General features: G+C 35.9%; 4 protein-coding genes across 4 annotated transcripts; 3 read left to right on the top strand and 1 right to left on the bottom strand.

Moving 5' to 3' along the window:
• The first annotated feature begins 16,766 nt into the window (after window positions 1-16,766).
• On the top strand, window positions 16,767-22,559 carry LOC116123884 (ankyrin repeat-containing protein BDA1-like). Its single transcript, XM_031409625.1, has 2 exons — window positions 16,767-17,405; window positions 22,458-22,559. The coding sequence occupies exons 1-2, from the start codon at window positions 16,767-16,769 to the stop codon at window positions 22,557-22,559; spliced, it is 741 nt and encodes a 246-aa protein (XP_031265485.1).
• A 6,259-nt stretch (window positions 22,560-28,818) lies between these two features.
• On the top strand, window positions 28,819-35,535 carry LOC116123883 (pentatricopeptide repeat-containing protein At1g64583, mitochondrial-like). The gene is made up of 3 exons (XM_031409624.1): window positions 28,819-29,356; window positions 34,630-34,756; window positions 35,385-35,535. Exons 1-3 carry the CDS (start codon window positions 28,819-28,821, stop codon window positions 35,533-35,535), a joined length of 816 nt encoding a protein of 271 aa, XP_031265484.1.
• Window positions 35,536-39,250: 3,715 nt separating this feature from the next.
• On the top strand, window positions 39,251-54,800 carry LOC116123882 (putative pentatricopeptide repeat-containing protein At1g12700, mitochondrial). The gene is made up of 3 exons (XM_031409623.1): window positions 39,251-39,884; window positions 40,105-40,217; window positions 54,483-54,800. The coding sequence occupies exons 1-3, from the start codon at window positions 39,251-39,253 to the stop codon at window positions 54,798-54,800; spliced, it is 1,065 nt and encodes a 354-aa protein (XP_031265483.1).
• Window positions 54,801-61,700: 6,900 nt separating this feature from the next.
• On the bottom strand, window positions 61,701-65,519 carry LOC116123881 (rhodanese-like domain-containing protein 8, chloroplastic). Its single transcript, XM_031409622.1, has 7 exons — window positions 65,235-65,519; window positions 65,115-65,144; window positions 64,773-64,826; window positions 63,579-63,728; window positions 62,951-63,113; window positions 62,454-62,545; window positions 61,701-62,114 (listed from the first exon to the last, which is right to left on the bottom strand). The coding sequence occupies exons 1-7, from the start codon at window positions 65,517-65,519 to the stop codon at window positions 62,064-62,066; spliced, it is 825 nt and encodes a 274-aa protein (XP_031265482.1). The 3' UTR covers window positions 61,701-62,063.
• Window positions 65,520-72,089: the final 6,570 nt, after the last annotated feature.

Raw genomic sequence — 72,089 nt, 5'->3', positions numbered from 1 at the left:
TATTTTTCTACCACCAAAATTGCATAAAGACTGCATTCACAACTCCATAACAGTTGACCTGCTACATTACTTCTACATCATCAAAAATTCTGCATCAATCCAAAACTTCATAAAGATTCTGCATTAACAACACCATAACAAAAACTTCATAAAGATTCTGCATTAACAACACCACAACAAGTAATCTGCTGCACTACTTCTGCATCACCACATCAAAGCTGCATAAAAATATTGCATTAACAATATCACAAGAAGTAATCTGCTGCACTACTTCTGCATCACTACATCAAAGCTCTAAGCTACTGCACTACTTCTGCTCCTGCATTACCACATCAAAACTGCATAAAAAGATCTTCATTTAACAACACCATTACAACTGATCTGCTGCACTACTTTGCTGCAGTGATTTCTAAACCAACAACAGGCATGGCAAGAACATTCAATTTCTGTCTCAGTTCTTGAAATTGAGTTACTGACAAGGCCTTGGTTAGCACATTTGCTATTTGTAGCTGAGATGGTACATACTGAACTGCAGTCTTCTTTGCAAGAACTTGATCCCTGATGTAGTGAACATCAATTTCAATGTGTTTGGTTCGTGCATGAAAAAAAGGATTTGCAGCAAGAGCACCCGCACCCACATTATCACACCAAATAACAGGAGGAGTTTTCAGGTTTAATCCTAACTCTGAAAACATTCTTTGCAGCCATGCAATTTTAGTGGCTGTGTTAGCTAATGCCCTATACTCAGCTTCAATTGATGAAAGAGCAACCACCTTCTATTTTCTTGAGCTCCATTGAATTAGATTAGGACCAAAGAACACACAATACCCACTTGTAGACCTTCGGTCATCCAAACTACTACCCCAATCCGCATCAGTATAACATTCAATGCTAAGAGATGCTGCTGGTCTGAACTATAATCCATAGTACTAAGTGCCTTTTATATACCTTAAAACCCTTTTGCAAGCCTGCCATTGAAGCTCAGTAGGAGCTTGAAGATACTGACTTAATTAGTTTGTTTACTACACAGCTTATATCGGGTCTAGTAAGGGTAAGGTATTGAAGGGCTCCTATGGTGCTCCTATAAAGACTAGGGTCTTTGAATAAAGGGCTAACTGTAGAATAGAGTTTGATATCAACAATCATTGGAGTTGAACATGCATGAGAATCTTGCATTTGTGTCTTGACAAGTAGATCAACAATATACTTAGTTTGTTTTAAGTGAATATCATCAGGTGTTCTTTTAGCTTCTAACCCCAAGAAGTATTTGATGGAACCAAGTGTCTTTAAAGCAAATTGATCATTCAATTCTTGAACAAGCTGATGTATGGATGAAGAGTTGGATCTAGTAATCAAAATGTCATCCACATATATAAGACTATATTTAACATGACCAGAATTTTTACAAATGAACAAACTAGAAACAGAAATAGAATTCTGAAATCCTTCGGCAATAAGTGCAAACTTCAGCTTGTCAAACCAAGCTCTAGGGGCTTGTTTAAGGCCATAGAGAGCCTTATTTAATTTGCAAACATAAGAGGGAACATCAGCATTTTCAAATCCATCAGGTTGCTGCATGTAGACAACTTCATTCAAAGTACCATTATGAAATGCATTGTTCACATCCACTTGTTGGATATCCAACCATTAGTTACAGCAAGGGTGAGAATGATCCTAATGGTGGGGGGTTTAACTGCAAGACTAAATGTTTCAAAGTAATCCAACCCGGGTGTCTGTTGAAACTCTTTAGCAACCAATCTAGCTTTGTATTTTTGCAAAGAACCATCAGCATGAAACTTGGTCCTACACACCCATTCATTCCCAACTACATGCATGTCATTAGTTCTTGGTACCAAAATCCAGGTGTTGTTTTTCATTAGTGCATCAAATTCCATTTGCATAGTTTCTTTCCATTCAGCAGTAGCTAATGCCTCTTTCACAGAACAAGGTTCAGGGAGGACAAAGGTGTTACCAGATAAAATAAGTGCAGTTTTTCCTGAATGGTTGAGGGTCACTGAAGAATTGGTTTTGGACCTTGTTAACATGGGATGTGTGTTTGTATTTGGAGGCTGATTAGTTGATGTAGTGAGAAACTGTCAGGGTGCCAAGTCAACTACAAGTTGGCAGTGAGTAAGATCTTGATTAGAGGATGATTGAGAAGTGACATGAGGATGAAGAGGTGGATAAGAGGTTAGATCTATTGCAAGTGTATGGTTTGGGAGTTTGGAATCGGTTTGCTTATAGGGAGAAGGTATTAGTTCAAGAGAGGGATTTTGAGGATTGGACACTCGTTTAGATGAATCAGGTGCTGTGTTTAAAGAATTTGGAGAGGAATCAGTAGGTAAATTGGAGGTATTTTCAGGAGCAAGGTCAAACTTTTAGGATGATAATGGTGAGGTAGAATTTGATACTCCAACTGTTGAATGAGGACTATCTTGAGAGCGTTCTGCTGGAGAGTTTTTGCTGGACACATCAGGTGGTTGAACTTTGGAATAAGGAAAATGAGTGTGTGACTCTTTGAAATATGATTCTCTAGGGGCTGAAGTATTAGGCTGACCAAAACCAAATTTAAAAGGAAACTCTATTTCATGAAATTTAACATTAGGAGTAATGTAAATTTTTTCTTCGGCACTTAGACACTTATAACCTTTGTGAATTAGGATGTATCCTACAAACACACACTTTGAAGAGTGAAAGCTAAGTTTATGTTGATTATAATCTCTCAAATAAGGGAAACAAGCTGACCCAAAAACCTTTAAAGAATTGTATAGGGGTGGTCTACCAAACAGCACCTGATATGGTGAAATAAAATCCAAAATAGCAGTAGACATTCTATTTATTAGAAAAGCAGCAGTGTCAAATGCAAACCACCAGAGATGCATAGGCATGGATGCATGTGCTAACAAAGTTAAACTTGTCTCTACTAAGTGTCTATGCTTCCTTTCACTACGCCATTTTGTTGATACACATGAGCACACGAATACCTAAATTGGATTCCTAATTTTGTTAAGTAAGGCACTAAACCTCTATACTCACCCCCTTGATCAGATTGTAAACAATGGATTTTATGTTGAAACTGTCTTTTGGCTAAGTGATGGAATTTGATAAAGACAGATTGCACTTCAGCCTTGGTTCTTAAGGGAAATAACCATGTAAATCGACTATAATCATCTAGGAAATGGATATAGTATTTGAACCCTTCTAAAGATGCAATTGGAGCTGGACCCCATATATCACTATGAATCAATTCTAATGGTTTCGTGGCCCTAGAGTCAGAGATTGGAAAATGGTTTCTATGTACTTTGCCAATTTGGCAAGCATCACAAAAAGATAAGGCTGGAATGGTTTGTGATGAATTTGAGTGCACTTGATGCATGATTTTATTAAAAACTATTGAGTGTCGATGACCTAGACGATTATGCCAAAGTGAGGAAGCAGTTTCTTTGTTGCTAACAGCTTGTAATGCTAGAGATGAATAGTCAGTGATGCTGGATTCACAGTTAGGAATATTAGAAACAGATGCACCTATATCAGACTAAAGATTTCTGTGTATTTCAACATGATTTGTATTTGATGAAGTTGAAATGTCAGATGCATGAGAACCATAATCAGAGATAGTATGTAAGAGAATATTGATAGTACATGCTGATGCATCAAACATGTCAGAATTATTACTAGCAGCAGCAGTATGATTAGTAAAACAATTATCATGGGCAGTATTTGATGATACATTAACAGCATACATGTCAGAGATACTAGTACAGTGTGCCAAATCAGAACCATCTTTATTAAAAGCAACAGAATTACAATTATTCAAAACAGATTCACTAGCTATTTCATTACTGCTATTTTTGGTACTGCCGACCTTAAGACAATATGTGGATTTATTCTCAAGACTAGACACAGGATTATTGCAAGAAACAAGACTGGAGGTTTTAACACAGCTTCCTACGGGCTCATTATTAATAACAGTAGACTCAGGTTCAATAAAAGTTACTTTGGTAGGTTCAATTTATGAGACAAAACTTTAACATTTAAGAGGTGCAGTAGACTGATCAAAGGAAGGTAAAGGACTGACAGAAGGAAGTCACAACTGATACAGTCCAGTATTAAGTTCTCCCTGCAGTAACACTGCCTTGGAAAGTTTGTCCTTAACAACGCAACAATTAGAGTTAAATTCTACAACAACATTATTATCCTTAGTGAACTTAGATATACTGAGCAGATTTTTAGTGATTCTAGGTACGCACAAAACATTTTTTAAGTGTAAACATTTAGATTGTAAAAAGCTAGTTAAGGAAGTAAAGCCAATATGTGAGATATCAAGGAACTCACCACTGCCTACTTGTAGCTGATCAGCTCCGCCATAGTTTCTGCTAACAGTCAACTGATTGAGGTTAGAAGTGACATGATCCGTAGCCCCAGAGTCCATATACCAGGCAGGATCTTAAGCAGTTGTGTAGGAATTTGATGCAACATGTATATGTGATGAAGGCTGTGAGTTAAATGGTGAAGGTTGTTGAAAGGCAAAGTAGGCTTGAGTTGGTGTTGTGATCTACTGGCTTGGAACTGTGAGGTTTTGTGGTGGTGAGGTAAAGTGTTGTTGCTGATGGTTAAGACCACTATAGTTGCCATGTGGTTGTGTTGTATTGAAAGAGACAAAGCCAAGTTGTAACGATTGTGGAGATTGCTGTGAAGGGATCTGTATTGTTTGATTGTTTGGATTGGTAAAAGATCCATTAAGTTGCTCACTAGAGTTGAAAGATCTATTCCCAATTGAGTGATTGGTAGAACTGAACTGTGGAGATGCACCATTTACAACACCTATGGAATGATTATTTGAGTTGTACTGAGGAGGGGCACCATTGTAATTAGAATTGTACCAATGATAACATTGCACAACAGTGTGTCCAATTTTACTGCACAGTTGACAAATCGGTCTGCCCCTACCATTTCCTCTACCTCTTCCTCGTCCAGAACTTCTAAATCCAGTAGGTTGATAGGAGACAGTTGAAGCACCATAAGGATTAAAGGTGCTGGTTGATAAAATTGGCCATAATGGACAGAGGGAACTGGAGCAGATAAAGGACAATGTTGAGTAAAAGATGGATTGGATAAAGTGTTTAGCGACGGAGGAAATTGAGATGACAAACTTGAAGTGTTTATAGGATCATTTGAAGAATTATTGGTGTTGATAAAGGTTGGCTTAAGACCAGCATTACTCACAGCAGCAACATGGACAGAACTAGTAGAAAAATGAACAGAATTAAACTTTTCTAACCTCAGTTCATACTTCTGTAACAAGAACTGTGCTTCTTGAAGTGTCACTGTATCAAACTTGGATTCAAGCCGTGAAGTCAAGTTAACCACCGCTGCATCAAATTCAGGTCCCAAACCGTCTAACACATACTAAAGTACTTCTTCATCAGTGATAACTGGACCACTAGCAGATAAACTTTCTGCTATATTTTTCATCTTCTTAACATACTCACTAATGCTTAAATTGCCTTTTTGTGTAGTTTGTTATAGGTTTTTCAAATGTAGAGCTCTGGCTTTAGAATCATTTAGGAATTCTCGCTCAAGAGCAAACCAAATCTCAGATGAAAGCTGATATTTTGATATACAACTAAACATGCATTCAGAGATTGAAGCAAGTAACCAAGTAACTAAAAACTTGTCAGTTCGTTTCCAAGCAATATACGTCGGATTGACTTTGCTTTTGGTTAGGTTAATTTTTGATAGAGCACTTTCAATTTTAGAGGAATTTTCACTTTCTGATGAAATTAAAGGTTGAGGACACGGAATTAAACCTGTGAGGTGTTCTTCCAGCTTGTTAGAGTTATGAAAGTGACTCTACTTTGGTAACAAAAAGACCCTATGTGTAATTGAATTGAAGTTATATTGAGACAATTAAGAGAAATTATGAATTTATGTTTAAAAATCATATTTTGAGTTTTTCTTACTAATTTGGCATGTTTGGATTGAAATTTGAGATTGTGTAAGTTGATATTAGGATGTGATTTATTTTCTAGGGTTGATGTTGTCTCATTTATGTCATTCAGGGGTCAAATTCTCATAATCTTGGGGTTGATTTTGTCACTTTCAAACATGTAGGGACCAAAATGATATTTTACATTTTGTTCTATAAAAAGAAGATGAAAAGTCGCCTACAGGGGAGGCTGTTCACCCAGTTTTCCGGTGAGCTCCAGCGACCCTTCGTCTCCCCATGCACTGATCCGTCATTAGCCACCGCAAGCCGCCACCATGAAACATCACACAGCCGCGATGATTCGTCTCCCACCACCGCGACGTTTTGTCTTCCCGGCCAATTTTGGCCATTTTTCGGTGACGTTCCAGCTCCCCAAGGGTCGATCTCCCTTCCCCATGGCCAGATCTACACTTCCCTAGCTTCAGTCGCTGCGAAAATCGTCGGAATCTGTGACTTTGCCGCCGCGCCTCTTCATCTTCCAGGCCAGATCCTACTCATTTCCGACGACTTCTCACCTCCCCAGGACCTGATCTGAACTCCCCATCACCAGAGCTTTCCATCGGTACCTTCGGATCCCATTTCCGCCACCGTTTTCCAAAAGACCCGCCGGAAAATTAACGTTTTTCGGCGAAGTGCGGCTGTTCGTATTCCAGGCTATCCGTTGGTCATTTTCACCCCTTCTTCTCATCATATCGCTGTCGGTTACCTCCTCTCCACCATGGTCAACTCTGTTTCCACCGTTTCGGCCTCCGTCATCACCACCATGAGCGGATAAGTTCCCGGTTGTCCGTTACGGTGTAGGTGAGATCGAGATTGACTCCACTGATCTCCTCATCAGCTCTCAACTAGTTGGATGAGCCCAAATGTTGGATATTTGGTTAAGTTTCTTGTATTCAGATTATATTTGTTTTCGTTTCAGTTTGTTTGCGATACTTTAATATTATTCTGATGCTCAACGTGTTGAATTGATAATGTCCATTGAGAACATTTATTGATATATAACTTTTCGCATAATTGAATGTCAGTTTGAGATTATTGAATGTTGATTATGACTTTAAATTGCTTCGGTACTGATTGCAATCAAGTTGTAGTAGCGTTTAATATCATTTCTACTAGGAATGCATTTATTTTGTAATTAGTTGATTGGATGATACAAGTTAGTAGGTTGTACTTGTTAACATTGTACCAACTAGTGGTATTTAAGGGTTTAGCACTTTTCGATTAGTCAATGATAGTCTTTAACCAATCGATCTGTAACTAAGACGACGGGGAGACAAGATAGATTATGCCTAGATTGTCGGGAGATATTTCTATTGATTTGTCTAGCCTTGTAGGTTTAGGGGATCGTAGAGGGTGGAGGAGAATTGTGTGAGTCGGTCTCGTGTCGAACCAAAACCGTAACGGCAACATTTTTATTATAAAGTCTTTATTTGTTTTAATTTCACTATTTCATTATTTGCATTTAGCCTATTTAGTTTCATTAATCCATTGCCAATTTCATTTCCGCTACTTAAAATACATTAGGTTGTTAGTCTTGCTCCCTGTGGATTCGATCCTACTTACCACTAACTACGGTATATAGGTTTAATTTTTAGATCGTGATGATCGCTCTAACACAGCTCATGAGCTCCAACAGTAGAAAGAGCTTGCGACCTCCAAAATCGATAGTTATCTCAATAGTTATCTCGCGTCAACTTTGGATTAATCACTTGTAAGCTTGAAGAGAAGATTGAGGAGTGCGAATCAGTGGAATTTTGGAGCTTATTCATGCTATTTGCAGAGAGAATAACACCAGAAAAATCAGCCATTGACGTGAGTTTAGGGCTCTGATATCATGTGAAATTGAAAGAAAAGAAAGATAAAACTTGATTCTAAGCTGAATAATTCTTTGTATTTGATTGATTAACTAGTTACAATACATTGTGGCTGCTTATATACTTGAAGAAAATAAGTGAGAGAGTGAGTGAAAAAGAGTAAAGTTACAGTAGCTCATGCACTGAATAATCGTTTTGAGAAGAAGACTTTTACAACTAAAGTGAAACGACATCGTTTGTGAAACTTCATTCAGGTCCTCACATTTTGAGAACTTGCAGTTAGCACCATGAATCTTTGGTCAACAGTGCAGACCTTCGAAACTATCAAGGGCCTGGCCCTGCCTCATGTTGCCATCAACACGTGCAAGTACTTGAACCAGTGCGGAGTCCGGCGCCCTATCCCAACCCAGTGTCTCTGCACCACGAAGTTATGGTCGGGTAATGTGGGACGGCCGCTAAAGCCGCTCAAGTTATGATGGAGTTGTGTGGACTTCTATTATGCTTTTACACATGTGATGAAGCTAATGTCAAGGAGAGAGAAACTTGAGTGAGGTTTCACCAAATCTAACTTTCCCTATAAATATATGACAAATGGTTTATATCATTATATGTTCCTCTTTATAGCCCTAAAATTGCTATTTGACTTCTATAACCGAAGCAAAATTGTAAATAAGAGCCTTAGGGCATGGATGAGAACATTGTTTTAAAACCCAGACTAGATTGGTCGGTTTGACTGACCCTATCGAGAACTGGATCCTTATTCAGTCTGGGTACATCCCAAACTCGGTTATAGCAGTTGGATCGGATTCACTCGGGGTTAAATCAACAGAACAATATCGAATTGTCGGTCGGACCGGTGACATCAATATGACATAATAAAAATTTAAAATTCTAATAAATTTCTAAAATAATTCCATCCAAATCCAAAATCTAAATAACAATATAACATAAACAAAACAAATTGAAAATCCAAATTTAAAGATGAAATGATAAATAAAATAAATCCAAAATCCAATCCAAATCCAAATAACAATATAACAATATTATACATGAAACTATAAACATTAAAATTGAAATTAACGAACTTTGATATTAATAACATTATACTTGAAATTTTTAACATCAAACTTGATACTCTTAATATGTAAGTTATACCAAATTAAATTTTAAAAATATAATTTTTTATTTTAAAATATTAAAATAATTAAAGTATTAATTTAAAATATTTTTTACTAAAATTTTTGGGACAACCGGTTACAAGCAAAATTTGATTTTGCGTAAAGTAGCAAAATCCCAACATGTCATTAGAAACCTTTAACACGGTATTGGAATGCATTAGTAATACTTGAAACTAAAGACAACATAAATGAAATATATAACATAAAACTCGAGTATTCTAACATCAAATTTGAAACTATAAGAACTTGATACAAAAGACATTTAAATTGAAACAACTAACATGTTACTTGATTCTAAAAACTAGAAATTCTAAACTTAAAACACTGCATTTGCAAAATTATTAATACATAATTTAATTTATTATTAATAAAATTGTTTTTCTTCATCTCAAGAAAATTAAAGTTAAAATTAATTTTAAATTTATTATTTTGAATTAAAATTTAATTAAAAAAGGAACTAACCTATATGAAATCTTGAATATTTTACTTAACATGCGCAACATAAAACATGAAATTATCAAAACTTGATACTAAAGGCCTGATATTTTCCAAAATCAGTATTATATGTTTGATAATCTTAAATTTTTTTACTTTATAGAGGGATTGCCAGTTGCTTAATTGGTTGTTTTATGTGGAATTGGACACATAGTTAGTTCTTGAAATCCAAACAACATTTACTGAATGTTACAAAATACTTGAAAAGTATAACATAACATTTGAATAATGCCTTCATCTATCAGAGCTATGACAGTTACAGGTGAAACTGCTGTCCATGTGACCATCAGNTTCAGAACTGTTTTTTGATTTTGTAAGGTAATAGACATTTTGTAATGTTCAAAACTATCATGGTTAATTCAACATTGGATGTAAATATGAAATGCTATACGCAGGCAGATTGCTGTAAAAAAGGGGAACTTGGCTCGATCAAACCCGGATAAATGGTGGTTTGATCGAGCCTTATCGAGCTCGATAACGAGCTCGTGAACCCTTATCGAGCTCGATAACGAGCTCGTGAACCCTTATCGAGCTCGATAACGAGCTCGACAAGGCTCGCGAACTCGATATCAAGTCGGCTCGCGAGCCGGCTCGAGCTCGAGTCTCAATTTTGAGGCTCGCCAGGCTCGAGCTTGAGCTCGAGCTCGACACTGTTGTAAACGAGCTGAGCTCGATAAGCCAAAAGCTCGACTCGGCTCGGCTTGTTTACACCACTTGTGCCAACAAACCTTACCAAACAATTCTTCCGCAGCCGATGCACGGACAACAGCTCAATGAGGACATGTGTGTATAGTATGCGTGATGATGTGGCACACCCTTATTGGGTGGTTGTATATGCGTGGATGCATAGAAATATTATCAACCTTATCATGTTAGACATCAAGAAAATAGTCACCTATCACATATGTTATGATCCTTCATCATAAAGAAATGAATTGGGGTTTTGGGTTTACAAGATTTGAGTAAGAAGCATCACTAATTTCTTTTATTTTTTTTTTTATTTTTTTTTTTTTGTGGTAATTGTCAATTATCGGAGTTGAAAGGTATTCGGAAGCTCCAACTCCTCAATTATTATATTGATTTCCCATCTCTGAATAAAGGTGAGTTAGATCGATCAAGAGTAAATTAGACATGATGTCATTTGAGGTTAAGGGTAGTGATTGATATGATGAGAGAGTCGCATAAGAAAAGCTGCAATCTTACATTAAAAAAGAAAATAGATTAATAGGATTTTGAACTTATAAAAATGGATAAATAACATCATTTAATAAATTGATCTCAACCAGCTCTAACATATGTACCTGATAAGAGTTTTGATAAATTCATTTCAAAAGATAATCATGAGATCATACTTTATTTTATCAAAGGTTTTCAAAAGTAGTTGGGATGACTTTTAAAAACCGAAAAAATGCTTGGATAAGACTGAATTACCAAAATACCGTATGACAACTAATCATCAATATCCATGGAACACGTGTGGTTTCTTTAAGTATAAATAATATTTTATAAAGTAGAGTTTATTATAAATACAGTATGGTGAATATGCAAAGACATTATCATCTGGTGATCCAAGTTAGCAGGGTGATGTGGCTCCTTCCAGGTTGTTGGATCGTGATACCCGTGTGAGAAGACTACCAGGCATTTTGGTGATTTCATTTAAAATGGGTTTTTTAGGTTTCGGGTATAAAAGGGTGAATAATTATACTTGGGGGACATGGGGAACTGATGGGTATTCCATCATCTCTGTCATTTTTCTCTCTGAAATTGTGTTTGCTCGTTGAATAAAAATTGGTTCCCTCACCTTGAGTTGTTCCCTTGTGTGTTTTCAGTTCTTCTAGTTAGTTATTTGATCTGATAGCCAGGATCGTCTCTAGAACATTTGTGACCTTAGGCAAGAGTTATTTTGGGGCCCTCTAATAATATAAAGCATATATTAAAAAATTATTTCTTTTTTTTTTTCCCCTTTTGAGATGAAAAATCACTAGGAGAGATGAACAGCAATCAGCAGGCTAACAAAGTTAGGTTGGTGGGGGGTTTTGAAGAGTAGATGTTGGAGAAGTGATGGGTGGTGAAATGGGTTTCCAATGCCAAGATTGATAAGAAAAGGCTTGAGAAGTCATGGCCCAAAAGGTATCGATGACCGACGATTGACAGAGTAAACGGATAAGGTATGACAAGGATTTTGGTGAGAGGGCTGAGGGGAGGAAGATGGTGGTGTCGGGGAAAGCCAACAATGTCGGGTATATGCCAAAAAGGCTAGAAATGGCTGTCGTGTGGTGGAGTTGGGTTGCAAGATTCATAAAAAATTACTCAAATCGAGGGCTATCGAGGTTGGGAAATGATAAAATGATGATTTCGGTCGATTTTGGTGAGAAAATCGACCGGAACCAAAATTGACCGAAATCAACTCCAAAACACTGGCGGCAGAAGAGGGCTGGAGATGATTTATGTGAATGCCAAACTTTGGGATTGAATTGGAGGTGAGTAATTTGAGATATGTAAATGACTATTTTAGTCTTCCATTGTTAAAAGAGATTCAATGTGTTAATTTCGGGGTGTAAACTAGAATATATAAAACTAGAGGTATAAACTTGCCATTTTGTTAAACTTTGGGTGGGAATATATGTAAAAAGTTTATAATAAATTTGGGCTTTTATAGCTTTTTTTTAGGGCCCCTTGGCTTAGATAAGAAATTATAAATCATTTTCATTTTTGTAAGATATTAAAAAATAAATAAATAAATAAATTATAAAAAATTTGGGCCCCCATTTTTTTGGGGCCCTAGGCAGTAGGCAGGTGCCTCACCTGCCTACCCCTTAAGCCGGCCCTGCTGATAGCTTTACCTTGAGCTGGTGCCTTGTGTGTTTTCTGTAACGCCCCGCTTGAGGTACGTTGTTATTGTTTCCTCTTTCGCCCTTAATCGAGTTGGTTGTNAATATTATATAATACAGTTTTTTATGTTTTACTACTTATATGCAAATTTAAAATCAACTTTTGATTTTCTGGGATTTCTCCTTCTTGATAACAAAATGCCCCCTATATCACTTCAAAATTAAAAAAGTTATCTTAGATCTTTTGATAGTTATAATCATTATTTTCATTTTGTTATGATATTGACATATAAACAATAAGACAGAAGATAAATAAAATATAAAATATCACATCAAATACAAGGATAAAAGAACTTACAACAAACCCTTAACAACATTTATGGGATGGTCCCATCTTCCTCTTGTGGTGTGAATCGGAGTGAGCAAATTCCAAACGCTAGCTGTTAACTGAAAATGAAAGAATTTAAAGATGGCACTTGTAATTATCTAGTTCTATTGGGCCCCTGAAAATGAAAGAATTTTGAGGATGCCCTTTGTATTTTTTGCTTTGTTTACGAGTAATTTCCTCTATTTTAAAACCGGTCTAGCCCTGTTGGTTTAACAGGTTGAACCAGGAATAGACCACTAAAACGGGCCAGTCAGGATCGAAAATTGGAGATAGGAGTTAACCCGTTTTGACCTGCTGTTTGACTGGTGTTACTATGGTGAACCACTGGTCCAACCGATTTTCTACCAAAATCGATTAAAACAAATTCCCAAATTTCCATGGCCAGAGTTTTAGTCAATGGGGAGGTGCCGTCGACCAAGAAAACAAAAGAACACACAACACTAGGAAGCCAAAACCAATAAAAAATTAGTAGAAAATCCGATCAATCCCACACCACCACAATTCAAATCACCGTGGTTGGAGGCGACTCTTGACCGACATTTGGCGAGCAAACAAGAATCAGGGTTAGAGGGATTTGAAGGTGGATTACAATGAGTTGGGAGGTGGTGTCGGATTGAGTTTGGTCATCGGAATCGCTGGAATTTGGCCAAGAAATGGTGAAACCCTAGCTTGTGATTGCTGGTGATCTGTGGGTGGAATGGCTTGAGAACTTTGGAGGTTTTGTAGGTGAGTAGCTGGTGAGTCTAAGGGTGGTGGCGGTTAGGGTTGTCATCGCTCAAAATGGTCAAAAATTGGTAAAGGACAGTTGCTCGACAAGGTTGCCATGGCTGGTGATCGACAAGTAATGAGTGAGGATAAAATGTATGGTTTTGAAAAGGAGACAATGAGGGTTTTAGTGGTTGTGACGGGGGTGATTTTGGATGAGAAAATAGCCAGAAAAGGGGAAATGGCATACGCCACTATCTGGCCAAACGAATAGGAGACGAAGAGAAATAGTGGGAGAAAAAGAAAAAAAAGAAGGAAAAAGAGAAAAAAAAAAAATTATAGATGTTGCAGGGGTGTGTTTGCTTTATTTCTAATATAGGGACTGATGCGTAATTTTTAGAGGCATATTTGCTAAATTTCAAATTGATAGGGACTGATGGTAATTTTTTAAGGATGTGTTTGATGCACACCAGTTAGACCGACCAATTGGACTGGTCAAATTGGTCAACCTGGGAACCAACCCCTTAATCGGTTTAACCAGCAGTTCAATTTTTAAGACATCGGTAATTTCAATTCGGAATCTTTGTAGCTAGTGATTAGAAACCTGATCCTGCAGTGACTTGGCCAGGCCACTGAGTCTTGGGTGTCCAAAGGTTTGAAATCTAACAAATACCCCTAAAAATGACATTTAAGTCCTTATAGATTTGAAATCTTGCAAAAACACCACTGTCGGCATAGGCAAATAGGTCATATTTTTTGTGACGACAACCTATCACTATAAAAACACTCCCCTTAGCCTCCTGACCAAACCGCCGACTCTCGACCGACGTTCGGCGAGCAAACAAGAACCGGGGTTAGGGGATATGAAGGTGGATCACAATGAGTTGGGAAGTGGTGTCGGATTGAGTTTAGTCCTTGGAATCTCCGAAATTTGGCCAAGAAATGGTGAAACCCTAGCTTGTGATTGCTGTGATATGTGGGTGGAATGGCTTGAGAACTTTGGAGGTTTTGTAGGTGAGTAGCTGGTGAGTCTGAGGGTGGTGGTTAGGGTTGTCGCCGCTCAAAATGGTCAGAATTGGTAAATGACAGTTGCTCGATGAGGTTGTCGTGGCTGGTGATCGGCGAGTGATGAGAGAGGATAAAATATATTGTTTTGAAAAGGAGAGGGTGGGGGTTTCAGTGGTTGTGACGGGGGTGATTTTGGGTGAGAAAACAGCCAGAAAAGGGGAAATGGCCTACGCCACTATCTGGGCAAACGAAGAGGAGACAAAGAGAAAAAGCGGGAGAAAAAGAAAAAAAGAAGGAAAAAGAGAAAAAAAAATTATAGATCTTGTAGGGGTGTGTTTGCTTTATTTCAAACTTATAGGTATTTATGCGTAATGTTTAGAGGTGCATTTGCTAGATTTCAAATTGGTAGGGACTGATGGTAATTTTTTAAGGATGTGTTTGATGAAAACCAGTCAGATTGACCGGTTGGACTGGTCAAATTGGTCAACCTGGGAACCAACCCTTTAATCGGTTTAACCAACGGTTCAATTTTTAAAGCATCGGTAATTTCAATTCGGAATCCTTGTAGCTAGTGATTAGAAACCTTACCTGTGCAGTGACTCGGCCAGGCCACTGAGTCTTGGGTGTCCAAAGGTTTGAAATCTAACAAAAATACCTCTAAAAATGACATGTAAATCCTTATAAGTTTGAAATCTTGCAAAAATACCACTGTTGGCATAGGCAAATAGGGCCTCTTTCTTGCGATGACAACCTATTACTACGAAAACACTCCCCTCAGCCTCCTGACCAAACCCGCCCCCTGCCCCCCGCCCCCCAAAGTTTGCCTCTCCAATTGCCGACAACAACAAGCAGCTTTTTTTGGCAACATTATTTTGCGATTTTTGGTTATTCACTCACTGAAAATCCAACTTGGTGAGGGGTGCGGGTCACGGTTAAATGGTTCAACCAGCCGGGTTCATAATCAGTGCTCGTAGCCACTTCCTATACTTACCACTACAGAGTTGTACAGTACTACCAGTCTCTTTGACGCTGAAAATTATCCACGTCTTCAGTTGTGCCATCTGTACCTTCCTCAAACTACTAAAGGTTGACTATGACCAATAGTAACCATTCTATTTTGTGATTTCAACAATAAACACCCTTTATTTTATTTTATGAAAAAGTATCAAACCATAATGCCATCACTTTTTTTTTTCTTTGAACCTCAAATATTTTTAACCTTTTTTTTTTTTTTTTTATATAGTACAATAACAAAACAACCATGATTTTTAATAATTCTGAAATTGATTTTTTTTCTTTATTTTCACGAAATTATCTTCATCTACTCAAAATAAAATTAAAAATGAATCTATAACTCCTATGTTAAATCTATATGGTCAATATTTTGTATTTCTTTAATCAAAAAAATTTTATATTCTAATTTTTTTTCTTTTAAGTTACCCCCTCTAAAACAGAATCATGACTTCGTCATTGACTATTAGCACCATCATCACCTCAGATGTGATAACATTCTATTCTGCAAGTTTTACTGGGCTTGAATTTTCTTAATAATTTTTTTTTCTTTTACCATTGTAATAGATGTCAGTGTGACATTATACTGCTATTGTATGGGCTAAAACAGCTAGACTCGTCCGGCGCCTGCTCACTTGATTCGGATGCAGCCTGGAAATCCTTGGCTACTAGTTTGTCATCTTTGAAATACGTCAGAATCTAGAGATTGTGATTGAACTCATACTAACCCGATACTTTTGAAGTAAATTATATATAGAAATTTGAAAGTGTCCACGTAGGAGTAAAACTTTTTATTCAACTTGTCAACAGCATTCGCCCATTCATTTCGTTCGAGTGAGTGAGAAAAATTTGGAAGAACAGAGACTCGGATAAATGGCGGAATCAAAGTCATAGCAGAGTTGAAAGAGATCAGAGAGTGCACGAACCGCATGTGCCACAAACAGGGTCCGTTGCAGACCTTCGAAACTCTCACGGGCCTGGCCCCGCCTCATGTCGCTGTCAACACGTGCGAGTACTTGAACCGGTGCGCGGCCGGGCGCCCTGTCCCAATCCTGTGTCTCTGCCCCACGAAGTTATGGTCGAGTAATGTGGGACGGCCGCTAAAGCCTCTCAAGTTATGATAGAGCTGTGTAGACTTTTATATGCGTTTACACTGTAAGGAAGCTGATGTCAAGTTCATGACATCAGAGAGTAGATTTTCTCCTTCTAGAGAGAAACTTTGAGTGAGGTTTCACTTTTCCCTATAAATATATGACAAATGCTTTTATATGTTCCTCATCATAGCGCTAAAAGTTGATATTTGACTTCTATAACTGAAGTATAAATTGTGAATGAGTGCCTTAGGTCATGGATGAGAGGTTGCAGAAAGCCGTGGAGGAGAGGTTGCAAAGGCTGCAGCGTGCTGCCGTAAAAGGAGATGTGGATGCATTATTTTCAATACTTGAGGAGGATCCTCTTGTTTTGGAGCGCAATGATGAGAAAGCATTTTTGAGTACTCCCTTACACACAGCTGTAAGAGAGGGAAGGATCCAATTCGCAAAGGAAATAGTAAACTTAAAGCCTTCATATGTTTGTAAGCGAGACCATCTTGGGCGTAGCCCCCTTCATTTGGCTTTGGAAGAAAAGGACAAGGAAATGGAAGGGTGTGAGAAGAAGTACCAGGAACTGGTAACATGGCTCATACAGATTGACAGTGAGCTTGTCCGTATCAAATCAAAGGGGATGATTACTCCTTTGCACTACGCAGCTCAACTAGACGATGTTGCTAATTTAGAGGACTTTTTGTATGTTTGTCCATCATCAATCCAAGATTTGACGGTTAAATCTGAAACTGCTGTCCATGTGGCCATCAAAAGCAGGAGTTTCACGGCTCTTAAATTCTTGTTAAAATGGCTTCGACGCAACGACAAAGAGGAAATCCTGAGCTGCAAGGACGAACAAGGAAACAATGTGTTGCATACCGCAATATCTGAAAATCAAACTGAGGTAAATAACCACTCTGTCTTTTCATTTTCTTTACATAAATATGATTAAGCTAGCTTCTAATTAGTTTGTTCTTATCTCCTAAATAATAAAGGCGGTGGAGCTGTTGATTACACATATGGAAATAAATGAAAAGAACTCTTAAGGTTTGACAGCTTTGGACATGATCTCCAACAAACCCCAAGTTTCATTAGATGAAGAAGTTGCGGAAACTAATAATATCTTACGAATTCTACTAGGTGCTAAAGCTAAAACAGCATCTGAACATCTTCCGCCTCAATCTATTTGTGCAACACTATCAAGGATTTTCACCTCGTTTTTAGAGGAAAAACTAATGAAAGTGTTGGGACTTGGTTACCTAACCACAGATAATATTCCTAATGAAGTCCGAAACACAGTGCTTGTGGTGGCTATATTAATTGCCACAGCCACCTATCAAGCTGCACTCAGCCCCGCCGGAGGACTTTGGCAAGATCAAGATGAAGATGGCAGCAATCAAAACAACACTGTTACCAGTAAAAAAACAAACATGACCCTCATCTTGCGCGGTCAAGCGCCATCACCACAAAATGCAGGGCATATGATTCAGGGTTCTTTGTTTCAGTTATTCTGTTTGACATTTAATTCTCTGGCTTTTTTTCTGTCCATGGCCGTAATTTCAGTTCTCATAGCTGGGCTTCCTCTTTCCAGAATCCTTAGAGTATTGACACTGTTGATCTCAGCTTCGTTTGCTTGCGCAATGCTTGAAACATTTCCGTACTCATATCATTCTTTTTTATTTCACTCCTTTCTTTCTCTTGTTTATTTATCTCTCCCCTTAATTTTTCTTCTAGATTATTTTTGTCATCGCCAAAAATACAAGTTTTATAAGTACAGCGAGAGGCAATTACGCCCGGGAGAAATCCTAGTTAGTAAATTCGCAAACAAAATGTGAATTATATGTCCATCTGTATAATTCATGTATAATTCACAAATTTTCGTATATTATTAGATCAAACGTATTATTCATGAACTATATACTTTAGAAGTTTTAATCACGAATTATTACAGTATCAAAATTATTCCTAAATTTTTACAAACATATTTTTCACAATTTATCATATTAAAATCGTAAAATTTCTATACTCTGTTTTTGCCATACCCATATTTACTAATTAGGAGAGAAATGAGGTCGTAAGCTTTTATCTGCTTTGAATTTTCTTAATAAATTTGTTTCTTTTGTTGACCATTACAATGTATCTCTCTTCTCAACCTCATCTAATGAATATTATCAATTTTATTTGAAGCTAAGTGATTTCCACATGGGTTAATAAATTTTTTGCCACTAAGCCTGCAATTCTCACATATTGCTTTGTCTTTATTCAAGGGGAGGAATGGCTAGAACAAAATTAATTAGAGAACATTAATTGATTTAGTAAATTATAAGTAATTAATATTTAGCTTTAAACATTGAGAATCTCAGCTAAGTATCATTGGTGTGCAATTATTTGATAAATTATAATTTTTTGTTATCATGATATACTTAAAGTAGTATTACCACAAACAATAATTATATTATTAGATAAATTACAACTCCAAAACGTAGTTTAGATACAATGGCTATTCATAACATTGTTGTTTAAGACTATGACATTGTTACACAATGTTGCCGTGGCCGACCTCAACCCATGGAAGAAACCAAAAAATTATTTTGGGAAGGGTTGAATTTTTTTTTTAAAAAAAAAAAATACTTAATAAACTATACAAAGAATAACAAATAGAGTATCTTTTTTAACTGTTGGGTAGGGTGAGCGGTTCTGGGTACCCTGCATTTTTTATGGGAACGGGAACCGCACAGTACAGGTTCCCAAAAAAAAGAACTGGAACCGGAACCTGTCGGTTCTGGTTCTTATATTCAAGGAATCGGAACCTGAAATGCAGGTTCCGGTTCCTTACCCGGGTACCCTATAAAAAATTATTACCTCTCTATTAGTTTAAAAAATGACAAAAATACCTTAAAAGTTTACAAATACACCCTTAACAAATTAAGAAAACCTACATTTAGTAGTTTTTAACTTTTGAGTACTCATTCATTTGTGTCCAATATGACTCATAAATCCTCTAATCTCTAGACAACACTTGAATTTGATCAATTCATCACAATTCACATAAAATTTCTCAATCAAAACCAAAACACAAACAGGTTCCAAGCTTCCAAGCCGGGCACCTACTTCAACTTCTTTTCATAGGTTTTGGTTCTGAAACCAACAAGAATCAGAATCGAAACCGCACAGTGTCAGTTTCAATAAAATGGAACCAAAACATAGTGTCGATTCTGGATAGGTTCCAGTTCTATCCACAGTTTTCAGTTTTACTCGCTACTTGTGCTCACCCCTACTCTTGGGGAAGGTGAAATTATTTGTAGAGAAATTAAAGAAAAAGTTACATTCAATGCTATACAACTATTTTGCTAAGATGCGAGTAAGTTGGGTGGAAATAAGTTAGATTTAACTTTGTATAAGGTTAAAATAGTAATCTGAAGAAAGCATTTACAATTCTACATGATTCATAGCAAGTTCGGTGATGATAAAGATTCAATGTGGAATATTATTCAACAAGTGCAGATTAAATTGTATGTATTGTTAAAACCAGCAATGTAAATCACTCAAGATCAACATGTATATATTCATATCATTATTCATATACATGTTCATATATTCATGGAAATTTGCGGAAGGAAAATAATTTAACCACTAATCTCCAGCCATAGCAATTTTTTTGTTGTTGTTGTGTTCTTCAAAAGTTACAGACTCTTCCAATGCACTGCAATTCTCAGAATGATGGTTTTTGGGAATCAGAATACTTGTGTGTATTGGGGACCTGTAACTGTTTCCCTTTTAAAGCAACATAAGTCTTTCCATCAAAGACAACTGCTGGGAATAACTACTAAAAACTACTCAATAGTTTAAATTTTTATATAAAACTAATATATAAGTGAAGGACCAAAAAGTAATTTTAGGGCAATGAATTTTAATTAATTAAAATTCTAACATTCTCCCACTTGGTATTAAAATTCTAACATTCTCCCACTTGGTCCAAACTTTTATTACACAATCCATAACATAGTAGTTTTATATTCTTTATGTTTAATTAGAAAAATAGAATTGCATGAATCATAGCGGTAAGTCCTTTTTAAATGAGTATTACCTTCTATGTATTACTATGCAATTTTCTTCTTCTAAATAAACGCTTAAATGTGGAATATTACTTTATGAACAAACCTCAAATGTTTGTTCTAGGTCCTCCAGAAAGTTTGTTTGTCTCCAACCAAAATGTATACAACTTAAAAGAGAAAACAAACTAAATTACAAAGTTTCAGAGAATGAAAGTATTACCTCTCACAGTGACAAAGTAGGACGTAGTCTCATTTGTATTACATGATCCTTGAACGTCTTTGGTGGCATGCCTTTTGTCAGAGGATCAGCAATCATATGCTTGGTGTGTGTGTGTGTTCAATGAGCACTTCTTTGGTTTTAATGTGCTCCCTTATTGCTAAGTATTTAATGTTAATGTGTTTACTTCGACTTCCACTCTTATTATTCTTAGCAAAGGACACAACAACTGAATTGTTACAATACAACCTTATTGGCCTAAAGATAGACTCAACAACTCCAAGCCCATAAATGAAACTTCTCAACCAAATACCCTGTGTAATAGCCTCAAAACAGGAAACAAACTTAACTTCCATGGTAGAAGTGGCAACCAAAGATTGTTTAGTACTTCTCCAAGATATAGCACCTCTGGCTAGCTTAAAAACATATCCGGATGTTGATTTTCAAGAATCAACACAGCCAGCGAAGTTTGAGTCTGAATATCCGACAACTTTTAAAATGTCAGACCGTCTATAAGTAAGCATGAAACCTTTAGTTCCTTGAAGATACCTCATGACCTTCTTTGTAGCTCTCTAATGGTCTAAATATAGATTACTTTGATATCTTCCTAACATGCCAACTGCAAAACCAATGTCAGGTCTAGTACAGACCTGAGCATACATTAGGCTTCCAATAGCTGAAACATAAGGGATAGTTTTCATTTGTTCCTTTTCAATCTCAAGTGTAGGACATTGGTTCAGATTAAACCTGTCACCCTTAACAATGGGTGCAACACTGGGTGAACAATCCTTTATCTTAAATCTCTCAAGAATTTTATTAATATAGGCTTCCTAAATAGTCCTAAAACATGTTGGGACCTATCCCTATGAATCTTAATGCCAATGAAACAAGACGCCTCACCCATATCTTTCATACTAAAATGTTGAGAGAGAAATTGTTTCACCTCATGCAGCAATCCCAAATCATTGGTTGCAAGCAAAATATCATCTACATATAACTCAAGAAAGATGATTTTGCTCCCATTGACCTTGTACATTGATCCATGACATTCTCTACAAAACCAAATGAAGAGATAACAGTGTGAAGTCTTAAATACCACTGTCGGGAGGCTTATTTAAGTCCATAAATGGACTTCTTTAGCTTGCAAACCAAATGCTCACCATCACTTGAAATGAACCCATCAGGTTGTTTCATATAAACCTCTTCCTCCAAATCTCCATTGAGGAAAGCTATTTTCACATCCATTTGATATAAATCTAAATCAAAATGGGCAACTAATGCCATAATGATGTGGAAGGAATCCTTTTTAGAAACTAGAAAAAAGTTTCTTTATAATCTATCCCTTCCCTTTGCGTGAACCCCTTGCTAACAAGCCTAGCCTTGTATCTCTCAATGTTGCCCAAAGAATCCCTTTTAGTTTTAAATACCCATTTACAACCAATAGGTTTCTTTCCAGTAGGCAACTCAACAAGGTCCCAAACTTTATTATCCATCATAGAATTCATCTTGTCAATCATGGAATTATACCATAACTTAAATTTACTACTGTCTATAGCTTGTATAAACGTGTTTAGGTCATCCTCAACACCTATGTCACAGTCAGACTCTTGCATATACACTACATAGTCAGTAGGAATTGCTGATTTCTTTATTCTAGTAGATCTCTTTAATGTTGTATCAACAGTCTCTTGTTGAGACTGTTACACAACTGGTTGTTCCTCCTATTGCAGAGGTTGTTCAGAATGATCTTCTAAAACAATCTCATCAGAACGTGGACTTTGATTGATTGGTTCCTCATTGTTCACCCTATTTGGATAAACAACCAATCTTTTACTTGATGTAGGAGCATTATCTGAAACATCAATTTTCTCAAGGACTAAGTCTTTGAGTTGATCACTCCCACTGACCACGTCATTCTCAAGAAATTTGACATTTCTTGATTCAACAATTGTACTAGAATGGTTCGGACAATAAAACCTATATCCCTTGGATTTTTCTGCATATCCAATAAAATATGCACTAATAGTCCTAAGATCTAACTTTCGTTCTTGTGGATTATAAACTCTAACTTCAACTGGGCAACCCTAGACATGTAAATGAATTAAACTTGGTTTCTAACCTTTCCATAACTCAAATGACATTTTGGGAACCGCTTTAGTTGGAACTTGGTTTAATATATACGCTGCAGTTTTAAGAGCTTCAATCCACAAAGAATGAGGAAGTTTGGAGTTACTCAGCATACTCCGTACCATATCCATTAATATTCTATTTCTCCATTCCATTACACCATTTTGAGATGGTGTGCCAGACATGGTGTATTGAGCCACAATACCTTACTCTTGAAGAAATTTAACAAATGGACCAAGTGCTTGTCTTGTACCAATGTATCTACCATAATATTCACCACCTCTATCAGATCTCATGATCTTAATTTGTTTTCCACATTGTTTCTCTACTTCTCCTTTATATATTTTGAAAGCATCCAATGGTTCATCTTTGTGATGAAGCAAATAGAGATACATATATTGTGAGTGATCATCAATAAAAGTGATAAAATATTTTTTAGCACTAGAGTTCATGTCAAGGTAACAAATATATGTGTGTATGATCTCTAAAGGTTCAGAACTCTTCCTAGCACCTTTCTTGGATTTGTTAGTCTGCTTTCCCTTAATGCAGTCTACACAAGTATCAAAGTCAGTAAAGTCAAGAGTTTTAAGAACTCCAGCACTTACCAACCTTTTAATCCTATCAATGGAGATGTGTCCAAATCTCCTATGCCATAGAAAAGAAGAGTTTTCACTCATAACAGTATGTTTAATACTATTACCAACATGTGAAGTCGTTAAACTATAACGAACAGTATCGCTTAAATGAATTTTTAACAAACTTTCAATCATAGTACAATTTCCAACAATAGATGAGTTCTTAATTAAATTAAAAGAACTACCATAAAAGTTGAAAGAGTATCCACAAGGTACAAGTTCAGAAACTGAAATTAAATTCCTAGAAAAACTAGGAATGTAAAAGGTTCGTCCCAAATCCAAAATAAAATTAGTGTTTAAAATAAGTTTATGTTCCAACAGCTTCAACAAGTGAACACATCCTGTTTCCTGAATAGATGCTGCATTCACTTCCCATTGGTTTCTTTTGATCCAGAAAACCCTATATGGTATTAGAAACATGGATTGTAGAACTAGAATCAATCCACCAATCATTATGAGAAACACAGATCATATTAGATTCATAACACACAAGAGATGTGAGATTACCTTTCTTGTCAAGCCAGGCCTTTCTTTTAGGACAATCATTCTTCATGTGTCCCTTCTTTTTATAGAAGAAATGCTTGGTGTTGTCCTTACTTCCTTTGCTCGTAACCTCATGCAACTTGCCTTTTCCCTTCCACTTCTTATTCTTGTTTGAAGTGTGCTTGACATTTCCTGTCACCAGATGTACAGTTTCATTCACTTCCTGAAGCAATCTCTCATTCTCTTGAACACACATGGTTAAAAGCTCATTGATTGACCATTTAGCCTTTTATGTGTTATAAGATATCTTGAAAGGAGTATAATGAGATGAGAGAGAGTTCAGGACATAATGCACCAAGAAATCATCATTAATCACCATCTGAAGGGATCTCAATTGAGTAGTGTTGTCCCTCATTTTCATAATGGATGTTAATATACTCATTAGGGTGTTGCATAATGCTTTATCTAATGTTTCAAACTGAGCATGAATTACATCCATCAGATCCTTGACATTCTCACACTCCGGTATCGACCCACGAATACTACTCATAATGTGAGATTTGATAAAAATCATGCTTAAACGGTTGGATCGCTCCCACCATCCATACAAAACAATCTCAGCCTGAATGCTAGTATTTGTAGGTTTAGGTGGCTCTTCCTTACGAAGAGTATAGTTAAGATCAATGCACCATAAATGAAGAAGGACAACCTCCCTCCAGGATTTGTAGTTATCATCATTTAAATAAGGAACTTTATCATCAACCATCATCAAAGTTTGATCAACTGTAGGTATATCAATAGATATGCTTACTAAATAAATTATGAGGCACAAACCATCAACAACAGTTATAAGTTTACCAATGTAAAACAAATAACAAATCATAAATGAATCGACATATCATAAAATCTCCCTGTGGATAAAGACATTACATATTATGATTCATTATCCTTTAATGATGAAACTAGAAATTATTAATATTTCATAATACTTGTAGGCTACTTAAGAAATAAAAATAATTTCTATTTCATCCTAATTAATCATGAAAATATAACATTCCCTGGGGGTAAAATGATTATATCAACATGATTAACTATAAAACGATATGATCATAATTAATATTACTTAATGCATATATTATCATAACTTAGATGTTGTGGCTACTCTAAATTAATCAAATATATATAATCAAAAAACATCATATTGTTATAACATGAATTGTTGCATATAATACAACATAACATAAATCAAAACAAGGATAACACAATATTCATGCATAACAGACTAATACATGACATAAAAACTATCACACGAGCTGTCATCGACTCCCACGCGCCACCGTGAGTCAACCACTTGCAGCCACGTGTCTTCACGCGCCGTCACGCGCCTCCAAAAGATAACACACCCTTTCACGCGCCTTCACAGCCCTCCCACGCGCCTGCATGTGCCAAAACACACCTCTTTCACGTGTCTGACTCAAGCATGCGCACCTTCATGTGCGCACACGCGCCATAAATCAACGCAAGTCAGTTTGACCATTTGACCGAGTCGAGTTAACCTTTTACCTAGTTGTTGAACCGGTTTAGCCTATTTGATCGATTCGATGACCCTGTTTGACTCGTTGACCGAACATTGACCAGTCTGACTGATTGGCCAATTCATTGGCCTGTCTGACTGGTTGGCCAGTTCATTGACCTAATATGAACCGTTGACAGTGTTGACTGGGTCGGTTTGACCCATTGGGTTATTGGGTGCATTTGATCGGGTCGGTTTGACCTTTGACTTTGACTGGGTCAGTTTGACTCGTTTTATCCTTGATCGGGTCAGTTTGATCGTTGACCCGGTTTGACCTGGTCTTCTTAACCCGATTTCTGCAACTTTTAAACTTGTTTTCTGCCTTTTTAAATAGCCTGATTCTGGCTATATTTCTAGCGTTTTAGAGGGGAAACTTGAATGTGTACATATGGCCTATGTAGGTGACATCCCAAATGACATTTCATCCCAAATCGGCACCATAAATGGCTACCGAAATCACCCAAATGGTAATTTTAACCGAAACTTTAAACTAGCATAACTTTGCAACCACAATCCGTTTTTGACAAATAATATATCGTTGGAAAGCTCTTTCAACAAGGATTCCAATGAGACCAAAATCGAAAACATATTTGATTTATTCAAGAAGTTATGTCCTATTAAAGTTACAGGTTTAAAAATAAAAATTCCCAGTTTTATGCAATATTCTCTAAATTTACAACAAACAATTACATGTCAGGCAGAGATTAAAAGAAAGCTCTGATATCACATGTTAATTCTAGTAATGTAAATCACTCAAGATCAACATGTATATATTCATATCATTATTCATATACATGTTCATATATTCATGGAAATTTAATTTAACCACTAACCTCCAGCTATAGCAATTTTATTGTTGTATTCTTCAAAAGTTACAAACTCTTCCAATGCACTACAATTCTCAAAACGATGGTTTTTGGGAATCAGAATAATTGCGTGTATTGGGGACTTGTAAATGTTCCCTTTTTAAAGCACGTATAAGTCTTTCCATCAAAGACAACTGTTGGGGATGACTGTTGAAAACTACTCAACAGTTTAAATTTTTATATAAAACTAATATATATAAAAGTGAAAGACCAAATAGTAATTTAGGGCAATGAATTTTAATTAATTAAAATTCTAACATGTATGTTTCGAGGAATATTATCGACATTCAAGTTAAAAAAAAGATTAAATAATGGGGAAAAAAAAAACTATACATAACAAGAGAAAGTCTACAAATAAGTCAAGTGTAAAATAAAATATGTCATGAAGGGAAAAAATATATATATAAGATATGAGGGGCAGGGCTAAGGGGTGGCTCTGGGTCCAGCCCGGACCAATTTTTTTAGGGAAAAAAAATTAATTATTTTTATTTTCCATAAATTTTTAATTTATTTAGTATTTTTAATTATATAAAAAATATCTCATGCTCATAATAAATAAAANATTCATTTACCTATTAAATGAATCATCTGGACAATTCATATACATACTTTATTTTAAATGCATGACTGAATAAAGGAAGCAATTTACATATATGAATTGAAGAACTCTTTCTTCTATTATTTATGATATATATAGATACAAGACAAAATACTCTGAAACCGACAACACGAATGGTTTCTAGGGCATACACTAATATACACTAACAATAATTCTATTCCTTATTAATAAAATTTTAGGACAATAGTACCCTTATTTTTAAATCAATTTACATGAATTTGACTTTTACTATTTAACCCCAATTAATTAATTTTTTGGGAAAAATTACCCTTGAATTCAAAACTAATTGCAGCCCACCCAACCCATCACCCCTACCCACTTGTCGCCAGCCAAACCATCGTCGACCGTCGTTGGAAATCACCGTGAGTAGCCCATTGTCACTGGGAGGCTCCAATATGGTCGTTTCTAGCCATATTGCTGGCCGAAAATGTCCATATTAGGGTAGATTTGGCTGGAAATGGCTAGATCTATTCTGGCCAGATCCATGGCCTTTATTGGCCATAAATAAAATATGGCCGTTAATGGGCAGATCTATTCCAACCTATTAATGGCTAGATCTACTCTGATATGGCATTTTTTACCATCAATATGTCCTGAAACGACCATATCAGTGCCTCCTAGTGTCTCTTGGCTACTCACGGTGACTCCAGATGACTTCTAGCGGTGAATGGCGATGGCGAGCAATGGCTTGGGTGGTGGGGGTGATTTTGTTATAAATTAAAGTTTTATATAAGCGGGGCTGTTTTAGCTAAATTTGATATGTTGGGGGTTATAAAAATTATTCAAAAATTAATAATAAAAATAATATTATATTAATATTGTAAAAGAGGGCAATTTAGTAATTTAAATAACGTATTCACAAATTTATTTCTCCCAACCAAACATATTAATATAACATATCCACTAATTTATTCCAACTAACCAAACACATTTTCCTAAGGATTCCTAGTAATCTTTAAGATAATTTAACTTTTTAGTAATCCACCATTCTCAGTAATCCAACATTCCCTGAACCAAATTCACCCTTAAGGTAATCTATCATTTAATTAATATAACATTCTCAGTAATCCAACATTCCCTGAACCAAACACACCCTTAAGGTAATCTATCATTTAATTAATATAACATTCTCAGTAATACAACATTCCCTCACCTATTTTCTTCTAAGGTGTAAATGATATTAATAAAAAAATATTAATCATATATATAAACTGATAAGAGAAATGCTAGATGTACAAAGACTATTTTCCAACCGATAAAGATTAAAGAGTGATGCTAAGTGGCCCCCACCTATTTTCTATTAGGAAAATAATACAGTCATCGAAAGTAGTGTACCGAATTAATGCACAGAACGATGTGGCATAATCCTGACTATCGATTAATTATAACTTAATATTAATCGACGGTCAAGATTGTGCCACGTCATTCAGTGCATGAATTCGGTGCACTACTTTCGGTGACTAAATCATTACTCTTTCTATTAAGCCCCATCTTCAATTATAATTAAGATGAATGTTTAGCTTGAAACCTAGACAATCCACAAACGACGCAACTGAAATGTTGCTCAAAAGCTTGATTCGTCGTTTTTCTTCTTCTCCTTCTTTATTCACTAAACCAGGTAAAGTGACTACAACTATTCCACAACATTTAGTACTAAAGTAACCCAACTTGAGAAATTCCTGAAAAATGATTGTAAAGAAGGTAATGTCACTCTTGATGAAGCACGATATTTCTTTGGATACATGATTCATATGCAACCCAAACCACCAATTTCATCATTCAACCAGTTGTTTGGAGCACTGGCTAAGAAAAAGTTTTATGAAGATGTTAATTTGCTTTACAAGCGAGTGGATTCAATGGGGTTGTTGCCAGATTTAATTACTTTGACTATTTTGATTCATTGCTTTTGCAATGTGGGTCGAGTTTGTGATGGTTTTGTTGTTTTGGGGAGGATTTTGAGGTGGGGTTCTAGCCCTGGTGTTGTGACTTTGAATTCTTTGATTAAAGGTTTGTGTTTGGAGAATAGGAGTATGGAGGCTGTGGAATTGTTCAAGAAAACGGCTGTGTTTGGGGTTAGGCCTAACGTGATTACATGTGGGACTTTGATTAACGGGTTGTGTAGAACAGGTGATACCAGTATTGCACTTAGGATACACGAAGAGATGGTGGATCAAGGTTTGCAGCCTAATGTGATAATGTATAATACAGTGATAAGTGGGTTTTGCAAGGAGGGGAAGATGGAAGAAGCTAATGGGTATTTGGAATTAATGATTCAAAGAGGTTTGCAGCCTGATGTGGTGACATATAATACAATGATAAGTGGGATTTGCATGGAGGGGAAGATCGAGGAAGCTAATGAATGGTTAGAATTGATGATTCAAAGAGGTTTGCAGCCTAATGTGATGACGTATAATACAATGATAAGTGGGCTTTGCAAGGAGGGGAAGATGGAGGAAGCTAATGGATTGTTAGAATTGATGATTCAAAGAGGTTTGCAGCCTAATGTGGTGACGTATAATACAATGATAAATGGGCTTTGCAAGGAGGGGAAGATGGAGGAAGCTAATGGATTGTTAGAAAATATGAGTCAAAGGGTTTGCAGCCTAGGTATAATACAATGATAAGTAGGCTTTGCAAGGAGGGGAAGATGAAGGAAACTAATGGGCATTTGGAATTAATGATTCAAAGAGGTTTGCAGCCTAATGTTGTGACGTATAATTCAATGATGAGTGGGCTTTGCGAGGAGGGGAAGATGGAGGAAGCTAATGGATTGTTAGAATTGATGAGTCAAAGAGGTTTGCAGCCTAATGTGGTGACGTATAATACAATGATAAGTGGGCTTTGCAAGGAGGGGAAGATGGAGGAAGCTAATGGATTGTTAGAATTGATGATTCAAAGAGCTTTGCAGCCTGATGTGGTGACATTTACTACAATGATAAGTGGGCTTTGCAAGGAGGGGAAGATATATATATGCCATTGGAAGTATTGCTAATTGAATTGCTATATATATGCCATCTCAAGATTAATTGTTTGAACAATCCCCTATTACAGGACTGACACGACTCATCTTGTATCGGTCAGAGTTTTGATTCTTTTTCTTCTTTATTCCTCACTCCACAGTGGAGAAATGTTTTCTTCTAAGTTTGAGATTTGTATTTATTAGGAGGGTGAATTTATGAAATTGGTCACCCAACTATAAGTTTATTTTCTGCACATTGCCCTTTGTGCACCTGCTGCTGGCAGTTTAACAAACATAGCACTGTTGTAAACTATTTAAGTTGTAAAGATTATGCAAAAGCATTACCATTTGCTCCCGTGCTCAATTTCCCCCTCGAAGAGAGAAAAAAACTTTCGTCAATGCATGTTGTATTCATTTGTTTCATGATTTAGTTCTTGAATAATTTGGTCCAGTTGGTTATATTTTCGTCTGATGCTCAATTGGCTTGACCATTACTACTCGGTAATTTAGCCTTTTGATTAGAGAGTAATGTTAAGTTCATAACTCAATTTCATAATTTTTTTCTTACAATCCTTTTGTGGTTTGTAACTAGTCAGCTTGAAAATAGGTCTTATCTGTTTGTTATGAGTCTCGTTTATCAATTTACGAGTTGATATGTCGAGATTATGAGATTAGGCTATCAATCTAACATTACGATTGATTAATTGAGTGAGAATTTTCTTGATTTCCAAGATGAAAGAATCACCAAATTAAAGTTATTATCATCATAAGGTTTTACCAAATGCCACAAATCTTCCTACACATCTTCCAATTACTCCTTTATACTGCATATATGCAATCAAATCTCACTTCAATCTCTCTCTCTTTCTCTCCTCTGCAAGTCAAATCAACTTTGATGATTGAAACTGAAGTTCTTCACATGTTTCCCTCCTCACAAACATCTTTAACTTTACTAGATTTCATATCAGATGGAAAAATAAGTTTGACAAAATGATGCTCATTTTAATAGAAGAAGATTCTCAAAATTCATCCAAATCTTCCTACATATCTTCCAATTACTCCTTTATACTGCATATATGCAATCAAATCTCACTTAAATCTCTCTCTCTCTCTCTCTCTCTCTCTCTTTGCAAGTCAAATCAACTTTGATGATTGAAAATGAAGTTCTTCACGTGTCTCTGTTTCCCTCCACACAAACATCTTCAACTTTACTAGATTTCATATCGGATGGAAAAATAAGTTTAACAAAATGATGCTCATTTTAATTGAATAAGATTCCAAAAATTCATCTAGATATGACACGAGAATGTAGTCCGACTAGTGTAGGACCTTTATAAAGTTTGAAGACACCTTCAACAGATGCAAATATCAACACAAAATCAACTCATATTTCTCATCTAGTGAGAGTGCAAGTAATTACCCCCAATGGAACCCGATGCTACTATATTTCTTAGACGGATTGCAGTCTCATCCAAAGAAGCTAGGCTAGGCCAGAATGACAGTATTATCATATACAATATAGACCTCTTGTCCCGTGTTCATTTGCAATCATAATGGTAATTAAAGTAGAGAAGACGTATGATTTGTTATTAGATATGGGAAAAAATAGGTGCTCCAGATGTAATTCATATAATACTCTTATGCAATATTTCTTACGAAATGATAAGGCAACTAAAGAGGTTGAACTGCTTCAGAAAATAATGGACAAAAATGTGATGCCAGATGTAACCCCATTTTCCATAATGGTAGATCTAGTCATCGTGAATGTCTGAAGTTGTTTCCTTCATTTCCTGTCCAAAAGTCAATGAGAAGCTGACACGGTAAGTTGGTAAATATTGCCGCACTTGATTATAAAAACTATTTATACGTGTGCATGTTGGGTACTTTCAACAAAATTTAAAGGGGAGAACAACATTTTCCCACCCAAGGTTTGGCAAAATAACACTTTCCCACCCATTAATTTTTAAAATGATACTTTCTCACCCACCGGAATGTTTCATTAGGAAAATCTGTTCTGAAGAAGGGCAAGATAGTCAATTTATATAAGCCTTGCATAAGACTTTGTTGCACTCTCTTCAGCTTATTAAATTCTCTACCTCTCTCTATTTATTAGAAAAGAAGTCGTAAGAAAAAAAACCTATTAGCGTTTTTTCTCTACAACTACTGAATCGAGATCTCAGCAATGGCCAACATTAATCTCCTCCGACGAATCATCATGGTTACGCTCTCTTTCTCCCTATTTTGAGTTATGTGCGTTTAGGTTTGTTTGGTTGGATTTCGANCGACGGCAACATTTGGCAGTAGATCTGGCCTTTTTCGGCCATATCCGTGGTGGATCTGGTCGGAAAAGGCCTTAGCGACGCATTACGTAACGAAATTTTTTGGCCAGATTCCGGCGATGGTGGCCGGAATCTGGCACTGCAGGTGGTGGGGGTGTTTTTGTCATTTTATATATTAGGGTCTTTAATTAAATTAGCAAACCAAAGGGCTTTTTCATAAATTTTTAAAGTTTATCTCGTAATACTCCCATATCTAACTACCCAATATTATTCCTAAAATCATATCCAAAATAATAAACCAAACGCACCCAAAGTTATTATCATCAAAAGGTTTCACAAAATGCCACCAAATCTTCCTACACATCTTCCAATTACTCTTTTATATTGCATTTATGCAATCAAATCTCTCTCTCTCTCTCTCTCTCTCTCTCTCTCTCTCTCTCTCTCTCTCTCTCTCCCCCCTCTGCAAGTCAAATCAACTTTGATGATTGAAAATGAAGTTCTTTACGTGTTTCCCTCCACACAAACATCTTTAACTTTGCTAGATCAATAATACTATAAGTACTCACGGATCTTATTAATCATCTTACTAATCTTTGTAAATATAAAGCATAGTATAGGTACCATATGTAATTTTAACGAATGTAAGTAAGATGGTTAGTAAGATCCGTGAGTACGCATAGCATTACTCTTACTAGATTTCATATCAGATGGAAAAATAAGTTTGACAAAATGATGCTCATTTTAATAGAAGAAGATTCTCAAAATTCATCCAGATATGACATGAGAATGCAGTCCAACTAGTGTAAGACCTCCATAAAGTTTGAAGACACCTTCAGCAGATGCAAATATCAACACAAAATCAACTCATATTTCTCATCTAGTTAGAGTGCAAGTAATATTACCCCCAATGGAACCCGATGCTACTGTATTTCTTGGACGGATTGCAGTCTCGTCCAAAGAAGCTAGACTAGGCCAAAATGACAGTATTATCATATACAATATAGACCTCTTGTCTCGTGTCCGTTTGCGATCATAATGATAATTAAAGTAGAGAAGGCGTATGATTTGTTATTAGATATGGGAAAAATATGTGCTTTAGATGTGATTACATATAATACTCTTATGCAAGATTTCTTACAAAATGATAAAGCAACTAAAGTTGTTGAACTGCTTCAGAAAATAACGGACAAAAATGTTATGCCAGATGTAACCCCATTTTCCATAATCGTAGATCTAGTCATCGTGAATGTCTAAAGTTGTTTCCTTCATTTCCTGTCCAAAAGTCAACGAGAAGCTGACACGGCAAATATTGCCGCACTTGACTATAAAAACTATTTATAAGTGTGCATGTTGGGTACTTTCAACAAAATTTAAAGGGCAGAACAACATTTTCCCACCCAAGGTTTAGCGAAATAATACTTTCCCACCCATTAAGTTTTAAAATGATAATTTCTCACCCACCGGTATGTTTTGTTAGGAAATTTGTTCTGAAGAAGGGCAGGATAGTCAATTAGAGTAATACTACGTATACTAACTAATTTGTACTAATCTAATCACTAACATTAAAAATTTGAATTTTTTTTAAGAAATTTGTTCTAAAGAGGACAAGATTAGTACGAGGAAAGACAAAGATTAGTACAAATGCTTAGTAAACGTAGTATTATTCGTCAATTTATGTGAGCCTTGCATCAAACAAACTTTGTTGCACTCTCTTCAGCTTATTAAATTCTCTTACTCTTGTTTATTAGAAAAGAAGTCGTAAGAAAAAAAACCTATCAGCGTTTTTTCTCTGCAACAACTGCATCTATTCGATCTCACAAATGGCTAACATTAATCTCCCCCGACGAATCATCAAGGTTACGCTCTCTTTCTCCCTATGTCGACCGGTTTCTCTATTTCTCAGATCGCTTTCGTTTAAAAATCCGATTCAATTTCGTCAATTGAAGTCTGTATAGAAAGGATTACTTATTCTTTCAGTTTGATGATCTAATTTCCTCGATTCTCTTTCTTATTAATTGGATGGATTGTGTAATATAGGGAGTTTCATTGAGATTGAGATATTTTTTGTCGATTGGACAGTGAAATTAAGATTTTGTTGTTGATGATTATGTGTTGTGTGTTGAACCTGTTTTTTGTTGATCCAAATAGGAAACTCAACGTCTCCTTAGTGAACCAGGTGAATACTTGTTTACCTCTCTGCTTGATTTATTTATTTATTTATTTATTTTTGAGTTCTGTGCATTTAGGTTTGAATTAAAAAACAGTGTTTACATATAACACTTTGTTAACCAGTCTTTTTCTATCAAATATAGTTGGGGATGCGTGGAAACTGTTTGATGAGATGAAACTTTATAATGTCGCACCTGATTCAGTTACATATAATATTTGGTTAATGGGATATGCAAGAATGGCAGTGTCTGGAAGTACCAAAATTGTTTTGTACTTGGAGAACTACAAATTTAAATGACAGCCTCATGATGGGTTGTGTAAAAATGAAATGATGAAATGCTTTGGAGATATTTCACAAATTGCCTCAAAAAGGCCTGCCAGATGTTGGACATATCCATCTTCATCCATGGGTTTGTGAAGAAGGAAGCTACGAAAGACATGTTTGTTATTACAAGTGCATGTAAGCATATTTGACAATTTTTTATATTTAAACTTTGTAAATGGTCATCTAGATCATCTTTATATAATGCATCTTCTTGGTTTAATTTGTTATCTTCTTTTCTTATAATTGTTTTCTCTATTTGCATATAACTAGTAGTCTGAACTCTGAACACGGTTGATTGGTTGCATATGATTAAGAAATCTGAATTCACAACTTCTGATTAGATGTGGAACCTTTCCCCAACCATAGTAATAAGTAGCTGAAATTGTAGTAATTTATTTAAGAAAAGGGCAAATGAAAGAATATAGTGTATAAGCAAATGTAGTAATCTGTTTTACTGCTTTCTCGTTTTGCCATCAACCAAATAATCCGTTCTCCTGTTGAATTGAGGTAGCAAGATAAATTGTTGTTGATGCATGTGTTGCCTTTGTGTTATGAGAAATTACTCCTTAACAGTTCAGTGGATTCTGCTTTCGGGATGGATATAATAAAGAGAATGCTGCAGAATGGGCACCAACAAAGCTCAGCTGATGAAAGAGCTGGGGAGAATAAAGTGGTTTTGGATCTCTCATATGCACATATGCAAGCACAAAAGTTTGGGCTTTGATAACATGGTAGTGAGTGATGGAGGTGAATTAACTGCGTGTTGTGGGAGTCAAATAACTAGAACACGATAACGGTGGCGTGTGTTATTTTAGTTTTGTCGAAGACAGTACATTGGTTGTGGCGTTGAGTAAGCTAAGTAGCCGTTCTGATTTTTGGTGATGGCAGGTGATATTATTGATGGCTCTAATCGGTGGTAACATTAGAATGGTGATGCTGGTGGTGGTTCAGATTAGATTTGTGTAATCTGATGGAAATTTAATGCAACATCGATATGGTTGATCAAAATTACAATGATCAACTCCGAAGAAAAAGGAAAACAGAGGTTTAACTGTCTAGTTAATGTATTATTTTCAACATTCATGATGTTTCTTTGACCTGTTTTTCAATCTCTGTTATCTGACAATTGAATTAGAAGTTGTTATCTTTGATCTCTTTGTATGTAGGATTGTTTATTTTTCTTATTGGGTTAGGTTGATAACCCAATCTCAAAATCCTAATATATCAGCTCGCAAATGGATAACGAGACTCATAACAAGCAGATGAAACCCATTTACAAGCTGACTAGTTGCAAACCACGAAAGGATTGTAAGAAAAAATTATGAAATTGAATTATGAACCTACCATACTCTTTAATTAAATGCTAAATTGCGAATAGTAATGGTCAGCCAATTGAGCATCAGGCTAAAATATAACCAACTGGACCAAATTATTGCATCTCCAACCCATTACACCAAATATTACATCAAAAGAAATATTCCTCAGAATATTTATTTTTTCTTTTATTGTAATAATCAACCATTAATCTATTTCACTCATTATTTTTGTATATATTAATTAAATATTAGGAATGATTTTTTATTAAATAATAATTACTTTGAAAATATACTAATTTATAAAAATTAAGCATTATTTAATAAATAAAACATTATATTTAATATAGAAAACATTACATCTAATATAAAATAATACCAAAAAAATTAATAATAATAATAATAAAAACAACAACAACATAAAAGTAAAATTATATTGATAGTAATTTAATTTTCCGAATTAGTATGTTCTTCCCACAAATGATCATTAATGCATTTCGAAGAGCATAGTGAGCCTCTGTATCCTTGATTTGTCTATGTTGACCAAGAAAATTTTGAAATCGGAAATTTTCATCACGACAATTTCAACTTCGGGAGTTGGCGCTTCCATCGATTCTCAATATGCATCAACATTACGATCATCCTCGATTATCATTTGTGTGAATAAACACACAGACATTATATCATGTAATACATTTTTAACCATTCAAGCTTTTTAGGTTTAGTGTTTTTAAATTAGTGTTAATTTTTATTTGAATTATTGTAATTTAATAATTGCATTGAATAAAGTTGTTTTTTAATTTTTCATATTTTTTTAATTATACCATTATTATGAATTTATTATTATAAAAAAAATTGGCTAAATGAACAGCATCTGGCGTGGCACTGTTCATCTGCACCAAATTGGTGCAGCAAATGGCGCTGCATTGGAGCAGCATTTCACGCCATTTTGGTGTTTTTTACACCAAAATGCGTGGGTGGAGATGCCCTAAGATGATTGAATCACCGAATTAAGGTCATATTTGGTCATTATTTTTATCCATATTCCCAATCCTATTCCTCAAATATTGTTCGGCACATTATTCCAGAAATATTACTATATTTTTTTAATTACATTTAGACCTCTTAAGCTTATTAATTTCATTAAATACCCCAGAAAAATAGTTTAAAAATTAACAAAAACACCCCCATCAACCTATACTTGCCAGATTCCGGCAACCACCGTCGGTGGTAGACCGGAATTTGTACAAGGCCTACCTGCGGACCAGAAATGGCCGGAAGTTAACCAATCTGACATTTTCCGGCCAGATCCACAACAAATCTGGCCGTCAACGACAGCCAAAGAAATGGCAGTCGTTGACCAAAAATGACCGCCATATCTTTGGTCGTCGCTGACGGCCAAGATGGACTTCTTTTCGACAACCATGCCAATTGAAAGCTTATAAACAACATGCCTATCTTATAAAACAAAGACGAAGAAGAAGAGAGGAGATAGGGAATGAAGACGAAGAAAAAGAGAGGAGATGGGGAATGACGAGAAGAAGAAGAGCGAAGAAGAAGACTATTTCTGTTTAGAATTTTTTTTTTTTTTTTTTAAGTATGGACGGGTGATGGACGCTCGTCCAAACGTAATGGACGGTCGTCCATTCTTAATGGGTGCCCGTCTAAAATTTATGGATGGTCATCCCCAAAGAACTTTTTTTTTTCATATTTAGGTGAAGGACGGGTGTCCATTATTTGTAGACGCCCGTCCAAAATTAATGGACAGTCGTCCATAATGGATGGATGGCTGTCCCTAAGGTTTTACAAATTTTTTAATTGTATTTTAATCAAAGACAGGCGTCCTTTAAATGGGGAAGTCGGTCCCTTTTACATGGACGCCCGTCTATATAATATGAACGATCGTCCATGTGAATGAATGGTCGTCCAAATGTGATGGATGGCCGTTCACTAGAAAAAAAATTGTAAAAAAATTGAGACGCGCATTACAAATAGACCGGTACAAAAACTCGGTGTAACTTTTTCGGTGTCCGTAGTGTTATTGATGTTTAGCAAACCCTACCTTAAAAAGACTAAGCCAGTTTGAAGTTTGAACCCCAATCATCCACAAGGCACAAACGGCGCTACTGAAATGGTGCTTAAAAGCTTGATTCTTCGTTTTTCTTCTTCTCCTTCTTCATTCACAAAACCAGGTAAAGCGACTACAACCATACCACAAGATTTAGTACTTAAAGTAACCCAGCTTGAGAAATTCCTCCAAAATGATTGTAAAGAAGGTAATGTCACTGTTGATGAAGCACGATATTTCTTTGAATACATGATTAATTTGCAACCAAAACCACCAATTTCATCATTCAACCAGTTGTTTGGAGCACTGGCTAAGAAAAAGTTTTATGAAGATGTTATTTTGCTTTACAAGCGAGTGGATTCAATGGGGTTGTTGCTAGATTTAATTACCTTGACTATTTTGATTAATTGCTTTTGTAATGTGGGTCGAGTTTGTTATGGTTTTGTTGTTTTTGGGAGGATTTTGAGGCGGGGTTTTAACCCAGACACTGTGACTTTTAATTCTTTGATTAAAGGTTTGTGTTTAGAGAATAGGGTACGGGAGCTATGGAGTTTCTGAAGAAAACGGTTGTGTTTGGGGTTAGGCCTAACGTGATTACTTATGGGACCTTGATTAACGGGTTGTGTAGAACAGGTAATACCACTATTGCACTTAGGATACACGAAGAGATGGTGGATCAAGGTTTTCAGCCTAATGTGGTGACGTTTAGTACAATGATAAATGGGCTTTGCAAGGAGGGGAAGATGGAGGAAGCTAATGGATTGTTAGAATTGATGAGTCAAAGAGGTTTGCAGCCTAATGTGTTGACGTATAATACAATGATAAGTGGGCTTTGCAAGGAGGGGAAGATGGAGGAAGCTAATGGATTGTTAGAATTGATGATTCAAAGAGGTTTGCAGCCTGATGTGATGACTTATAATACAATGATAAGTGGGCTTTGCAAGGAGGGGAAGATGGAAGAAGCTAATGGGTATTTGGAATTAATGATTCAAAGAGGTTTTCAGCCTAACGTGGTGACGTATAATATAATGATAAGTGGGCTTTGCAAGGAGGGGAAGATGGAGGAAGCTAATGGATTTTTAGAATTAATGATTCAAAGAGGTTTGCAACCAAACATAGTTACTTATAACACTTTGATGGATGGTTATTGCTTGCTGCATAGATTTAATGATGCAAAGGAGCTGCTAATCTCTATGGAGAGTAAGGGTTGTAAGCCTTATGGTTTTGTTGTTTTTGGGCTGATTTTGAGGCGGGGTTTAAGACCAGATGTTGTGACTTTCACTTCTTTGATTAAAGTTTTGTGTTTAGAGAAAAGGAGTTTGGAGGCTATGGAGTTGTTCAAGAAAATGGCTGTGTTTGGGGTCAGGCCTAACGCGATTACATATTGGACATTGATTAAGGGGTTGTGTCAGACAGGGAACACTAGTGTTGCGCTTAGATTGCATGAAGAAATGGTTGCTGGTAATGGTGAAGGGGGTGTTATCTGTAAGCCTGATATTGTTTCTTATGGTAGTATGATAGATGGTCTTTGCAAAGATGAGTTGGTTGATAAGGCAAAAGAATTGTTTTTGGAAATGAAGGGGAAGAGAATTAAGCCAGATGTAGTTGTTTTTAACTCTCTAATTTATGGTTGGTGTTTTGTGGGAAATTTGGAGGAGGCTAAAGGTTTGTTTGTTGAGATGGCAGATCAAGGTTTGCAGCCTAATTTACTGACGTATAATACAATGATAAGTGGGTTTTGCAAGGAGGGGAAGATAGAGGAAGCTAATTGGTTGTTGGAATTGATGATCCAAAGAGATTTGGGAATCAGAGAATGCTATGAGTCTTTACAAGGAAATGATTTCAAAGGGAATTAAACAAACAGTGTTTACATATAACACTTTGTTAACCAGTCTTTTTCTATCAAATATAGTTGGAGATGCGTGGAAACTGTTTGATGAGATGAAACTTTATAATGTCGCACCTGATTCAGTTACATATAATATTTTGGTTGATGGGATATGCAAGAATGGCAGTGTTCTGGAAGTAGCAAAATTGTTTTGTACTTGGAGAACTACAAATTTAAAATTGACAGCCTCATTGATGGGTTGTGTAAAAATGAAATGATTGAAATTGCTTTGGAGATATTTCACAAATTGCCTCAAAAAGGCCTGCCAGATGTTGTGACATATTCCATCTTCATCCATGGGTTTTGTGAAGAAGGGAAGCTACGAAAGACATGTTTTGTTATTACAAGCTGCATGTAAGCATATTTGACATATTTTTTATATTTAAACTCTTAGTAAATGGTAATCCTAGATCATCTTTTAATATATATGCATCTTCTTTGGTTTAATTTTGTTATCTTCTTTTCTTATAATTGGCTTTTCTCTATTTGCATATAACTAGTAAGTCTGAACTCTGAACACGGTTGATTGGTTGCATATGATTAAGAAATCTGAATTCACAACCTTCTGATTAGATGTGGAACCTTTCCCCACCCATAGTAATAAGTTAGCTGAAATTGTATGTAATTTATTTAAGAAAAAGGGCAAATGAAAGAATATAGTGTATAATGCAAATGATAGTAATCTGTTTTACTGCTTTCTCTGTTTATGCCATCAACCAAATAATCCGTTCTCCTTGTTGAATTGAGGTAGCAAGATAAATTGTTGTTGATGCATGTGTTGCCTTTGTGTTATGAGAAATTACTCCTTAACAGTTCAGTGGATTCTGCTTTCGGGATGGATATAATAAAGAGAATGCTGCAGAATGGGCATCCAACAAAGCTCAGCTGATGAAAGAGCTGGGGAGAATAAAGTGTTTTTGGATCTCTCATATGCACATATGCAAGCACAAAAGTTTGGGCTTTGATAACATGGTAGTGAGTGATGGAGGTGAATTAACTGCTCGTGTTGTGGGAATCAAATAACTAGAACACGATAAAGGTGGCGTGTGTTATTTTAGTTTTGTCGAAGACAGTACATTGGTTGTGGCGTTGAGTAAGCTAAGTAGCAGTTCTGATTTTTGGTGATGGCAGTGATATTATTGATGGCTCTAATCGGTGGTAACATTAGAATTGGCGATGCTGGTGGTGGTTCAGATTAGATTTGTGTAAATCTGATGGAAATTTTAATGCAACATAGATATGGTTGATCAAAATTACAATGATCAACTCCGAAGAAAAAGGAAAACAGAAGGTTTTAACTGTCTAGTTACATGTATTATTTTCAACATTCATGATGTTATCTTTGACCTGTTTTTCAATCTCTGTTATCTAACAATTGAATTCAGAAGTTGTTATCTTTGATCTCTTTGTATGTTAGGATTGTTTATTTTTTCTGATTCAAGGTCAAATCCTTCCATAGCGGAGACAATGATACATAATAGTAAAGGTTGTGATCAGGAGCTCTGCACACAATGTGCCTTATAATAAAGAGAATGCTGCAGACTGGGCAACCAACCTGCTGATTCGAGCTTGAAGAGCTTCACAAAGTGTAAATAATGATGTTGTGTTCTACTTATTAATGTACAATAATAAAGAAAACATTTTTGCTGCAAAAATGTTACATGATGATTGTGCTTTCTGTTTTCTTTGTTTTTGGAAAGCTTGAAAGATTGTTCAACTTACTATGATCTGAAAGGATGTGCAAAGCAACCAATTCTTGTTGATATCAATGCAATTTTGACTTCAGTTTGTAAACTTAGTGACTTCTACTGCAACTGCTAGTTGGATACCTCTATTAGTTCCATGGAAAAAAAAAAAAAAAAAAAATCCTGCAACGACAAAATTCACCGAAAAAATCCGAAGTATTGCTAACTGAATTGCTATATATATGCCATCTCAAGATTAATTGTTTGAACAATCCCCTATTACAGGGCTGACACGGCTCATCTTGTATCGGTCAGGGTTTTGTTTCTTTTTCTTCTCGATTCCTCACTACACAGTAGAGAAATGTTTTCTTCTAAGTTTGAGATTTGTATTTATTAGGAGGGTGAATTTATGAAATTGGTCACCCAACTATAAGTTTATTTTCTGCACATTGCCCTTTGTGCACCTGCTGCTGGCAGTTTAACAAACATAGCACTGTTGTAAACTATTTAAGTTGTAAAGATTATGCAAAGGGTAATACTATGCGTACTAACGAATTTTACTAATCAGCGTATTAACTTTTGTTAAAATTACATATAGTATCCGTACTATGCGTATGGTATCCGTACTATGCTTTAAGTTAGTATGTTGGTTAATAAAATTCGTTAGTACGCATAGTATTATTGTTTTGTGAAACCTTTTGATGATAATAACTTTAATTCGGTGATTCAATCATCTTAGGGCATCTCCAATCCATGCATTTTGGTGTAAAAAAACACCAAAATGGCGTGAAATGCTGCTCCAATGCAGCGCCATTTGCTGCACCAATTTGGTGCAGATGAACAATGCCACGCCAAATTTGGTGTGGCACTGTTCACCCACACCAAATTGGTGTGATACTGTTCATTTAGCCAATTTTTTTAATAATAATAAATTCATAATAATGATATAATTCAAAAAATAATGAAAAATTAAAAACAAAACTTTATTCAATGCAAATATTAAATTACAATAATTCAAAATAAAAATTAACACTAATTTAGAAACACTAAACCTAAAAAGTTTGAATGGATAAAAATATATTACATGATATAATGACTGTGTGTATTATTATGCACAACATGATAATCGAGGATGATCGTAATGTTGATGCATTGATTGAGAATCAGATGGAAGCGCTAACTCCCGAAGTTGAAATTGTCGTAGATGAAAATGTTCGATTTCAAAATTTTCTTGCTCGACATAGACAAATCAAGGATACAGAGGCTCACCATGCTCTTCGAAATGCATTAATTGATCATTTGTGGGAAGAACATACTAGTTCGGAAAATTAAATTACTATCAATATGGAATTTTACTTTTGTGTTGTTGTTGTTTTTATTATTATTATTATTTTTTGGTATCATTTTATATTAGATGTAATGTTTTTCTATATTAAATGTAATGTTTATTTAATTAAATAAATGCTTAATTTTATTAAATTAGTATAATTTTTAAAGTAATTATTATTTAATAAAAATATCATTCCCAATATTTAATTAATATATACAAAAATAATAAGTGAAATAGATTAATTGTTGATTATTACAATAAAAGAAAAAAAAATATTAGAATATTCTGAGGAATATTCTTTTTGGTGTAATATTTGATGCAGTGGGTTGGAGATGCAATAGTGTTTTACACCAAAAATCACACTAATTTGGTGCAAAACTTGCACCAATTTGGTGCAATGGGTTAGAGTCTTAGAGATGGTCTTAGAAATCAAGAAAATTCTTACTCATTTAACTCATTTAATCAATCGTAAGGTTAGGTTGATAACCTAATCTCATAATCCTGATATATCAACTCGCAAATGGATAAACGAGACTTATAACAAGCAAATGAAACCCATTTACAAGCTGAATAGTTGCAAACCACAAAAGGATTTTAAGAAAAAATTATGAAATTGAGTTATGAACCTAATATTACTCTTTAATCAAAAGGCTAAATTGCTGAGTAGTAATGGTCAAGCCAATTGAGCATCAGGCGAAAATATAAGAGGATTGTAAGAAAAAATTATGAAATTGAGTTATGTACCTAAAATTACTCTTTAATCAAAAGACTAAATTGCATCAGGCGAAAATATAACCAACTGGACCAAATTATTTAGGAACTAAATCATGAAACAAATTAATACTACATGCATTGATGAAAGTTTTTTTCTCTCTTCGAGGGTGAAATTGAGCATGGGAGCAAATGGTAATGCTTTTGCATAACAATAATACTATACGTACTCACGGATCTTACTAACCATCTTACTAATCTTTGTAAATATAAAACATAATATGGATATCATAAACATAGTACGGGAACCATATGTAATTTTAACGAAGGTAAGTAAGATGGTTAGTAAGATCCGTGAGTATGCATAGAATTACTCTTACTAGATTTCATATCAAATGGAAAAATAAGTTTGACAAAATGATGCTCATTTTAATAGAAGAAGATTCTCAAAATTCATCCAGATATGACAAGAGAATGCAGTCTTACTAGTGTAAGACCTCCATAAAGTTTGAAGACACCTTCAGCAGATGCAAATATCAACACAAAATCAACTCATATTTCTCATCTAGTTAGAGTGCAAGTAATATTACCTCCAATGGAACCCGATGCTATTGTATTTCTTGGACGGATTGCAGTCTCGTCCAAAGAAGCTAGGCTAGGCCAAAATGACAGTATTAGCATATACAATACAGACCTCTTGTCCCGTGTCCGTTTGCGATCATAATGATAATTAAAGTAGAGAAGGCGTATAATTTGTTATTAGATATGGGAAAAAATATGTGCTCTAGATGTGATTACATATAACACTCTTATGCAAGATTTCTTACAAAATGATAAGGCAACTAAAGTGGTTGAACTGCTTCAGAAAATAATGGACAAAAATGTTATGCTAGATGTAACCCCATTTTCCATAATCGTAGATCTAGTCATCGTGAATGTCTAAAGTTGTTTCCTTCATTTCCTGTCCAAAAGTCAACGAGAAGCTGACACGGCAAATATTGCCGCACTTTAATATAAAAACTATTTATACGTGTGCATGTTGGGTACTTTCAACAAAATTTAAAGGGGAGAACAACATTTTCCCACCCAAGGTTTAGCGAAATAATTTTTCCCACCCATTAAGTTTTAAAATGATAATTTCTCACCCACCGGTATGTTTCGTTAGGAAATTTGTTCTGAAGAAGGGCATGATAGTTAATTTAGAGTAATGCTATGTGCACTAACCAATTTGTACTAATCCAAGTACTAACATTGAAAATTTGAATTTTTTTAAGGAAAATTTTCAAATTTTCAATGTCAAGTACTTGGATTAGTACACATAGTATTATTCGTCAATTTATGTGAGCCTTGCATCAAACTTTGTTGCACTCTCTTCAGCTTATTAAATTCTCCGACTCTCTCTGTTTATTAGAAAAGAAGTCGTAAGAAAAAAAACCTATCAAAGTTTTTTCTCTGCAACAACTGAATCGATTCGATCTCAGCAATGGCTAACATTAATCTCCCTCGACGAATCATCAAGGTTACGCTCTCTTTCTCCCTATTTTGACCGGTTTCTCTATTTCTCAGATCTCTTTCGTTTAAAAATCCGATTCAATTTCGTCAATTGAAGTCTGTATAGAAAGGATTACTTGTTCTTTCAGTTTGATGATCTAATTTCCTCGATTCTCTTTCTTATTAATTGGATTGATTCTGTAATATAGGGAGTTTAATTGAGATTGAGATCTTTTTTGTCGATTGGACAGTGAAATTAATATTTTGTTGTTGATGATTATGTGTTGTGTGTTGAACCTGTTTTTTGTTAATCCAAATAGGAAACTCAACGTCTCCTTAGTGAACCAGGTGAATACTTGTTTACCTCTCTGCTTGATTTATTTATTTATTTATTTATTTTTGAGTTCTGTGCATTTAGGTTTGTTTGGTTGGGTTTCGGTGGTGTTGATTTTGTGGTTTTTGGATATAGCTCCTAGGATAAGTGCTTCACCGTCGGAGGATAATATGCAGTACTTCAATGTGATGATTTTTGGCCCAACACAATTGCCATAAGAAGGTAAATTGCTGAGTGATATATATTGCTTTTAATGTCATAGAATTCTTATGGTTGCTTTGGTTATGTAAAGTTAGGGGTGTTCAAAAACGGTTAACCGAACCGGTTAACCGTTTTTCTAAATCGAACCGGATTTTCGGTTCGAGAAAATTCCTGAACTGAAACCGAACCCGTTTTCCCTTTTTTTTTTTTTTTTTTAATTTTGCCCTAAATTTAATTGTAAATATAAACAATACATTGGGAAATAAGAAAAAAAATTTAGGTTGGGATTTTAGATTGAGTGAATTAGAGATTTATTTTAGTTTAGGTTATATATATATATATATTTGAAAAACCGGTTTTCGATTAACCGTTTCTAATTTCTTCCGAACCGAAAATTTGGTTTTTTGAATTTTTCGAACCGTAATCAAACCGTTTTTTCGGTTAATCGGTTTTTCGGTTCGGTTAGCGGCTCGGTTCGGTTCGGTTTTTGCATTTTTTTGAACACCCCTATGTAAAGTTGGAATCCCCATTTAGGTTCCAGAGGTTTTTTCACGAAGGCTGTCTATCATAGACGTTGAACATATCTTTCATGACATTTATTTGTATAGTGCTTTTTGGCTGAAGTTATGTGATGAAAGTGGGTGGTGAATTTCGCTTATTGCTTCTAGTCATTTATTTAGCGTGTGATGAAAGCCTCAATCAAGCTGTTTTGTATGCAATTCTGGATTGTTTCAAGCAACTGAAAAATTCAGTGAAGATAAGGTGAAGCAATGCGTTGACGCAAAATTAAATGGAGATTACCCTCCTAAGGTAGTTGCAGAGGTACTGAAGATGGTAACTTTGGCTGAAAATAATACATCAAACTCAAGGTTTCTTGGTAAAAGAGCAAAAGATTGTGAAGAAGGTTTTGAAGATCCAAAAAGCAAAGGAAAAACAAACTGGAAGGAGCTAGAAAGCGGGAGGGTGAAAGCAAAACTTGGATTTTAAGAAATGAATGAGAAACTGGAAAAGTTGTTTTCTTTGTATTGAATTCCCTGTTTTTATTGGGTTTGAATTGACAAAATTTCTTATATATATATATAATTTTATTTGGGTTTAAATTGACAAAATTTAAATATAATTGTCAGTTTAATTGTAGCAACTATAAGGATAAACTAGTAATTTTAAAAATCTAATGGATTTTCATTTGATTTAAAACATTATTTTTAATAAAAAATTAGAGGGATAAATTTGATGTATGATTAAGGGTATATTAATAATTTCATATTTAAAGAGGAGTACATTGGTAATTGAATTTGTTAAAATGACATAAAATAATAATAAAAATATAAAATCAAATATTAAATGATATTTTTGTCTTTACAGTCAAATAATAATAGAAGTTCCTAACAAATCATATACTAAATGAACGTGAACGTGATTTTAATATGGAGAACCTCAAGACACTAAATAGTTTTTAGTCCTTAGGGTCACATGGGTGAAATAAATAAATTTAAATTATTTATTAAACATTTTGTTAAGAGTCAGGACAGCTGGATTTAGATAGTTATTAACATATTATTTTTATTATTTTAAACACTAAATATATTTACTAGAATAAGAACCGCTAATCAATAATAGGTATTATTATAATAATAATAAAATATTATTATAATCTATAATGATAATAGAAAAAAAAAAAAACAATATTAAATAGTTTCAACTTTCAATCTTGTGTTTGATCCATCTTTCATAGGGATTGTATTGGTTAAAAGGTAAAAGCGATCGCCATGACATAAAAGTATATTTTAAAGGTGTATTTGGTGGGGGGTAATAAGCGTTATTGAGTAAATGTCATCTTATATTACTTGATTATTATGTTTGGTTGTCAAGTAATATAAAATTCTGATAATCTTCTAAAACTAATAGTAATTACAGTTGATAATATAAGAGATAATCTAATTACTTCAATTTTTTTTTTTTTAGGTATTTTACCCCTTATTAATAAATTTTTTGGACAAAAATACCCTTATTTTGAAATTAATTTACAAATATATTCATAAACTATTTTATCTTTATGTATAAATTTTTTAGGACATAAATACCCCTAAACTTTAAAAAAATTACCCAAGGGTAGTGGCCGAATCTGGCCACCACAGCCAGCCGTCGGCCACCACAACCCACCGGCAATGACATAATGGTGCACAATCGGCCAAATCTGGTCGGTCGTGCGCCGGTAAGGCCATTTCAGCCATGAATTTGTGATCCATGTCCGAAAACAACTAGATTTGGCCGTGAAACAATGGTCGTTTCGTGGCCAAAGGTATGGCCTTTTCACGACTAGATCTGTGATTGTGAAACGGTCGTCGTTTCACGACCAAATATCTGACGTTTTCACAGCCAGATCTCCACTATTGCCGTGGGCACTGGCTTAGGGTGGGTCGGGATGTTTTTGTTAAAATTTAAACTTTTTTGGTTGCTAGGGTGTTTTAGCTAAATCTGAAATGTAGGGGGTTAAAGAAATAATTCAAATAATAATAATATTATTATATTAATATTTAAAAATGAGGGCAATTTAGTAATTTATATAATTAATTTATTCCAATCAACCAAACATATTTTCCTAAACATTCTCAGTAATTTTCAAGTAATTATCTTTCCATTAATATAATATTTTCAATAATACAACATTCCTTAAACCAAACACATCGTATGAGTATTTAAGAGTTTTGACTAGAATTCAGTTCCATCTGATAAATAAATTTATAGAATTAGATAAAAAAAATATATTAGCTAAACTGTCTGTTTAAATGATGCAAATGGAAGCTTAAAAATAAGAATTAAAGTGATTGGGAATGATCAAAAGGGTCCCTTTGTATGACTATAGCATGAGATTAAGCAAAAATTATAAGATTAAAAATACTTTGTCAATTGTTGGAGATTTCTTTATAACCACGCCAATTAATGCCCCAAAGGGGTCCCCTCTTTCCATTAAAATTAATTAAACTTGTAGTGGCTCATAATTTTAGACCAAACTTTGATCAACTTCAAAATTAATGTGTTCTTTGTCACATGATCTTGGACCATTCTAGAAAATTTTGACCTATGCAAAGTTGCAAACTATTTATTTAATTTTTAATAACAGTCCAAGAGCCTCTTAGATATGGATTTTAAAATTGTTCAATTAAAACTATTTATTTAATTTTTAATTAACAGTCCAAGAGCCTGTTAGATTTGGCTTTTAAAATAGTTGAACGATTACATTAAAAAAAAAATGTTAAGTTCTTTTACGTTATTATTTATTTTACCTGTTTTCATTGTACATCAAAAATCTTATTTAAGTTATAAATAGATTAATTTATGTGATTAAGATAATACCATCTGGACATAAAAACCCACAAGATTTTGTATTAAAAAATCATTCTTCATATCGCCATTTTCAAACTTTAAATAAGAGGAATTATTAATGGTAAGCCCTTAATGTAAAATAAAAACAAATACACATAAACAATATATGTTCTACAATTCTTCACAACTGCGTACGATAGAGATTCTTTTAACCATGAAATCATAAAACTCGTTTCTATCATCACCATGATTCTTTAATTATGCTTTGACCATATGTTTTTTTGGCTTAATTTCCGCTATATACATTGCTCGTTGGCATCAAATCATTTAATTTCAGGTGGCTTCCAAGAAATTGTGTGAAGCTTTATTTTTCATCAAATTACATGAATGAACAATCATGATTCATGCAAGCTTTATTTTACAAAACCAGGAAGAATATTTAAAAAACAAAAAACAATGGAACAGTTAGATATTTCATTTTATTTACTAATTTTTGTGGAGGGTGTCGGGTGGGGTGAGGACGGGGATTGTAATCTCCATTTCTACTCCAAAAACAATTTGAAAATAGTTTTTTATTCTTGTCCCCATCTAAAGTCCTAAAAAATTGTAGTATGAACCAAACCTGATTCGCAACCACCCTTTAATCCTCGGACATATTATTAGTTTTCTTATTTAAAAGATTGGTAATGAAAAATTGGTATGATAAAATTGAAATCCCAAATTTATTTTGTAGTATTATTGATTAATGAAATGAAAGATTAGTGAAGGTTAGTTTCTTATTTTGCTTTTTCATGGTAAATTATGATAGAAACATCCCGAATAAATTCTATCTCTAGGGGTCAACTTTCCTAAATATTTAATGTAGTATGACATTGGTCATACTATTTAAAAATTTTTTTAAATTATATACGTCTAAAAAATTTCCTCTCTCTTTTATCTTTATAATTAATATAATTGGTAGATGTTTAATTGAATATGACACACGGGAAATGCAGAACACAGCAGAAACACAACAATAAATCAGGTTCAAATTACGAAACTAACAAAACACAATCAGGTGCAGCGAAAGCAGACAACCAGAACACAAAACACAATCTAATGGGTGAGGATCAACTCAAATAAATTTTCAGAACAAACTTTGATACAACTTGTAAGAGTTAATGAACTCTTGTCTAAGGTTAGATACCCATTTTTAAGCACAACGTAATTGATTTGTGAAGGAGTTTACCAAGTTAAGCACTAAATCAACATCCATGAGCATAAAAAATAAAGAACACAGGCATATATATGGTTTGGCTAAAACCTCTCTTAGTCTACATTCATAGGACCTTATCCAGATTGAAGCTAATCCACTATAAAAAGCATTCATGTTTAATTACAAAGTTAAAGATAAGCATCAGTTGTATAACACTCCCTGTTATCACAACGCTTCAACTCCAGCCTTTGGTTGAACTTCGTTGTTCCACAGCTAGCTTCTCTCCAAGACACCTCTTAAGCTTGGGTAGCCGAAGACCACCTTCGACTTCTACGATTTGAACTCCTTTCAAGCTCTTAACATAAGAACCAAGTTCCAGCAACAACAAACTATAAACAAAGATGAACAAAATGATTTAAGCATTAAACCATAAATGGAACATGAACAAGGATAAACTCTCTGAAGAATTTCAAAGCACACAAATAAATGAAATGTCCAGGTTAGTTCAAGATATAGAGATATTTCTTGCTCAACAATTCTTGCCAAGTGTCCAAAAGAGGAAAGTTTTCCACCAAACTTTCGGGACTACTGCCCATTTGTGGATTTTAGGACACCTGTAAGTTGTCCATACATATGAATATCAAATAAGGAAAAATATCCTAAAGATGATGGAAATATAACACATATGCAAAATGAGTTAGACATGCAGATGCTTGCATAGAAGATAGATGTGTGAACATATTTGCTCAACAATTCATTGTCCACGCAGACCAAGGCTGACACATACCAAAAGAAGAAAGTTTTTTACCAAACTTTCAGGACAACATCTGATAAGGGAAAAATTAATTCCCTGGACCACCTCTGAATATTTGGACACTTGTAGAGTGGTCCTCAACCAAGGGAAACAAATATATCAAACATATCAACACGTAGTGGAAAAAAGATATTTTTGCAAAATGAGTCAGACATGCAAATGTTAACTAGTGTTTTAAAAATCGGACCGGTCATGTCGGTTGGACCGGTTGGACCATCGATCGGTCCTCTATCCGGTCTAAGACATAATCAAAACCATTTATAACCTTTGGCTTAGATTGGACCAGATTTGGACCAGCGAAACAGTGTCGAACTGTCGGTCTAGTAGAAAAATTGGGTCACTAAGAAAAAACCCACCTTCATCTTCATCTTCAGTCTTAACTCTTTACAATTCTCAAAACTTCTCCATTTTAGTCTTCCCCATGAAAATTTTTGCTAAATCTATAAAATGGCCCCTAACTTTCTCCCTCACCTTTTTATCCACATGCCTCCCTGTATGGGCCAAAATTCGTATTGGACTTGACGAGGTCCAACTGCAACAGTAGTGACTGACGGCCCAAAGCCTTGGCCTAATTCCGATTGGGCCCACGCTTAGAACACCTTGGGAATTGCCTGCTCTATGAGTTGGGCCATCCCCTGAGTTAAGCTGAACTTGGTCCAACCCATTCGCCCGTAGCAATCCATAATGAGGATAAGAATCCTAACCAAACTCCTCTACCGACAAAGCCTCAACAAATAGAGGCAAAGAATCCAATCTCTTTCCGAAAAGAGAGTTCCCTTACCCAATAGGACTCAGAGTCCTACTAGGATTGGAGCCCCCGCGGTTCACTATATAAGCTAAGGTTAGCCCACCCATTAGGAAGAAAAGATCATCAGAAAACCTTATTGCTCATATTACCAAACCCATAATCTACCTCAATCACCTGACATTGCTTGGACTTCCTGAGAGACGTTAGGAGGCACCCCGCAGGTCCACCAAGGTTGTCAGTGGCTTGCTTCACAAGATTCAGTCTTCAACTCGATTGTAAATTTTAGCATTTACAATTTGGTGCCCACCGTGGGGCCTTGCCAACTAAACGATAATCATTTCTCTCTCTTATCCTTCTCTAACTTCTCAAGGCTATTGGTTTGACCATGTAGGTCCACCGTGGATTAGCTGTGAGCTAGTTCTGGATGAATCCAAAAACCTGTCCGAAGGCCCAATGACTATGGTAAACATCTAGCAATGTGTCATAGTCCCTAAACCACGATGAAGAAATACTTCATCGAACCCATTTTAGATCATATGTACCATGCAGGTAAAGTCCCTCCATTGATGTATCCTGATCGAGTACGGATTCATGGAACGTCAAAAACCTAAACTCGATTTTCTACCGAATCGTCGATCAATATGTCCAGAACTTGTCATCATGAACTTGCTTTCGTATGACTAATAATAGACTCTGGCTAGAGATTTCGATTTCTGACATTTATTGACGTTCGTCCAAGAACTCGAATTCGGATGGAGTCAGTGGTACTCCTGATCCTTTATTTTCGAGTCAACGAATCCCCTCCTGACCATCATTCGTTTCCGCATATGAATAACGCATGACCAAATAGGCTTTATTATATAAAATATGATTAGTCTCGTACTTATACACCGTATGAACTATACACATCAGTATCAGATCCGACTATAATGTCTCAGATCAAAGGACTACATTGTGCACTGATATAACCAAACGATAAATCATTGACTATATGCTTTTCCAAGTGATTTGTCATTATTTGGTCACGTTCGAAAAACAGTTCACCAACTGCTAATCCATACCAATGCCCTAGTGACATGACTATCATAATAATCCATACTTATATCAACTCATGATATCTTTAGAAAACATCAAAAAAGCATACTATGCAATATAGTTGCCCAAATTATATTGCTTCCGTAGGGAACCTTTTTGATAATTCATTTACTGATTAAATGAATCATCTGGACAATTCATATACGTACTTTATTTTAAATGCATGACTAAATAAAGAAAGCAATTTATATATATGAATTGAAGAGCTCTTTATTATTTATGATATATAGATACAAGACAAAATGCTCTGAAACCAACAACACGAATGGTTTCTAGGGCATACACTAATATACACTAACATCAATCACGCTAGGGGGCAGAGTCTTGCAAACAGGGCACTGACAACCGACTACTACTGGCCCAACATTCACTCTGTGTGGCTAAATATGCAAAGACGTGTGACAGCTGCCAGCGCTTCTCCAAGGTATCACATCTTTCACCCGAACGGCTTTGCTTTGTAATTACATCATGGCCCTTCATGAAGTGAGGAATGGATATTGTCGGAAAGCTACCCACCGCGTCAGGACAATGAGTGTACATGCTTGCGATCATCGACTGCTTCACTAAATGGATAGAAGCGGAAGCCTTCACCTAAATTAGAGATCACAAAGTGAAAAACTTCATCTGGAAGAACATCATTTGCTGATTTGGCCTACCTAAGGAGATAGTCACAGACAACGACTCCTAATTCATCTGTTCGGGCTTTCAAGACTTTTGCAGGACATGGAACATCAAACTGAGCTTCTCCACACCTCGATAACCCCAGGCTAATGGACAAGCCGAATCCTCAAATAAAACCATTCTCCAGACATTGAAGAAGAGACTACGAAAAGTGAAGGGCGCTTGGGTGGACGAACTTCCTGGAGTATTGTGGTCCTACCGCACCACCGCATGGTCATCTACTAGAGAAACACCATTTTCTTTGGCATACAGCTCAGAAGCTATCATCCCCACAGAAGTAGGGTGCCACTCAGCACGGCTCCAGTAGGTGGGTGAAGATGGCAACAACCAACAACTTTGTCACACCCTCGACCTCATCGACGAGTTACAAGATTGAGCATTGATCTGCATACCAACTACATACTCCAAAGGGAAAGAACATCACCAATAGTTGGAACGCCGCACACTTAAAAACCTATCATTTTTAGGAGTCAGACGGCTCGGCTCCAACCGCTCATCCTTCTCTCCAACGTGGGGTAGAGTGGGCTTGTCCACCCTGCCCCCCCCCCCCCCCCCTTTCCATCTCCGTTAGCCTTCTATTTTCTCCAACATGGATCTTGTTACCACCTAATTAATAAAAGAATGTCTTTTAACTTTCTTTAATCTTTTTAAGACTTGTGGATTTGCTATGGCAAAAATGTGACCAATAGCAAAGCAACTTAAGTGATTCTTATATTGACGCCTGACGGGCTAAAACAAAACAACATTCAGTGCCCTCAGCACTTATAAAAAGTGCTCTCAATGCTTACAGAAAGTGCGCTCAGGGCTTACAAAAGATGCGCTCGACGCCAGAAAGACGGTCATTACAAATGTTTATAGATCTTTAGTGGCAGATCTATTTGGCTTTGAGTCATCCCCTGTTAGCTGCCCGCTCGATGCCACTTTATCGTTAGTTATCTTTGGCGGCACTCCAGCCAATCCACCAGCATCAACTTCTGGCACCCCGATGTGGGCCCCATGGACGTCCGGGTCAGGTCTAGACCTCGTTTTGCAAGGAAAGCTTTATACTCCTCTATATCCTCGTTCGGCTCCTGTTCACCCTGCTTCCTTGCTTTGTACTCCTCCATGAGCTTTGAGTAAGTCTTTAAAACCGCCTCTATAGAGAAGCTTTCTAGCCTGCAGAGGAGGGAGGTCCTTTTAGCTTCCTACTCAACTCGAGTGCTCTGCAGCTGCTGAGCAAAGTCCGCGTGTTTCATCTCTAGTCGAGCTTCCCTTTCGTGGCCTACACGGAGCCTACTTTCCAGCTCGAAGGCTGCTTCTTTGAGCTCCTTGTTGCGCCGCTCTAATTCTTTGTTTCTTTGATCCTGCGAGTTAATTAACTTCTGGAAGGGAGCACTTTTAGAGAAGGCCTGCAAGCACAAAATAGTGAACAGGTTAGATAAAGTAAAGTTGAGGCAAAAGTGTCTAAACAGAATGGATAAGTCACTTGAAAAAGACAGGCCATTGTCTACTCGACTGCTTGCGATGGCTAAGCTTCCCGAGTTGGTGCTCATCTTTGGGAAGAAGGAAGGAGTCTACCACGGCCCCGATAAAAGATGTATCGGAGTAGGCCGAAGCATCAGATGGAATAACTATCTTTACATTATCGTCATCCGACACCACCAAGTTAGTAGTCGACAGTGTCTTTTGTGTCGACTGGGGAGCATCATCCATATTCATTTTCGTTGGAGCCGACGAGCTCCCACCTTGTTTGATCCTTCTACGTTTCCATGCAGACTCTGACCAATATTTCTCCTTTATCTCCTTCACCGACGACACTTTAAACTCGCTGGACATCCTCTCTTCTACAAGGCATAATTCTTCAACTGTTAGTGGATGGCGTATCTGTTAGTGGATGGCGTATGGATCTACCAAATACGATAAGGTTGCATACCAAGCCAGTAACACGTAAAGCAACAGATGCTTGAGCAGAACAAGTATACCTTCCTGTACCTCGAGAACCTAACTCCATAAAGGACTTCTCCGCAGATTCGCCTTGCTTAACACTTCTCCCCTTATCATGCTTATCATGCTTCTTCAGGTAATACAAAAGGAGCAGATCCATTGCCCTAAACTCCACTCCTAGCTAAGCGCCCAAACATTCTATCGACATGAGCAACCGTTAGACATTCGACATCAACTAACTTGGAGAGATGTCGTAGCGACTCAACACTTCATGAACTAGTTAGGGAATGGGGAAACACATCCTCTCCACCAAGGTCTACTCATAGATGGTTATCCAGCCTGGCACAGACTAGTCGACTCTTTTGAACTGGCTCGGCACCCTCATCTCTATCAAACCTGGAATCTTGTACAGATACCGAAGCTTCGATAGTTCCACCAGCTCAATCCGTGATGGAGGATTGTCGGCCAACATTCCCACACCGGGTCGACTCTGCTCATCTCCACCAGCACCACTGGTCGACAGCACCTCACTACCATCAGCACAGCCCATGTTGGTGGCGTCCCCCAGCTCTAACTTATCGCTAAACCCTTCGTCGACTTATCATCACTTGGTTCTACGTTATACCTACTCGGCTCATCGCCAGGACGAAAGGCGACACTCACCCCTCTGGATGGAGCCATTTCATTGCCTTCCGACGTCATCCCCATGGTAGGTGTGCCCTTATATTCGTTCCTTTCAGATATCACTGCTTTGCTTCATGGACTTCGATCTTCATCCACCTCGACACCATCTAAGTACCCCGGTGATCGACCCTACTCGGCTTAGATCCTGATCCGAACCAAATAAAGCCCCTCTCACTACGTATCCCTCTTAGACCTAGCCAGAAAATCACCCCGTTTCACCAGATACCAACCCGAAATTCCCAAAAACCACCTTCTCTCGAAGAAATGCAGGATTTCGAACAGAAAACAAGCTAGAACCCCCAAAATAGTATCCTAAACCCTCTTTTCCTCACCTTTTTTGACACAAAAACAATGAAAAATCAAGAAGAAAGACAAAAGAGCAAAAAACGCGAAACTCCCAAAGGAAATAAGCGAAGTCGATATTCTCTCTCTACTAAATGAACTTGAACGCAAAGAATGGCAGGAACGAAGGGTCACCGCCTTTAAAAAATACCCAAAACTGACAGGGGACAAGTGGCGCCATCTCATTGGCAGCTAGAGTCCAGAGACTTTTCATTTCCCGCCTCTTGAATTTGCACGTGGCTTACATCAAGCAAGAGGCTCACACGCCTGAGCCGCGCCAACTCGAGCCCCTCTTAGTCCCTCTAAGCCGAACCAATTATGCTAGTCTTGGCAAGACCCCTCTACCGCACGACGAGGATCCATGCTGTCACATAGGAAGATCGGTGACATCCTGGTAAGCCTTGTCAAAGTTGTCGACGTGCATCCAGTTGGCTGAATTAATCCCCAGCCCTGGCTAGCTAGCTTAACATCTATTAAGCATGCAGAAACGACCCCAGCAATGAACATCTGGCCCAGTTAGATACCCTTTCGCGAGCTGAACCTAGACAAGCCAAGCAGGCTTGAGCTTTATAACCACAATCCCTACATTGTCCTTTTAGTTCGGCTCAGCAAATCGAATCGAGCCGATTCATGAGCGTTCCAATGATGCCTTGACGACCAAGCAACTCGCTGAAGAACCATGGCCTACCCACCTCCCGTACGCAGATAATCGATTCTACTCTAAAAAGCTTAAGAGAGTGGAGGACAAACTGTATGGGCCAAAATTCGTATTGGACTTGATGAGGTCCAACCGCAACAGTAATGAATGACGGCCTAGAGCCTTGGCCCAATCTCGATTAGACCCATACTTAGAACACCTTGGGAACTGCCTGCTCTATGAGTTGGGTCATCCCTTAAGTTAAGCTGATCTGGGTCCAACCTATTCGCCCGCAGTAGTCCATAACAAAGATCATAATCCTAACCAAACTCCTCAACCGACAAACCCTCGATAGATAGAGGCAAAGAATACAATCTCTTCTCGAAAAGAGAGTTCCCTTAGCAAATAGGACTCAAAGTCCTAATAGGATTAGAGCCCCCACAGTTCACTATATAAACTAAGGTCAGCCCATCTATAAGGAAGAAAAGATCATTAGAAAACCCTATTGCTCATATCACCAAACCCATAATCTACCTCAATCCCCTAGCATTGCTTGGACTCCCTGAGAGACGCTAGGAGGCATCCTACAGGTCTACTAAGGTTGTCAATGTCTCGCTTGCCAAGATTCAATCTTCAACTTGATTGTAAATTTTAGCGTTTACATTCCCCTAGCTTCTTTCTCCCATGGATTCTATTTTCATTTCTTCCTCACTTCCCTCTCCTTTCGCTGCTTTCAGTCTTCCCTGTGAAAACTAATTACTGTTTTTTTGTTTTTATCGATTGATAAAAGAGAAGCCATCAAATCTGTAAAATGATCCCCAACTTTCCCCTCACCTTTTTATCCATGCGCTTTCCTTGGTTTCCTTCTCCCATTGATTCTATTTTCATTTCTTCCTCGCTTCTCTCTATGTTCTTCAGTCTTCCTCGTGAAAATTAATTGACAATTGTTGTTTTTTTTATTTTTGCTTATTGATAAAAGGGAAAGCTTGGATATTTGAAATTGAAAAGTGTTGGGATATGTAAAGAAAGAAATAAATTAATTAATGAGAGAGAAGAAGAAGGAGTGGTGGAGAAAAGGTGAGAGAATAAGGGGGTGTTTGTTTAAGATTATAAGTTGGTCAAACTTGCTTATAAGCTCTAAAATTTAGCTAACCCGTTTGTTTACAACTTTTTTGAGCTTATAAGTCAAGCTTATAAGCCAAAAAAAAAAATAAGTTGGGGGGGAGGTACTTTTTATTTTTTTGGGCTTATAAGTACTCTGCTTATAAGCTAGTTTGACCAAGTATATTACCATCTTATCCTTGTTTAATTTTAAAATTCCATAGTATACCCTTGTTTTTATATTTGAAATAGGTCATATTACTATCTGTTTGTATTCTGTGAAGCAAAAATCTCCTTCCACAAAGGGTTTAGGGTTCACTGCTCTCTCTTCATCAAGGTAAATAATTTTTTTTTTTTTTAAATTTGAGATTTTGTTCTTGTAATTTTCTAGTTTAATGGTGGAATTTAGGGTTTAGAGCTTTTTGTTTAATTTAATATATTGCTGTCTCTGTTCCCTTGTGTGATTTTTGCAGTGATTTGATATGACCTATTTGCTTGATTTTGAGTTGCACGTTGAACTCTCTGGGTTTCATTAGCTTTAAACCTTTAACAATATTCTCAATCAGCTTAGATGTTTTGTCAATAGGAGGTCGTCGAAGAAATTCTATCACGGAATACATAAAATAAGAAGAAAAAGAGTATTAATGTATAATTAACGCACCAAGTCCTTGCTGATACCCATTAAGTAATTTGCTTCCTGCAGCACCCAATTCCTCAAGCTTTGTGGGCCTATAATAGTACAGTCAATGAATCATGTGATTAAAACCGCAATAATTGACAAGAAAGAGCAGTAGTCCCCTGTTCCTTATTACTATTTCGCCTATTTTCTTCATCTGTTGTCTCTATAAGTAATGCTCATACTCTATTACAAATAATATAATATTTTGAGCAGTAGTCCCGTTCCTTATTACTATTTCGCCTATTTTCTTCATCTGTTGTCTCTATCAATAACCCATTTGCTTGATTTTGACTTGCACATTGAAGTGAAGGTTTTAGAGTTTAATTGAGCTGAAATTATGCTTTTTAAGTGTTGAAATTTTGTTTGGATAATTGTGATGAGTGACCATTGCGATGAATATATTTGTTATTATTTTCTATTTTTTGGTATTAAAGACATATATTTGACTATTATTTTTTTCATTTTTTAGTTTAATGGAGCCGTGGGATATTTCAAATTTGGTTTCTACTCATTACAATTTTGTGGTTGATGGCCATGGCAATAAAGAGGATGAATTACAAGCTTTGGTGAGTCAATGGGAAGAACAAAATCGTAGTTGGATGCCTATTTGTGAAATCACAGTTAAGTGCATTATTTTATATTATATAAATTACATTGATAAAATCCCATGTCGTACTTCTATAAGAACTGGTCACATGTTGATCCAAGAAATATTGGAAGGGAATGAAAATCGTTGTTATCAAGATTTTCGCGTGACAAAATCTGTCTTCCTTGATTTGTGTCATGATTTAACCAATAAATATGGTTTGAAGCCCACACGAGGGATGTCGGTATATGAGGAAGTAGGCATATTCTTGATGATTTGTGCTCACAATTGCGGGAATAGATTGATTCAAGAAATATTTAATCATTCTGGTGAAACCATTCATAACCATTTCCATAGAGTGTTGATTGCTTTACTTCTTTTAGCTAAAGATATTATTAGACCACATCCACAATACAATCGAGGAAAGGGATTTCACAAACCACAAAATACAAAGTACAAACCTTTCGATGTAAGTAACGATTATTACGCAATATATATTTTTTCAAACTATTATTATTAATTTGATTCATGATTATAATTGTATGAAGTATTAATTTTTATATTTTGTCATGTTAATAGGATTGTATTGGAGCATTAGATGGCACACATGTGAAAGCTAAATTGCCTCGGGGGGAAGAAATACCTTACATTGGACGTAAAGGGTATCCTACTCAAAATATTCTTGCAGTAGTAGATTTTAATGTGTTTTACATTTGCATGGGCTGGATGGGAAGGTGCTCCACATGATTGTCGCATATTTTCTGAGGCACTCCGCAGAGAAGAGTTAAGATTTCCCCATCCAACGGGCAACAAAATTATTTGGTAGATGCTAGGTATCCCCATACGTGGGGATATATGAGTCCATACAAAGGAGAAAATGTAAGATATTACTTGGAAGATTTTCGACGTGCTCGAACAAGGCAATTACGTGCACCAACTGGAAAGAAAGAAAAATTCAATTATCTACATTCGTCGTGCAGAAATATTGTTAAACGAACTTTTGGTGTGTGGAAAGCACGTTGGTCTATTTTGAGAGATATGCCTACCTTCCATATTGACACACAATGAGATATTGTGCTTGCGACTATGGCAATCCACTACTACATTAGAAAAAAGAACACACCAGACATGGCTTTTCAAGTAGCTGAGAATGAAACATATATGTCTTCATTAGATGGAGAAGGAGCACCCTCGTCGGATGGAGATAATGCTTTTACCAATGATGATTATTTTACCAATGGTGAAAATACTGCTTATTGGATGGCTATGCGTGATTTGATTGCAACTGAAATTTGTACCGTATAGTTATTCTCATATGTAATTTGAATGGATTAATATGATTCAATTGAGACATGAATCGAATATTTTGATTGAAATTTTATTTTTTTGAATATAATTATAATTCATTATATTTGTTCATTAGTTTATTTGGTATAAAGAATATAAAAACTTGGGATATTACTCATTTATTTTGATAATATTATAGTAAAAAATTAAGTTAATATAGTTTATTATTTGATAAAATAATATAGAACCCTTTTTAGTTATTTTATAATAAAATGTACTTATAAGCTACATTTTACCAAGTACGTCAACTACTTATCAGTCACTTATAAATATTTTAACCAAACACGTAATTGCTTAAAATTTTAAATGTTTAGAAACTAAAATTAGCTTATAAGCAAATTTTCATAAGCTTAGACAAACACCCCCTAAGAAGAGGTTTTTTGCTGATGAAAGAGGCGGCTGGAGAAGGGAGATTTGAAATTGAAAAGTGTTAGGACTTGAGATTTGGGAATATGTAATGAAAATAAATTAATTAAAGAAAGAGGAATGGTGAAGAAAAGGAGTGAGAAGGAGATGATGAAAAAGATTGAAGTTTTTTATGTATTCAATAAATTATTTTTTTTAATGATGTCAACGGTCCAACCAACCGATTAAACCGGGAATCAGACTCTTGACTGAGTCAAGGTCCAATCCAGTTTTCGAAATAAAATACAAAATAAATTGTAACATGCATATGTCTAACATAAGTGTGCAAACACATAACATCCTGTATACATCATACCATAAGTTTAATAAAAATATCAACAATAACACCAACGGCACCATCGCAATTGTTGAACATTTGGCAGGGGAATGATCATTAGTTGGTCTAGATTTCACCTTTCGTTCTTCTTATTTAATTCTGGGGCCTTTTGTCTGTCTGTGTACACAATTATTGTTGTCACAATAGGGCTCCGTATTTCGAGAATGATTGACGTACCTACAAGTTTGATGGTATTTGCATATTTCTTTGCAGTGCTAGATACCACTCCGACCAACTATTTTGAAAAGCTTCTTTTCTTTGGTTTAATGCTTCCAACTACAGTTTTACCTTATTTTGTTACATCCTGTTTATGTGTCGAAGAACGGCAGCTTATCGAGTGCGGCAAACAGAGGAAACTTCATCCGGGAAGCTTGAAACAACCTAAGATCTGATCAGATGAAAATATATCAACTCCTAAATATCTGGCATATTATCATAGCTGTAATAATGAAGTGAATTTATATTGTTTGTGCCATTTGTTTATGTTGTGCTGTTTGAATCAGCATAGTTTGTAATCTCGGATTTTATAAACGATAAAAGGATATTTTGGTAATATTTATTAACTTTTGTTAATTTATAAGTCAACCTTACAGATACCAGTATATAAACTTCCTAGTTTTAATGGAACAATGCACCCTGCAGCACAACTGAATTATACAAGTTCTTAAACAAAGTTTAGGCGTGCTGCAGTAATACCTAGCATATAAAGATTGACAATACCTCACTTTGAGATTGCCCAAATGAAATGCTTCTAAAGCAGTCCACATCAGGTCGTCTTGCACCCTCAAAATGACCAATATCCCATTCATAACCTGATTAAAAGTTATTACAAAATCTTCAATTTTTCTAGCAGGAAGGTGAAAGAAACTAGAAAAATCAGGAAAAGAGAGCAAGAGAGAAGAACAGAGAGAGAAGAGGCAGAAACAGGGAAAAAGAGAAGACAAGATATTTGGTTTATATTGGTTAGGATGTGATTGCTTCCTCAAATGGTGCAAACTACAGCACTTAAGGGAAACAGGAATAGCATCATCATCATTCAACTGATTCAATGTGCATTTTAACTATGTCTATCCTAAAGCATACCATATTGGTTATAACATTTGATACTGCTAGGTCTACTATACTTCAGAGGCTTTTTGAAAAATTTGAAACATACACCTAACTCCCAACAAATACGATAGATGCGAAAACATACAGGCAGCACTAGAAGTAAGTACCATTTCTCACATCCAACAGAATCAAGTTGGTTTTAAGATTTGAATTTGATGCTTCATCACTGTCCTTTACTGCTTCCAATCTCTTTCTCCATTCAGATGGTGCTAGTGGTGTTGCACACATTGAGGGGTCAAGCAAAGGAAGATGTGAAATACCTCCTTCCAACTGCAGAAAATAAATCAATTACTAGTTAAAACACATAAATACATACACATGCATGTATATCATAAACACAACACTAAAAGAATTCGAACTTTAAAAGTGAGGAGAAGCTGTGAATTATATGTGTCACTGAAAAATCTTTATGGGTAAAGAAAAATAAATCATATGATGGTCAATACACAAAAAAATAATTACAAATTAGAAATAAAATGCACTGAAAATTTAGATTAAAATATTTCATAAGAGCATGTAATTGACTCAAGAAACAAATTGTGCTATCATCATGAAAAAAAAATCAATTTATAATATAGTTTACAACGACTGTAAAAATTATATAGCACAATGGCAAATCAACAAATTTGAGGGTGGCAATACTAGATAAATAAATGATCACTAAAGGAAGATAATCTGTGCAGAATACAATGATGTTGAATAACAAATAGAAATATGCAGAAATATATAGCTTGCCAGTACAAGAGAAGGCTTATACCGCAGCTTCAGTTTTGGAAAGGCATGCCCATTTAAAGCTGGAGATATCTGAACCAGTCTATCAGAAAATCGTTCATCTTTTTTTAACCATTCTACATAGCCAAGAGCATCTTTTGATGGCCCACTGTACTGCAGAAAGATGAAGCAAATAGAGGAAATATTAAGGCAGATGTGCAAAAGATTAATAAGTCACAGAGATAGATAATCATCAGCTTTATTTATTATGGCCCCCACTGCTCTGAAGTTAACACTCTAACATGGTGATTTAGAATTACATATACAGGAAAGAAGTACATCAGTTCCACAAATTTTCATAAGAACTAGTTCCCAGCAAGATTTGCCTCAAAAAACAGATAGAGGCTAAGGCCAAAATTAAAAGTTACAATTTACCTTTTCAACTAATGAGATAGAATTCAAGTTGCATCAATCAACAAAGTTCTGTAACATCCATGTGTCAGTCAATTTACCTAATCAATAATATCATAGTTGATTCTTTTAGCAATTATTCTTTTACTGAAGTTTTCATTTATCGAACAGAAAAGAGTGTAGCATAATTCAGTCATAAATCAAGCAATATGAGGACTCATACAAATACAAAAGCCCATATTGAATCATACTCATTGGGGACTAGTGAAGTTGCCACCTGACTCGATGAGTTCTAACATTACCTTTACTTAAGCTTAAACTCCAATAATAAGTATCATACAAACATGGTAACTGTAGCATGCACTTGGTTAGCCCAAATCAAATTCCTTTTGGAAGAAAATTGACCCAATAACTCATATACTTGCCTTATTTCCAAAAGGAAAGCATTTCCGAACATTCATAGGCTTAGAGTACTAGCATCCTATGGCTTCTTTTCTAATTAACCAAAGAAAATAAATAAGTCCAACACAACATTGTGATCAATCATTGCAATGGTTGAAAAAGAGGAGAAAATCATGATGCAAATAACAAGATGATTCACTAATGCAGGCAAAGTTCCTCAGCATTATGAACAAAATGGAGACCCAATGCACCCATGGAAACACAAGCAAATATATACACATCCACATGACTAGTCTGACCCAACATTGCACATGGAGGACTATGGACGCCAGCTATCAAAAGAGAAGAGGAAGAAGAAAGCTAAATGAACTTTGACAGATATGATTGTGAGAAAGAAAAATATACCTGTGCATTAATACCTTGTTCATTCAAATATACCCGGCCATGTATGTTAAGATCCTAAAAGAAAGAAGAAAAGAAAGTTTGTTGTCAGTTAATTAGTGTTGGTTCAGAGGAAGAAATGATCAGAGTAAAAATGAGAAAATTTGTAAGGGAAAGAGACGGCAACAAATGAGAGTTTATCACACTACAAACTTCATTCACTGAGCTGAAACTTTTATACAAGAGTTACACTGTTTTTACCTACTGCATTACAATAAAAATAATACATTTGAATTTCAACTAATGCATATACCAAATCAAGTCTTAATCTCAACAAAACATGTCAAATAAACTAAGTTTGATTGCCTTAAAATCTGCTGCACCAACTACTGCAGCCTAACAAAACAAAAACAAAAACTTTGGCTCCAAAATGCAACTTGAACTTTTAGTCGGAATTTATCCCATTTCCAGCAGGTTATCACCAACTTCATCACTCCTCCTTGATAATCTTGCTGGAAACACCAAAAACTTGGTTTTAGGTAAACCCTTGGTCATGATATCCACAATTTGTTCTTCACCTCTGCAGTGGACTAATTTCACTTCAGCATTACTCTCTGCTTCTCTCACAGCATGAAATTTGATTTTGATGTGTTTTGTTCTGCCGTGTAAGATTGGATTCTTTGCCATTGCAACTGCTGACTGATTGTCACAAAGATCACAGTAGGGTCTTCTTGAATTTGCCTCAAATCCTGCATAATCTTCCTTAGCCATATAGCCTGGTTAACCACGGCAGCAGCAGAAATGTATTATGCTTCTACCGTGGACTGAGCTGTGGTGTCTTGCTTCTTGGAATGCCAGCATATGGCCCCTGAATTTAAGAAGAAAACATAACTTAATGTACTCCTAATATCATCAATGCATCCAGCCCAATCACTATCTGAGTAACCAATAAGCTGCAGGTTTTCAGTCTTCTTCAACCATATTCCAAGCTCATCACTTCCCTTAACATACCTTAGCACCCTCTTGGCTGCCTTGAGATGGATTTCACTCGGGCTAGTCATGAATCTAGAGAGAATACTGGTTGCAAACATTAAATCTGGTCTGGTGGCAGTCAAGTACAGAAGGCAACCAATGATGCTTCTATACAATTTTTCATCAACCTTCTCGGCCCCATCATCCTTGCTCAGCTTCAAATTCACAACCAGCGAAGTGTCCACTGATTTGCATCTGTCCATGTTAAACTTATGCAGAATTTCATTGGCAAACCTCCTTTGATTAACAAATATGCCATGGTGACTTTGGTGGATTTCCATCCCAAGAAAGTAGGACATTTCCCCAAGGTCAGTTATCTCAAATTCATTGTGCATGGCTGTTTTGAAATCATCAAGTTGAGTTAAGCTGCTCTCCATGATGAGTAAATCGTCAACATACAATGAAACTCTGGTGAATTCACTTTCCAGCCTTCTCACATATAAAGTATGTTCATTAGCGCTCCGTGCATATCCTAAGCTGATCAAATACTCATTAATTCTGCTGTACTAGGCTCTAGGAGCCTGTTTCAGGCCATATAGGGCCTTTCTCAGCGAATACACCTTATGCTCCTGCCCTTCCACTTCATATCCCTCCGGTTGTTCCACATAAATTTCCTAATTGAGCCAACCATTTAGGAAGGAAGATTTGACATCTAATTGGTAGATTCTCCACTCAAATTGGGCTGCCAAGGCAAGGAGAAGCCTTATAGTATCATGTCTAGCCACAGGTGCAAAAGTATCCGAAAAATCCACTCCAAATTGTTGAGCAAAACCATTAACAACTAATCTTGCTTTATGTTTGTACACTGATCTATCAGGCCTCAGCTTTTTTTTTATAGATCCATTTTACTTAGATTACTCTTCTAGTTGTTGGTCTGTCAACTAATTCCCATGTGCCATTCTTTTCAATCATTTTTATCTCCTTCTCCATTGCATTCCTCCAGACCTCTGACTTAGTAGCCTCCCTGAAATTTTCACACTCAAGCAAGGCTGCATTGCATCTCTCATAAACCTCTGCCAGAGACCTTGCACCCCTAACTAGAAAATCATCATCCAAATCTGCCTCTTTTGGATCATCAAATTTGCCTGCTATTGTATTTGCAATCTGCTCTCTTCTGTCTTCTTCAGCTTCATTTTTCTTCCAATTTTAGATCCCTTTTTCATCCACCTTCACATCCCTAGTGATGTGTATTTTCCTGGTTGCTGGATCATAAATTCTATAGGCATTGGACTGTTTACTGTACCCTATAAAAATCCTTGTCATAGCCTTCTCATCTAGCTTACTTCTTTTAACTGCTAGAATGAGTGCATAACACACAGTCCCAAAGATTTTCAGGTTTTTAATAGAAGGCTTCATTCCATACCAGGCCTCATAGGGTGTTTGATTAGTTAAAGCTTTAGTAGGGAGTCTATTAAGTAAATAGACCCCTGTATTTATAGCTTCTGCCCAAAAGGATTTGGGCAGCTTCTTCTCTGCAACCATGCACCTTGCCATCTCCATGACAGTCCTATTCTTCCTCTCACTGACTCCATTTCGCTGTGGAGTATAGGGACAATTGAAGTGGTGAACAATTCCAGCTTTTATGCAGATTTTTCCAAATTCAGTGGAGATATACTCACTCCCATTGTCACTTCTGACAGATTCAATACTCAGACATGATTTTTTTTCAACTTGCAGTTTAAACCTCTCAAACACCACTGCAACTTCACTCTTTAGTTTCAAAAAATAAACCCAGCACATCCGGGAGTAATCATTAATGAAAAGGATAAAATATTTGCTTCCATTTAGGGATGGTGTTTGCATAGGTCCACACACATCCGTGTGGATAAGCTGCAGCCTCTCAGCAGCTCTCCAGGCTTTGTTTACAGGGAATGTAATCTACTCATTTTGCCAAGTTGACAGGTAGCACATATGGTTTTGGTTTCTGCAATTTCAGGCAGATCACAGACCAATTCTTTGGTTTGAATTTCCCCAAGGCTATGATAATTGAAATGGCCTAATCTTTTATGCCACAATTCTGACTCATCCACATCAACAACATATGCTTCTGGTTCTGGTTTTTTCAGCCTAATAGGGAAGCTTTTTCCCATCATTCTAACCCTCATCAACTCATTGCCTTCACTGTCCAGGATTGTGCAAAACTGATCCTGGAAGTGCAGGGCATACTTCCTTTCTATCATTTGTCCAACACTCAACAGGTTATGGCTCATATTAGGCACATACAAGACATTGGGAATGAGTTTGATACCTGTTTTTGTTTGCACAGCAATATCTCCTCTCCCTTTCACAGCCACAAACTCCCCATTTCTAACTTTGATTTTGGAATGGTAAGACTTGTCCAAATTCACAAAGTCCTCCAGGTTTGCTGTCATATGATTGGTGCACCCACTGTCTCTCAGTCAATCATCATTGTGAGCTTGAACTGCACAGCATGAAGCCATGAACAGTTGCTCTGAATCTGAGTTTGGCTACTGGTCCTCCACAATCTGTGCTTGCTGTGTTGATTGATTTGGTTTGTTTTTGCACACCTTTTCAATGTGACCATATTTTTTGCATGCTCTACATTGAATTTTAGGCTTAAACTAGCACCTTTTTTCACCATGCCCCTTCTTCTTGCAGTAAGCACATGGTGGAAACTCTCTCACTCGAGTCGAATTGCTCCACTAGTTTGCCATCCTCTCATTTCCTTTCTTTTCTCCCGCAGGCCTCTTGCTTCCACCCTGGCTTGGTTTGCCTTTGAATCCCGCCACCATTGCACCCTCACTAGAGTCCTCTTCCCTCAACAATCTCCTTTGCTCTTGAGAAGGCATACACTAAATCAGTGAGAGTGATTTGTGTCAAATCCTTAGAATCCCCAAGTGAGGATATCTTAGATTCAAACCTTTCGGGTAGGCTAACAAGAACCTTTTCCACTATCCTTTTATCTATCATGTCCTCTCCCATTAATCTGATTTTATTCACTACATTCATCAACCTATCCACATATTCCTTTACCGATTCTGACTCCTGCATTTTCAACATTTCAAACTCCCTCTTAATTTCAACACCTGCATATTCTTTGTTGTATCACTGCCACCGAACTCCTCTTTGAATTTATCTCATGCTTCCTTGGCTGTCTCATATGTCATGATTCTAGTGAACACTTGCTCAGTTACTGCTACATGGATATGAGACAAGGCTCTAGGTAATTTGGTGGCTTCTTCATTGTGTAATCTGATCTAGTTCAGGGTGGGGTTTGGCCCCAATACTGGTGGTTGTTTATCCTCTTCAACATACTGCAATAATCCTTGTCCTCTTAGGAAGGTTTTCATTTTGACAACCCAAATGTGATATTGATCCCCATTGAAGGTTGGAGGAGTAAGGGAGATTGTGTGTTGTGCCATTGAGTCAGGCTGTGTGAACTTAATAGCTAATTTCAGCGTAACAGAGGTTGAGAAAGTGAGTGAGAAGAGATGAGTTTATCAGGCCTTTAATATCAGTAGAGCTCTGATACCATTTGTTGGTTCAGAGGAAGAAATGATCAAAGTAAAAATGAGAAAATTTGTAAGGGAAAGAGACATCAACAAATGAGAGTTTATCACACTACAAACTTCATTCACTGAGTTGAAACTTTTATACAAGAGTTACACTGTTTTACCTACTGCATTAAAATAAAAATAATACATTTGAATTTCAACTAATGCATATACAAAATCAAGTCTTAATCTCAACAAAACATGTCAAATAAACTACGCTTGATTGCCTTAAAATCTGCTGCACCAACTACTGCAGCCTAACAAAACAAAAACAGAAACTTTGGCTCCAAAATGCAACTTGAACTTTCAGTCAGAATTTGTCCCATTTCTAGCAGGTTATCACCAACTTCATCAATTAGTCAGTGTGATAAGTTAATAATTTTTATTTTACCANTAGTTGTGGGGGGGAAAATGAAAAAAAAACTCATAATTAATAAATAATTATAAGTTTATAACCGTTGGCTGCTCTTGTGACTGTTGGCAGACAACGGTTATAAGAAGTTAAATTTTTTTTTTTAATAAAATTTATAAAATTTTAGTTTAGTCCTAATAATTTATACTTATTTAAGGGATTTAATGTAATTTTACAAAGGACTAAAATGATAAAATGCAAAAAAATTTTGGGCCCAAGCCTGGGCCTGGGCCCTCCTCCTTAGGCCTGGTCCAGTTTTGGGACCAGGCCTCCTAGGACCGGGTTTTGATGCTGGGCTTTTGGGCCCGGTCCAGCTCTAACAATATCAATGGACTCCCGTCCATATAATATGGATGAGTGTCCATACTAGAAAAGTTTAAAAACAAATAATGGACGGACATCCATATACAATGGACAGTCGTCCGTATAAGATGGGCGGCCGTCCACACCCAAATTCTAGTTTAATAAAAAAATTTCTTTAAAATTTTCAATTAGAATGTTTAAAAATTTAGGCCTCCCAAAATAGGTTTTAAAAAACAAGTTTCATTTCTCTCTTGCTTTGCATTTTTTTATAAATGAAAAAAAAATTGTTAATTTAAAAAAAAAAAATTATTTGAGTATGGACGCCAGTTCATCTCATTTGGATGTCCGTTCATTGTATATGGATGACCATCCTCATTAGAAGGACTGTCGTCCATACTTTGTACTTAAAATCAAAGTTTTTTTTTTTCCCCTTTATTTCATCTAAAAATTTTGTGCTTTAAAAATCAATATTTCATCTAAAAATTTTGACGCTTATTTGTGGAAGCGTCTTATACAAGCTATAGGTTTTTATAAATGAAAAAGCAATTGTAAATTAAAAAAAAAAAATTATTTGAGATGTACTGACGTCCATACTTTTAAAATTATATGAACGATCGTCCATAGTAAAGGGACTTCCATCCATAATATATGGATGAGAGTTCATTGATATTTTCTAGACTCTCATCCATTCGTGATGAATAGTCGTCCATAAGATATAGACAAGCGTCCATAATTATTGAACGGTCGTTCATTCACTGAATATCTATATTGTGTCCTATGTGGCACGTTTGAGTCAGATGCTACATAGAGCGATACAAAATTTTGGTACTAGCATTCGGTGTCTGTAGTATTTTTGTATGACATGATAAAATGGGTAGTTGGTTGATCACAAAGATGTAAAAAGAGTTTTTGAGTCTTATATTACTAAAATAAAGTTTCATCAAATAATATGGAGATGTTTTTGATATTTTTAACACTTTAAATAAGCTTATAAACATAAAACAACCTATTATATAGCCATTTATCTTCATAAAATTGACTATGCAACCCACCCATGGGTAGCTGAGCAGGTGAATCAAGGGGGATACAAATAGTTTCAAACATGGTTGTTAATATCCTATGATACCCGATACGTATCATACGATACGATTCGATACAGGTCGCCAATGATACGTATCAGAGTGTATCCTAAACTATTCGATACGTTGATATGTATCCTACGATATGATACGTATCCGTTCGTATCCTTAAAAATATCGATATAAATCGATACGACTTTATTAATTTGGGCCAAAGGTCCAAAAAAAATTTCGGGTTGAAACCGGGTCACCCAACTTGATTCACTAAAATCTGTCCAAATTTACCTATTTTGCATTAAGAAAGTGAAGAGGAATATGTATTGCCCATTTTACATGATAATAATAATATAAGTGGAGATATAGATATTGACATTGATCTTGGAATTTTGTGATTAATTTTGATTATGTAATACTGTAATTTAAAGTCAATAATACCACAAAATTCTTTAATTAATCTTGGGGATAATATTAATTTTTAGAAAATTTTGATTATTTTATTAATTTTTTTGAAAAAGGCGTATCTTATGATACGATACGATACATAATACAAAAAATTAGGTTTTTAATACACGATACGATACACGATTTGATAACCATGGTTTCTACAAACGGTGAGTGGGACAGTACGGGTCGGGCAATAGCAAATTACAGGTTAAACGGGTAAGAAAATGCATCACTCGTACCCGATCATGCGGGTCACCCGTTTCTTTTATTTTTAAAAATTTTTCCTAAACAGTTTCTTCTTTTTTATTTTATTTTTCTCCATTTATTTCTTTATTATTTGTCATCTCCACTTTTTTCTCTTTCATTTTCGTCTTTTTCTCCTTCTCCACTTTTTCATATTTCTTCTTCTTCTCCCTCTCTACTTTTTCATATTTCTTCTTCTTCTTTTTCAGTTCGTCTTATTCTTCTCCCTCTCTCCAATTCTTCATCTTTTTCTCCCTCTATAGATCTATAATCTCCATTGTGGCACCGGTGAGAGTGAGCATGTGTTGGCGCC

Source organism: Pistacia vera, unplaced genomic scaffold (assembly GCF_008641045.1).
Source record: "Pistacia vera cultivar Batoury unplaced genomic scaffold, PisVer_v2 Contig146, whole genome shotgun sequence".
Lineage (NCBI taxonomy): Eukaryota > Viridiplantae > Streptophyta > Magnoliopsida > Sapindales > Anacardiaceae > Pistacia > Pistacia vera.
Note: the sequence above shows the minus strand (reverse complement) of the source record. Positions and strands in the feature narration are given on the sequence as shown.

What these genes read in the sequence shown, in the direction of transcription:
- LOC116123882 (XM_031409623.1), top strand. Translation starts at nt 39,251, where the DNA reads ATGGAGGAAGCTAATGGATTTTTAGAATTAATGATTCAAAGAGGTTTG. An exon ending in TGTTGAGATGGCAGATCAAG is followed by an intron (nt 39,885 to 40,104) that starts GTTTGCAGCCTA and finishes TATCAAATATAG; the next exon opens with TTGGAGATGCGTGGAAACTG. An exon ending in AGAATGGCAGTGTTCTGGAA is followed by an intron (nt 40,218 to 54,482) that starts GTAGCAAAATTG and finishes CAATGCTTACAG; the next exon opens with AAAGTGCGCTCAGGGCTTAC.
- LOC116123884 (XM_031409625.1), top strand. Translation starts at nt 16,767, where the DNA reads ATGGATGAGAGGTTGCAGAAAGCCGTGGAGGAGAGGTTGCAAAGGCTG. An exon ending in TATCTGAAAATCAAACTGAG is followed by an intron (nt 17,406 to 22,457) that starts GTAAATAACCAC and finishes TTGTATCAACAG; the next exon opens with TCTCTTGTTGAGACTGTTAC.
- LOC116123883 (XM_031409624.1), top strand. Translation starts at nt 28,819, where the DNA reads ATGATTCATATGCAACCCAAACCACCAATTTCATCATTCAACCAGTTG. An exon ending in GGAATTAATGATTCAAAGAG is followed by an intron (nt 29,357 to 34,629) that starts GTTTGCAGCCTG and finishes TATCAAATATAG; the next exon opens with TTGGGGATGCGTGGAAACTG. An exon ending in GGAAGTACCAAAATTGTTTT is followed by an intron (nt 34,757 to 35,384) that starts GTACTTGGAGAA and finishes ACTCCTTAACAG; the next exon opens with TTCAGTGGATTCTGCTTTCG.
- LOC116123881 (XM_031409622.1), bottom strand. Translation starts at nt 65,519, where the DNA reads ATGGCTAAGGAAGATTATGCAGGATTTGAGGCAAATTCAAGAAGACCC. An exon ending in AACAAGGTATTAATGCACAG is followed by an intron (nt 63,729 to 64,772) that starts GTATATTTTTCT and finishes ATCTTTCTGCAG; the next exon opens with TACAGTGGGCCATCAAAAGA. An exon ending in ATAAGCCTTCTCTTGTACTG is followed by an intron (nt 63,114 to 63,578) that starts GCAAGCTATATA and finishes TATTTTCTGCAG; the next exon opens with TTGGAAGGAGGTATTTCACA.